At 47.6% G+C, this 72089-nt stretch overlaps 1 protein-coding gene across 1 annotated transcript; it reads left to right on the top strand.

Annotated features, from left to right (window-relative positions):
* Positions 1-37556: 37556 nt before the first annotated feature.
* LOC134983282 (zinc finger protein ZFP2-like) lies at positions 37557-68082 on the top strand. Its single transcript, XM_063949002.1, has 5 exons — positions 37557-37702; positions 40107-40185; positions 40305-40406; positions 40564-41292; positions 65969-68082. Exons 1-5 carry the CDS (start codon positions 37631-37633, stop codon positions 67435-67437), a joined length of 2451 nt encoding a protein of 816 aa, XP_063805072.1. The 5' UTR covers positions 37557-37630; the 3' UTR covers positions 67438-68082.
* Positions 68083-72089: the final 4007 nt, after the last annotated feature.

The raw sequence follows: 72089 nt of genomic DNA, 5'->3' as shown, positions 1-72089 counted from the left end.
TTAAGACCACTGGCATGACCCATGAAAGATGAAGAATGAGCCCACGTAAGCAATTTCCTGCAAAATTTTGGTGCTACAAAAGTTCTCCCCGGAGGAGGTAGAGGAAGGGCTAAAACACACGAGCCGGCTTTTGCAGGCCGGGAAAAAGCCGGATGGCTTTTTCCCGTGCCGGCATTGTAATTAACAGTGTGAGGGGTAGGGTCCCTTCACACTGCACGGCCCCGGCCTGGCTGCTGGGTTGCAGCCGGAACTATCCACTGGAAGGTCCGGCTGCCGGACCGTCTTTGCAGTCAGTGAACCGTGTGTGTGTGAAGGGGAGCTTTCACACACAACGCCTTTTTCCCAAGCCGTGTCTAATGCTGCGCATGCGCACAGCATTACACACGGCTCAAAGCCGTCCTGTGTGACAGACTCTGCCGATTTCTCCCAGATGGCAAAAAGCCGGACATAGTTTGTCCGGCTTTTTGCCAGCCGGGAGAAACCGGCCAGTGTGTTACAGCCCGAACAGTACGAGCTGGAGCAAATGAAGCCGGATTCAGAATAAATTGTTTCTCAGAGGAGTTGAGTGAATCATTCATTTGAAAATAACGAGATAGTGCATCTGCTCTTCGATATAAGGTTCCTGGGCGGTTAAAGAGTTTGAAGGAGAACCGAGAGAAGAAGAGAGCCCACCTGGCTAGCCATGGGTTTAAACAACGAGTTTAAACAATGGGTTTAGCTTTCTTATGAGATGATTTTCCAGTTCTGCCCATTCATCAGCATAACATTACGGAGATTAGAGAACAAGGTCAGGAGGCCATAGCAGAAGTATTGAAGAAGTCAAACAGTATGGAGGCTGTAGTCAGCACAGTCTGCCACTAGAGGGAGTCAACAGAGCATGAGTGGAGGCCAGGCAATAATAATAATTAAAGCAGTTCAGGCGACCACTTACTGCCCAGGTAGGGCCGCAGCGGCAGAAGTCCCTGCCGGAAATCACTGAGGCTGAAGGGCACTGATCATGGGCTGTCAGTGTCTGTAGCTCCCAGAGAAGCGGCTGGTTTCAGGAGGGCATGTGGCTATACTTCCAGTTTTCAAGATGGCCACTTCTGGCAGGGAAGCCCAAATCAGAAGAAACTGTCCGGCTATGGCGGGTGAACCAGGTCAGTAATAAGGCAGGAGAGGAGAGGGTACTAGGATGCAGTGGCACAGGGTAGCGTATCTGGATGCATAGGAACCCCACGTGTATGTTCTCTATAATTCAAAGCTCCGCCAGATTCCCCCGTAGCACCATGGGTTAGGAGGAGAGGGGAGATGCCGGGACACTGCTGGAGTGATGACAGGCAATCGCTCCATGTATTCCCCGCTGCCACGACTCAGGGCTTCAACGGCCGGACAGTAGGAGAAGGCAGGCTGCGGGCAGGTGAGCTGACTAAACTGACGCGTCCCTGCTGAGGCCACCAATCCCCGTAGTATGCACCGCATCAGATGCCGGGAGAGCAGCTCCGCTCCGTGTCTCCCACCGCGGTCACCGCTGATCCCCAGTCAGCCTCTCCAAACGGCTTCAACAGCACGGCTAGGCACAAGAGCCACACAGCCCTCGGTGAGTAGCAGCGCTACCTCGCTGAGGTCCGGTCTGCGGTGGGATCACTGCATAACTTCAGTCCGCGGCTTCGGATCCGGGGGTAGGCTGCAACCTGCAAAAGCCAAATGAATGGCTCCCCGCCTCCGCAACCTACAAAACACACAGAGGGGCAAGAAAGGGCCCGAAAGAGCCCGTAGAACAGCTGTAAAAGGCAGAAAGGACCTATATAAGCAGGAGTACTTTATCCTGCTTCCTGCTGCCTTTCCAGTCAGGCCACACAACCAGTGACATCATTTATTGATGTTGAAAACAAAAGTAATGTAGATTTTCGCACCAATCTAAGACCTGCAAATCTACTTTGGGAGCCATCTCCCTTTTTGTTTTGTTTTTTAAACAGTCCCCAGCTGGACGAGGATAATTGGAATTCCATTTCCTGGAATACTAATTTCCTACTGGGCGTAACCCAAAATTTCCATCAGCTGTTTTGGGATGTTTAAACACAGTTGCCTTAGTTTTTTAACACAGGCTCTGCTGCCTCTTCTGAGGATAGAATGGCTTACATAGCACTAATTAGCTCAGATATGTCCACTGAGCTGAGACCTTCTGAAGTGCAATGAGTCCTCATCCTCCAACGAATCCTCCTCTAAAACATGTATAAGTGACTGTGAAGATGTTGTATCATGTCTATGTGATTTACTTACCACCAGCCTTTCAGTCTGCTTTTTTGAGAGGCTGACAATTCCCTAGGTGTATAAACCTCAGAATGAATGTTGCATGTAAGGGTTAATAGTGAAACCTATCACAGGTATAGGAGCTGGTATAAACTGTTCAGCTACATTGAATAATGTCTGTGCAAAGTAGCCCATGAAGGTTTACCAGTTTACCAGAACCTGTGCCTGCCTCACTGTACACATGGGAAAGCGTTGTCGCGACCCGGCGGGGAGTTGTTGGAGCGACTCTAAGGTGAGTATAAGATGTTTTTTAGAAAGATCACTCATATAAAAATAAAATTACAAAACTTATGGCTGCTAAATATCAGCCCTCGGACCATGGTCCGGCTCCTGCCGCACCAAACAAAAAGCCGATTTGCCTGAGCCAGGAGGCGGGGATATATGGACAGGCCCGTTGCATGCTGGGAGGCTGAAAGCTTTGACAGTTTGTTGCAAATCCGCTGTCACGTCATCATATCCCAATGTTATCCTATGGATAACCTGTGGTCCCTGCCGGAGAAAGATATATATATCTAAGAGGATAGAATTTGATTGGTGTTGTTACACTGTTTTGTTGGCAGGTTACTTGATACTTTTCTCCTCATTGGTTACTATTGGTCACGTGGACGAGGTTCTCTCCGTGTCCCCGGACGTAGCGTGCGTCAGATGATGTCACTTTGATGTGCTGGAGCGCGCAACGGATGGCGACATGGACGGTTCCACCGGGTATATTAGGTGAGTGGTTGTATGTCTCTTGTGTTCTGCACCCTAACGAAAATGCCGCGAATAGAGCATTGAAACGTTGGTACAATAAACTGCCTGGTCTATTTATTCTGAGTGCCTCCTTGTATGGATTCCACATTACGTTATACCAACTGATGCAGCCTGGTTTGGAGGGCACCGGCTATTGATTCTTTAATATCAACTTCAGGTCTTCTTGAGGAGTGCCGCTTTACCATAATATATATAAGTACAACGACATGGGACGTGCACATGTGTGTAGATGGTGACACTAAAACTACTGGATGATCATTGTGAATGTCTGAGGTATTGATACAATGCAAATTTGTTGAGATATTGTTTCTTTTTCAGATGGGACCATAGGTCATGCACGTGATACGACTGGCATAAGGGAGCCATTGGTTTTGTCAGAGACCGGCATTTGTTTGTTGGTGATCCCTTGTAGACAGTGAGTAGTATCCATCTACAGTGGAAGAAGCATGGACACCAAGAATCTCAGCTGTGGAACAGTGGGCAAAAGTAGATCATGACAAATCAGGACCACAGGCATTTAGGGCGTCTAGCAACCACCAATCGTTCCAAACGCATCAGGAACTGCACCAACAGTACAATGCCGTACCCAACCAAACAGTCCCACAGTCCCAGATCTGGTGAATTGGAGGGCCACGTGAGATATGGTGGCACGTCAGCTGATGATCTGAAAACCAATCCGAGCCTTTCGGCAAATGTTCCGATGCTGAGAGCAAACCTAAAGTTTTACACTAATGTGATAGTTGTTTTTATGGTAATTATTTTGAGCAATAGAGTAGGACCTGCAGTATAGCGGGGTCCCTTGTCGGGAGCTGCAGGCTTAAATGCACTGAGCAATACATGAACTAAAACTCCACTGTTTATTATTGTTAGTTAAAATAGTAATGACACATTTATGTATGTAGTAAGGCTACTGGGAGACCTTAGATTGAGCAATATTTGATCTGACCATTACATTCCCTAAAGTCATAACCTCAGAACTGCACAGAGCAGGAACTATTATTCACAAGTAATTAGGAATGTGTTCATCATGAACAAGTCCACAATTACCGTCTGAAGGTTACACAATTATTTCAAGTCTGCACAATTGATATTTGAGGATAAAGCCTTTAACAGAAAACACCCCTGAAGAAGTCACTATTGACGAAACACGTTGGGAGACACGCAATTTGGATTTAGAGTGAATTGGAGTGGATAAGAACAAGCCCGCCCATGCAAGGGTGACAACAAGTGCAAAACGCTTGCCTTATGATTATACAAATATGTACTTGTGATAAGCTTTTAATCTGTTTTACTTGAAGTTCTAGATTCAAATTTCATTTTATTTCTAAATCTTATACGAATTGTATTTGGTGAGGTTATGTCTACTGTATAGCAGGATATATTTCATACCTGCATCATCTAACAAAATGCATGTAAATTAGGCACTCCACAAAAAACAATACTAATTATATTATATACATACGTATATACACATTTATATATAATCACTAATAAACTTCTGCTTGTTACTTTTAATAACATTATAGTGCTGTGTGTAATAACTCTCTACATGTGATAGTTGTCATGGATAGCCTTGTTAGAAACACCCAACTGAGAACAGGGTTGATGGCGGAGGAGGGTGTAGGATAAGAGATTGCTGTAGTGACAGCAATGAGAATATTTGACTTCTGTAATAAGTGTTTATTACTCACCTGTGCTGATATCTGTAGGGATCTCCTCCTCCTTACACTGCTGATTACCCCTCACATACGTGTCTTCTTCTCCCTCTGTATCTTCTTCCTTCATATCAGTCACATATGTCTCTTCTTCTCCCTCTATATCTTCTGCCTTTATATCGGTCACATTTGTCTCTTCTTCTCCCTCTATATCTTCTGTCTTTATATCAGTCACATACGTCTCCTCTTCTCCCTCTATATCTTCTGCCTTTATATCAGTCACATATGTCTCCTCTTCTCCGTCTATATCTTCTTCTTTTATAACAGTCACATACGTCTCTTCTTCTCCCTCTGTATCTTCTGTTTTAATATTAGACAGATGTTCTACCTAAAAAAATAGGATTTTGGTTACCTACCGGTAAATCCTTTTCTCGTAGTCCATAGAGGATGCTGGGGTCCATATTAGTACCAAGGGGTATAGACGGGTCCACCAGGAGCCATTGGCACTTTACGAGTTTAAGAGTGTGGGCTGGCTCCTCCCTCTATGCCCCTCCTACCAGACTCACTCTAGAAACTGTGCCCGAGGAGACAACATACTTAGAGAGAAGGCATTACACAGATAGTGGTGAGATTTATACCAGCTCACACAAACAGGATAATCCGGACAACATGCCGGAACAACTTCAGCAACAGCTGAAATAATAAACAACGCAGAATTTACCTAGGAACCAGGTAACACTGAACCATAAAACCAATGCCCAGCATCTTCTACGGACTACGAGAAAAGGATTTACCGGTAGGTAACCAAAATCCTATTTTCTCTTACGTCCTAGAGGATGCTGGGGTCCATAATAGTAGCATGGGGATGTACCAAAGCTCCCAGTACGGGAGGGAGAGCGGAGGCTCTTGCAACACTGCTTGACCAAACTTGAGGTCATCAGAGGCCAAAGTATCGGACTTGTAAAACTTGGCAAAACGTGTTCGACCCAGACCAAGTAGCTGCTTGGCAGAGTTGTACCGCCGAGACACCCCGGGCAGCCGCCCAGGAAGAGCCCACTTTACGAGTAGAGTAGGCCTGTACAGATCTCGGACACGGCAATCCTGCCGTGGAATAAGCATACTGGACAGTGAACCTGATCCAGCAGGAAATCAAATTTTTTTTGGATCATAGAGGACAAACAGAGAGTCACTTTTCCTATGACGAGCCGTCCTCTTCACGTAAATCTTCAAAGTCCTCCCTACATCCAAGGCCTTTGAAGTAATTGAGTCAGTAGCAACTGGCACCACAATAGGTTGGTTGATGTGGAAAGCCGACACAACCTTTGGTGGAACTGTGCATGAGTCCTAAGTTCCGCCCTGTCTTCATGGAAGATCAGATAGGGGCTTTTACAAGATAAAGCCCCCAATTCCGACACGAGTTGTGCAGAAGCCAAGGCCAACAAGGTGACCGCCTTCCATGTGAGAAACTTGAGGTCAGCCTCCTGTAGAGGCTTAAACCAAGCAGATTGCAGGAACTGCCACACCACATCAAGATCCCATGGAGCCGTAGGGGCCACAAAGGGATGCTGGATGTGCAGAACCCCTTTCAAAAAGGTCTGAACCTCAGGAAGAACAGCCAATTGTTTTTGGAAGAAGATGGACAAAGCAGAGATCTGGACCTTGATGGAGCCCAGGCTCAGTCCCATATCCACCCCTGCTTGCAGGAAAAGGAGAAAACGTCCAAGTTAAAACTCCACCGCCGGAAACTTCTTGGCCTCACACCAAGAAATATATTTCTTCCAAATGCGATGGTAATGTTTAGACGTTACCCCCTTCCTGGCCTGTATCAGGGTAGGAATGACCTCACTCGGGATACCTTTCCGAGCTAAGATCTGGCGTTCAACTGCCATGCAGTCAAACGTAGCCGCGGTAAGTCTTGATAAGCGAACGGCCCCTGCAGAAGCAGATCCTCCCGAAGAGGTAAAGGCCAGCAGAAGATCCAGCAGATCCGCATACCAAGCCCTCCTTGGCCAGTCCAGAGCAATGAGGATAGCCTCAACCTTTGTTCTTCTCACGAAACTGAAGAACCTTTGGTATCAGAGGAAGTGGAGGGAAAACATACACTGACTTAAACACCCACGGTATTACCAGTGCGTCCACCACCACTGCCTGTCGGTCTCTTGACCTGGAACAGTACCTCCGAAGCTTCTTGTTGAGGCGTGAGGCCATCATGTATATGTGGGGAACCCCCCACCAACCGGTTACCTCCTCTAACACCTTCGGATGGAGGCCCCACTCCCCTGGATGGAGATCGTGTCTGCTGAGGAAGTCTGCTTCCCAGTTGTCTACGCCCGGAATGAAGATTGCCGATATCGCCACCGCGTGCCTTTTTGCCCAGATGAGGATTTTTTACACCTCTGACATGGCAGCGCTGCTCTTCATTCCACCTTGTCGGTTTATGTAGGCCACTGTGGTCACATTGTCCGACTGCACCTGAACAGCCCGATCCCGTAAAAGGTGTGCTGCTTGCAGAAGGGCGTTGTAAACGGCCCTGAGTTCCAGGATGTTTATTGGGAGAAGTGACTCTTGATCCGACCATCGTCCCTGAAAGGTTTCCCCCAGAGCGACTGCTCCCCAACCTCTTAGACTTGCATCTGTGGTTAAAAGGATCCAGTCTTGAATTCCGAACCTTCTCCCTTCCAGAAGGTGCGGAAGTTGCAGCCACCAGGGGAGTGAAATCCTGGCTTTCGGAGACAGGCGTATCCTCTTGTGCATGTGTAGGTGAGAGCCCGACCACTGGTCCAATAGGTCCAGCTGAAAGAGTCGAGCATGAAACCTGCCGTACTGCAGAGCCTCGTAGGCAGCAACCATCTTCCCCAGAAGGTGTATGCATTGATGAACAGATACCCGGGTAGGCTTTAGGACCTCCCAGATCATTGCTTGAATCACCAACGCTTAATCCACCGGCAGAAATACCCTCTGCACTTCCGTGTCAAGGATCATTCCCAGGAAAGACAGCCTCTTTGTCGGCTCCAGATGAGACTTTGGAAGGTTTAGGATTCAACCGTGCCTCCTGAGCGCGATGTAACGCAACAACCTCACCCTGGACAACGCCTTGATCAGGAGATCGTCCAGATATGGAATTATGTTCACCCCCTGTTTGCGGAGGAGAACCATCATCTCCGCTATCACCTTGATGAAGATCCTCAGTGCTGTGGAGAGGCCAAACGGTAGCGCCTGGAACTGATAATGATCGTCCATCAGCGCAAACCTGAGATATGCTTGATGCGGCGTACAAATGGGAATGTGGAGGTAAGCATCCTTGATGTCCAGGGACACCAGGAACTCCCCCTCCGACAGTCCTGAGATGACAGCTCTCAGATGCCATCTTGAATTTGAACTCCCTGAGATAAGGGTTCAAAGATTTTAAGTTTAGAATAGGCTGTACCGAACCATCCGGTTTCGGTACCACAAAAAGGTTCAAATAATAACCCTTGTTCCACTGCTGAAGTGGGACAGGAACAAGGACCTCTGACACCACCAATTTTCTGATGGCCTCCAAAAGAATTGTCCTGCCTGCCAGCAGGGCTGGCAAACCCAACCTGAAGAAAAGGTGAGGCGGGGGATCTTGAAACTCCAGTCTGTACCCCCTGGACACTATATCCAGGACCCTGGGGTCCAGGCCAGATGATACCCAGACGTGGCTGAACTGCCAGAGTCTAGCCCCCACCTGACCTTCCTCCAGGCCTAGCTGTCCACCGTAATGCGGGGGACCTAGGGATATCAGAAGCGGGCTTCTGGGTCTGGGAACCTGCGGGAGCAGGTTTTATTTCCTTTGGCACGACCACCTCTGAAGAAGGTGTTCGGAGGCTTATTCTTCTAGGCCTCGCAGGCCAAAAGGACTGTGACGTGGTAGATGAAAAAATAGGATTTTGATACCTACCGGTAAATCCTTTTCTCTTAGTCCGTAGACGATGCTGAGGTCGTCAAAAGAACCATGGGGTATAGACGGGATCCGCAGGAGACATGGGCACTTTAAGACTTTTAAGCGGCGTGACCTGGCTCCTCCCTCTATATCCCTCCTCCAGACTCAGTATAGGAACTGTGCCCAAAGAGACGGAGATTTCCAGGAAAAGAATTATTAAACCATGGTGAGCATCATACCAGCTCACGCCTTAAGCATGCCGTACAACATGACATTCAACTGAACAGGTCAACGGACATGAACAAAATTCAGCAACATGCTAAACAGAAGTGAAACACAACTAGTGTGTAACCACAACGAATACCGCAGATACAGTACGCACTGGGACAGGTGACCAAGTAGCAGCTCGGCAAAGTTGCAATGCCGAGACTCCCTGAGCAGCCGCCCAGGACGAACCCACCTTCCTAGTAGAGTGGGCCTTCACCGATTTTGGTAACAGCAATCCTGCCGTGGAATGAGCCTGCTGAATCGTATTATAGATCCAGTGTGCAATAGCCTGCTTGGAAGTAGGACACCCAATATTGTTGGGAGCATACAGGACAAACAGAGCCTCTGTTTTCCTAATCGGAGCAGTTCTGGCGACATAAATTTTCAAAGCTCTGACCACATCCAGAGACTTTGATTCAACCAAAGAGTCAGTAGCCACTGGCACCACAATCGGTTGGTTCATGTGGAAAGATGAAACCACTTTCGGCAGAAAATGTTGACGAGTTTTCAACTCTGCTCTATCTTCATGAAAGATCAAATAAGGGCTCTTTTGAGACAAGGCCGCTAACTCAGACACCCGCCTTGTGGATGCCAAGGCCAACAGGATGACCACTTTCCAAGTGAGGAATTTCAATTCCACCTTCCCTAAGGGTTCAAACCAACGTGATTGAAGGAACTGCAACACCACATTAAGGTCCCATGGTGCCACAAATGGGGGTTGGATGTGTAACACACCCTTCACGAAAGTCTGAACTTCCGGAAGGGAGGCCAATTGTTTTTGAAAGAAAACCGATAAGGCTGAAATCTGAACCTTAATCGAGCCCAATTTTAGGCCCGCATCCACACCTGCTTGCAGAAAATGGAAAAAACGCCCCTGCTGAAATTCCTCCGTAGGAGCCTTCTTGGATTCACACCAAGAAACATATTTTCTCCAAATACGGTGGTAATGCTTCAACGTAACTCCTTTTCTGCCTGAATAAGAGTGGGAATAACCTCGCTGGGAATACCCTTGCGAGCTAGGATCAGGCGTTCAACCGCCATGCCGTCAAACGTAGCCGCTGTAAGTCATGATACACGCACGGCCCTTGCTGCAACAGGTCCTCGCGGAGAGGAAGAGGCTAGGGATCTTCTACGATTAATGCCCGAAGATCCGGGTACCAAATCCTCCTTGGCCAGTCTGGGACCACGAGGACTGCTCAAACTTTTGTTCTTTAGAACTTTTGGAATGAGAGGAAGTGGAGGGAATACATACACCAACTGAAACACCCACGGTGTCACCAGTGCATCCACTGCTGTTGCTTGAGGGTCCCTGGACCAATACCTCTGAAGCTTCTAGTTGAGACGAGACGCCATCATGTCTATATGGGGAACCCCCCAAAGACTTGTCACTTCTGTGAAGACCTTTTGATGGAGGCCCCACTCTCCTGGATGGAGATAGTGTCTGCTGAGGAAGTCTGCTTCCCAGCTGTCCACTCCTGGAATGAATATCGCTGATAGAGCGCTTGTATGCTTTTCTGCCCAGTGGAGAATCTTTGTGGCTTCTGCCATCGCTGCTCTGCTTTTTGTTCTGCCCTGGCGGTTTATGTATGCTACTGCTGTGACATTGTCCGATTTGATCAGTACGGGCAGAGTGCGAAGAAGACGTTCCGCTTGTAGAAGGCCGTTGTAAATGGCTCTTAATTCCAGAACGTTGATGTGGAGTCAAGTTTCCTGACTTGACCATTTTCCTTGGAAGTTTTCCCCTTATGTGACTGCCCCCCAACCTTGGAGACTTGCATCCGTGGTCACTAGGATCCAGTCCTGGATCCCGAACCTGCGCCCCTCTAGGAGGTGAGAGCTGTGCAGCCACCACAGGAGTGAGATTCTGGTCTTGGAAGACAGGATTATCCTCCGGTGCATGTGGAGGTGGGATCCGGACCACTTGTCCAACAGGTCCCACTGAAAAACTCTGGCATGGAACCTATCAAATCGAATGGCCTCGTAGGCCGCAACCATCTTCCCCAGCAACCAAATGCATTGATGGATGGAGACTGTTGCTGGTTTCAGTATGAGTTTGACCAGACCCTGAATCTCCAGAGCCTTTTCCACTAGAAGAAAAACTCTGCAGGTCTGTGTCCAGTATCATTCCCAAAAACGCCAACCAAGTTGTCGGAAATTAACTGTGCTTCAACCATGTTGTTGAAGCACTGTCAGGGATAGTGCAATGTTCTGTACCAACTGATCCCTTAATCTCGCTTTTATCAGGAGATCGTCCAAGTACGGGATAATTGTGACTCCTTGCTTGCGGAGGAGAAACATAATTTCCGCCATCACCTTGGTGAAAATCCTCGGAGCCGTGGACAGACCAAACGGCAACGGCTGGAATTGGTAATGACAATCCTGAATTGCAAACCTCAGGTAAGCCTGATGTGGAGGATAAATGGGAACATGCAAGTAGGCATCCTTTATGTCCAACGACACCATAAAATCCCCTTCCTCCAGACTGGAGATCACCACTCGGAGAGACTCCATCTTGAATTTCTTCAGGTAGAAATTGAGAGATTTTAGGTTTAGGATCGGTCTGACCGAACCGTCCGGCTTCAGGACCACGAATAGGCGTGAATAAAAGCCTTCTCCCTGTTGTGACAGGGGAACCGGGATCACAACCTGGTTTTGATACAACTTTTGTATCGCGCCGCAGACCACCTCCCTGTCTAGAAGAGAAGCTGGTAAGGCCAATTTGAAGAAAAAAAAAACGGCGAGGGGGAAGTCTTGAAACTCTAGTTTGAACCCTTGGGACACTATTTGTAAAACCCACAAGTCCAGGCCTGAGCGAAACCAGAACTGACTGAAGAGCTTTAGACGTGCCCCCACCGGTGCGGGCTCCCTTATGGGAGTCCCAGCATCATGCGGTGGATTTGGCAGAAGCCAGGGAGGACTTCTGCTCCTGGGAACTCGATGAGGCGGGTGCTCGTTTACCTCTTCCCCTACCTCTAGTAGCAAGGAAGGAGGAACCTCGGCCTCTCCTGTATTTATTGGGCCGAAAGGACTGCATTTAATAGTGGTGTGTTTTTTTTTGTTGCGCAGGAACATTAGGTAAAAAGGACGACTTACCCGCGGTAGCCGTAGAGTCTAAATCAGTGAGGCCGTCACCAAACACACCACCCTTATACGGAAGAGATTCTGCTTCTCTCCCCTAGGTCCCACGAAGCAGGGAGCCTGTTGCCAGCAGTCCTCCCTGAACATAAAAACCTAACATAAGTCTTTTCAGAGAAACTCAGTAGAGCTCCCCTGGAGTGCATCCAGTCTCACTGGGCACAATTCTAAACTGAGTCTGGAGAGGGATACAGAGGGAGGAGCCAGGTCACGCCCCTTAAAAGTCTTAAAGTGCCCATGTCTCCTGCGGATCCCGTCTATACCCCATGGTTCTTTTGGTGACCCCCGCATCCTCTAGGACATACGAGAAAGGTTTCTTCGTAGCCGGTGCAGCTGAGGGGAGAAAAGGAGACTTACCAGCGGTAGTCGTGGCAACCCACGCATCCAGCGCCTCCCCAAAGAGAGCCTAACCTTTGTATGACAGGCTCTCCACACACTTCCTGGATTCCGCGTCCGCAGACCAGTTGCGCAGCCAGAGACCCCTGCGAGCCGAGACGGACATGGAACCCAGGTCTTTCATGGAATCCACCAGGAACCCTGCAGAATCCTGAATATTACGTAAAAATAAATCAACGTCACCTTTGTCCAGCGTAGACGACTCCTCCTGTAGAGTGATTAACCACCTGGCAATAGCTTTAGCAATCCATGCACAGGCCATAGTAGGCCGCAATATGGCCCCTGAAGCCGTGTAAATGGATTTCCGTGTAACATCCACCTTTGCGATCTGCCGGGTCCTTTAACGCGGTAGATCCCGGGACCGGTAATACCACCTGTTTGGACAGCCTGGAGACAGAGGCGTCGACCATCGGTGGGGACTCCCATCTCTTTCTATCTTCCTCTGGGAAGGGAAAAGCCACCAAGACCCTCTTGGGAATCTGGAATTTCTTTTCCGGAGTTTTCCATGCCTTTTCAAAGATAGCATTCAATTCCTTGGATGCCGGGAAGGTGAGGGGGGGCTTCTTATTATCTGTGAAGGAGGCCTCCTCCACCTGTTCCGGAACTGTGTCTGAAATGTGTACAACATCCCTAACAGCCTCAATCATCACCTGCACCCGCTTGGCAAGTGATGCCGTCCTCCTCAACACATCCCCTTCACCGTCTGCAGCGTCAGAGTCGGTGTCCGTGTCATCCTGCATAATTGCCAGCGCACGTTAGTGAGAATGAACCGCAGGGGACCCCGAGGAGGCAGAATCAGACCACACCACCATAGAGGACTGGAGGACCTGAATGGCATGCTCAGTCCTAGCAACCCTATCAGAAATCTGGGAAATAGTCCTCCTCAGAGAGGCTAACCATTCTGGCTCTCTAGCTGGGATCTGTGCTAAAACAGTGCAATCCTGATTACATGGCATGGGATCTTCCTGGGAAGACAAATCCTCTGCAGCATATGAAACAGTGTCCCTGGACATGTTGTCACACACCCTCAAACACCCCACATACACACAGGGTACTGGAAGACAGAGTTTCCCCCCAAGAATGGCAGAGAGACACAGAGATTGGAGCCAACCCACAAACAGCGCTATTACAGGTATAAGGAGACCCCAAACCAGCGCTGACTGTGCCCCTTAATAGGAGAGACAGCCTATAATACAGCCTCCCCTCCCTTCTACAACCCCCTGGTACCGTACCGATAGCTGGAGTCATTCAGGAGAGACCTGGCATCCACTGGCAGGAAAATGGCGCTGAACGCTGCTGGGTCCGCTCTGAGGAGAAGCTCCGCCCCCTCAATGGCGCTGTCTTCCCGCTCAATGAAGATTATACTGGTCGGAGGGATTTATGCTGGCCTGGATCCACAGACCCCCGACAGGCTGCTTGTGGTCAGATTAGGGTCCGAAGCTGGCCCAGGGGGTCAACCCCTCCCTCCAGCGCTTCACCGCAGTACCGCTGAGCATTCCAGGAGCGCGGTTACCCTCTAGCCGCCCTCTTCACACTGACCCCCCCGCTTGCAAGGGGGGACAGTGACTCACTCGTCATCTTCAGTTCCCTGAGGGTGTGGCAGCTGGCTACCAGGGCGAGCGCTCCCCTGCAGCGGGACGTGATCAGACCCCGCTGGAGCTCAACGTCCAGTCAGCAGGGGCAGGACCATGCAGGGCGGACACTACTCCTCCCCTCTCAGTCCCTCGCCTGCAAGGAAGCTGTCACCAGCAGCCTCCCTGTAAAAAAATAAACTCTGAAATAAAGAAAATACACTTTTCCTAAGAGAACTCAGGAGAGCTCCCTCCCCTAGCTGTGACCGGCTCCTCCGGGCACATTTTCTAAACTGAGTCTGGTAGGTGGGGCATAGAGGGAGGAGCCAGCCCACACTCTCAAACTCTTAAAGTGCCAATGGCTCCTGGTGGACCCGTCTATACCCCATGGTACTAATATGGCCCAAGCATCCTCTAGGACACAAGAGGGAAAAAAACAAAAAAACACAGACTATAATGACATTTGCATACAGTCAGATTAAACTGAGGTGAAACAGTATAATATCAGTGTATAAGACACATAGCTCCTCTACAGATCATATAGTGACGGTCACTTTGGTATATTGGTGAGACCCTAAATCCCACCTACCTGATCCTCCTGTGGGATCCTGTGATACTCCTCTGTACAATCCTGGGAATACAGAGGACGGGGACATCTCTCTGGGGTATCTCTGTTACTGGGCCCATCTGTAGGAGACACACAGTGACTGAGTACAGTGTATATATGTGATTATCAGATGATGTGTGTATATAGGGGGCCCCCATACCTGCTCTCCCCTGTACAATACATGACAGTCTCCTCTTACCCAGTGATGTGAGGGGCCGGTGATTCTCCATCATCACGTCCTTGTACAGACCCCTGTGTTCCTCTATATACTCCCCCTCCTGCATGGAGACAGACAGTGACATCCAGACACCTTATAGGAACCTGACACACACAGTGATACAGTCATCACCCAGACACGTCCCCTGGTGTTACTGTATAATGCCCCATTCCCAGCAGTCACCCAGACACGTCCCCTGGTGTTACTGTATAATGTCCCATTCCCAGCAGTCACCTCTCCAGTCATCACCCAGACACGTCCCCTGGTGTTACTGTATAATGTCCCATTCCCAGCAGTCACCTCTCCAGTCATCACCCAGACACGTCCCCTGGTGTTACTGTATAATGCCCCATTCCCAGCAATCACCTCTCCAGTCATCACCCAGACACATCCCCTGGTGTTACTGTATAATGCCACATTCCCAGCAGTCACCTCTCCAGTCATCACCCAGACACATCCCCCGGTGTTACTGTATAATGCCCCATTCCCAGCAGTCACTTCTCCAGTCATCACCCAGACACACCCCCTGGTGTTACTGTATAATGTCCCATTCCCAGCAGTCACCGCTCCAGTCATCACCCAGACACGTCCCCTGGTGTTACTGTATAATGTCCCATTCCCAGCAGTCACCTCTCCAGTCATCGCCCAGACACATCCCCTGGTGTTACTGTATAATGCCCCATTCCCAGCAGTAACCTCTCCAGTCAGCAGCTGAATGATCTTGTTGGTGAGTTCCAGGATCTTCTGGTCATTGTCTCCCTCATGTATCAGTGAGTGAGGTGGAGGCACCGGGATGGGGCTCTGGGTGCTCCTGACACGTGGGGATAGCTGGGCGTCTTCTTCACTACTGTGTATTCCTGTGAAATGCGGGAGACACCAAATATCATTGCATACACTCCTAGATCTCCTTACCTCCCCAGTCATGTCCCTGTATTATTACTATAGATATAAGTGATGTCACTGTGACACTCCCAGATCTCCTCACCGCCCCAGTCATGTCCCTGTATTATTACTATAGATATAAGTGATGTTACTGTGACGCTCCCAGATCCCCTCACCTCAAGAAGGAGGGCAGCAGGAGACAGGCTGTCGGAAGGTGAGGGGGCAGCAGGGGCAGACGGGATGGCAGGTGTAGGGTCAGTGGGAAACAGACTGGTGATAGCAGGAAAGGGTGGTTGTAGAAGACAGGTGGCAGCAGGTGAGGTGGTAGGATGGGGGGATCCGGTAGGTGAGGAGGGGTTGCAGTAGAGACGGGGTAATGACAGGCAGGGGGCTGCATGTGTGTGTGGGGGGGAGAAGACAATGGTCAGCAGGTGAGGAAAGGAGCAGGTGAGGGGGTCAACAGTAGACAGGTGGGGAGCGGCTGGAGACTGGGAAGGGACAGGTCGGGGGCAGCAGAAAGTGGTGGCAGTGGGCCACAGGTAAGGGGGGTTGCAGGGTGAGATGGGATACAGCAGCCATCACCTGGAGGATGAGAGCGGCAGGAAATGGAGGAGGGTGACGGCAGGAGAGACAGGTGGGGAAGGGAAGCGGCAGCCATTATCTAGAGGATGAGAGCGGCAGTAGAGACAGGTGGGGATGCTGTTCGCGTCTGCCAGTCTTTTAAATGTCCCTCCAAAAATGGTTGCCATCTCCTCTAGCTACCGTCAGAAGTGTCTCCTCTGAGGCGGTGGCCATTTTGGGTGGGACACTTTCAACATTATTCCATGCGGAAACCAGACATGGAATACTGTCTCAAAGTGACCGCAGCCGCATTCGCCCCGTGCGATTGCACAAATCGCCTAGCCCTAGAAATGGCTTTGGTGGCAGAAGACTGGGGTGTGGCAGGAGATAGGTGAAGGGACAACAGGAGAATGACAGGGAGCGGCAGGTCAGAAAGGCAGCAGGGACAAATATGGGGCAGCAGGTGAGGGGACATTAGGAGAATGTCAGAGGACGCATGGGGGGTATTAAAAGAATGTCAGGGGCACCAGGTGATAGACAGGGCAAGCAGGCGAGATGGCATTAGGAGAATGTCAGGGGCAGCAGATGACGGACGGACAGCAGGTGAGGGGGCATAAGGAGAATGCCGAGGGCAGCAGGTGAGGGGGCATTAGGAGAATGCCAGGGGCACCAGGTGAGGGGGCATTTGGAGAATGCCAGGGGCACCAGGTGAGGGGGCATTTGGAGAATGCCAGGGGCACCAGGTGAGGGGGCATTTGGAGAATGCCAGGGGCACCAGGTGAGGGGGCATTAGGAGAATGCCAGGGGCACCAGGTGACAGACAGGGGGTGGTAAATGAGAGAGCATCAGGAGAATGTCAGGGGCAGCAGGTGAGGGGGCATTAGGAGAATGTCAGGGGCAGCAGGTGAGGGGGCATTAGGAGAATGTCAGGGGCAGCAGGTGAGGGGGCGTTAGGAGAATGTCAGGGGCAGCAGGTGAGGTGACATTAGGAGAATTCTAAGGGGCAGCATATAAGGGGGCATCATGAGAGGATAGGAGCAGGAGAGGGGGTATTAGGAGAGTGTCAGGGGCAGGAGGGGGATATTAGGAGAGGTTGGGGCAGGAGAGGTTGGGGCAGGAGAGGAGGTATTAGGAGAATGTAGGGCAGGAGAGGGGGTATTAGGAAAGGTTGGGAGCAGAAGAGGGGGTATTAGGAGAATGTAGGGACAGGAGATTGGGTATTAGGAGAGTTTGGGAGCAGGAGATTGGGTATTAGGAGAGCTTGGGGGCAGGAGAGGGGATATTAGGAGAGGTTGGGGGCAGGAGAGGGGATATTAGGAGAGGTTGGGGGCAGGAGAGGGGGTATTAAGAGAAGTTGGTGGCAGGAGAGGGGGTATTAGGAGAGGTTGGAGGCAGGTGAGGGGGTATTAGGTAAGGGTGGGGGCAGGAGAGGGGGTATTAGGAGAATGTAGGGACAGGAGATTGGGTATTAGGAGAGGTTGGGGACAGTAGAGGGGGTATTAAGAGAGGATAGGGGCAGGAGAGGGGGTATTAGGAGAGGAGAGGGACAGGAGATGGGGTATTAGGAGAGGATAGGGGCAGGAGAGGATGGGGCAGGAGAGGGGGTATTAGGAGAGGATAGGGGCATGAGATGGTGTATTAGGAGAGGTTGGGTGCAGGAGACAGGGTATTAGGAGATGTTGGGGCAGTAGAGGGGGTATTAGGTGAAGTTGGGGCAGGAGAGGGGGTATTAGGAGAGGATGGGGCAGGAGAGGAGGTATTAGGAGAGGCTTGGGGCAGGAGAGGGGGGATTGGGAGAGATTGGGGCAGGAGAGGGGGTATTAGGAGAGGTTGGGGACAGGAGAGGGGGTATTAGGAGAATGTAGGGGCAGGAGATTGGGTATTAGGAGCAGTTGGGGACTGGAGAGGGGTACTAGGAGAGGAGAGGGGGTATTAGGAGAGGATGGGGGCAGGAGAGGGAGTATTAGGAGAATGTAGGGGCAGGAGATTGGGTATTAGGAGAGGTTGGGTGCAGGAGATTGGGTATTAGGAAAGGTTGGGTGCAGGAGAAGGGGTATTAGGAGAGGTTGAGGCAGGAGAGGGGGTATTAGGAGAGGCTTGGGGCCGGAGAGGGGGTATTAGGAGAGGATGGGGCAGGAGAGGGGGTATTAGGAGAGGTTGGGGCAGGAGAAGCGGTATTAGGAGAGGCTTGGGGCAGGAGAGGGGCGATTGGGAGAGATTGGGTGCAGGAGAGGGGGTATTAGGAGAGGTTGGGGGCAGGAGAGGGGGTATTAGGAGAGGTTGGGACAGGGTACAGGTGGGATTAGTGGACATTACCTGGAGGATGAGGGGGCAGGAGGTCACACCCTGGATGGAGGAATATGTACCGGAAGTGGGTGGGGCGGTATTTCCGAGCCATCGTCAGCATAGCGCATGGGAAGTGACTACCACGGCAACTCAGCAACCAGGAGCTGCCCGCCCACTCGCTGCCCATAGGCCGCAGCTCCAGTCACTGTTAGACCCAGCTCCGCCCTCTCTCCCTCTCTAGTGATGGGTAGTTCATGAATGATTAGTTCAAAATGAACTAATCTCAAAGTGAACTAGTTTGTTCAGGTCACATCTTTGGCAAAGATTAGTTCATCAGGAAGGAGGAGTCAGACACAGACACAGACAGAGACAGAATAGAGCCAGCAGCTGCATTAGGCTTCTCACTGTCTCATTCACTCACTGGATTTTCACTTCCTGAATCTGATGCTGTGAAATGAAAGGTAAAAGTACAACACAGCCCAGCAATACAGATCTAATAAAAAGATGGGATCCGGACTGAAAGTCGACAGTAACTAGGTCGACAATGTCTAGGTCGACCACTATTGGTCGACAGTGACTAGGTCGACAGGGTGTCTAGGTCGACAGGGTCTTTAGGTCGACATGAGGTTTTCACAATTTTTTTCTTTTTTTGTTAACCTTTTCATACTTAACGATCCATGTGGACTACGATTGGAACGGTAATCTGTGCCGAGGGAACAAAACGACGCCAAAATAACATTCAAAACTCATGTCGACCTTTTGATCTGCAGACCTAGAACATGTCGACCTAAAGACCCTGTCGACCTAGTTACTGTCGACCAATAGTGGTCGACCTAGACACTGTCGACTTTCAATACCACACCCTAAACAAATAGCATCTGCATTGCCTAGCCAAAGTCTATGTGTGTCTGTGAGTGACATGTGTGGTCATGCTGCTCACCTTTCTGTGATACAATCACTGTCCTATTAGTCCAGATGTCCAAACACTTGCTGCTACTTCTGGTACTACTGGCTTCTGTGCATACTGCTGTGCTAAACCTTCTGCTGGGTGTTGTGTAGGTGCAGCTGCAGCAGCACTGTTGTTATTCAGCTCTCACTCAGCAATACTCATGAGTCAGTACATCTCTGCTGCCACAGGGGTCACTGCTGTGCTCAGACATTCAGTGGACTCACTCTGTGGAGCTGATTGAGTTACATTGTCCTGACGACTCCTTGCAAGTAGTTCATTACAGATCACTGATCAGATCTCTGACTCATAGAGCCATACGAGTCAGTGCAGTACCTCTAAGCTACCATGTGTGGCACTGCTGTGCACAGGTATATGCATTGTATGGAGCTGATGCTGAGCTGCATTGTCCTGATGACTCGCGAGTCACTCTCCTTGCAAGTAGTTCATTACAGATCACTGATCAGATCTCTGACTCATACAGCCATACGAGTCAGTGCAGTACCTCTAAGCTACCATGTGTGGCACTGCTGTGCTCAGGCATATGCATTGTATGGAGCTGATGCTGAGCTGTATATAGCCATGATTCATTCCCCCAGTATATTAGGTAACAAGCTACACTCCCAATCAGCTACAGACACAGCGCTGAGTCCCTGTAGGGTCAGATGACTCCACACAAGACACAGGGGGATATGTACTATGAACCTTCAAGTAACATAAAGTGGAGCAGTTGCCCCTAGCAACCAATCAGCTTCTGTCACTTTATATACTGTTGAAGATAAATGACAGAAGCTGATTGGTTACTTTACAACATCTCCACTTTCTCTCTCTCTAAGGTCTGTTACATTGCGGCAAAGGGACTTTTTTCTTTTAATTATTGTATTTCAAAAGCGGAAAAAGTGACTTATGAGGTTACTCTGAATTTGGGTCACTTGCCTATTATGAAGTAAAAAGGAGTACCACCAATGAGAGTAATATGGCAGAGATACGTATGTCACTAGAAGGTTGCTATATAACTTATTGCTTTTCAAACATATAAAACAATCTGACATATTACACCTATCTGATCATTTACTCCTACAATGAGCTAGTGTTAGAAATATCTGCTCTATGTGTAATAGTCTAGACTAGTTCTACATCCAATCACTCCTCTCAGTCTCAGAGTCAGTGAGTGACAGGATGAACTACAGGAACTAATCTCCTGAGTGAACTAGATTTCCCATCACTGCCCTCACCCTCCCATACGCCGCAGCCCCGCCTCCTCTTCCTCCCATATGTCACAGCCTCACCCCCTCTTCCTCCCATACGCAGCAGCACAGTCCCCGCCCCCTATCCCTCCTATTTGCAGCAGCCCAGTCCCCGCCCACAGCTGCCTCCTGTACAGCGCATGGGATCAGCCACCAGCCCGGCCCACTCTCTCATAGGCTGCAGCATCCCGCCACTCAGCCAGCACCGCCCCTGTCTCTAGCTATTGGTCGCAGGGTCCAGTAACTCAGTCACCTTTCTCCCGCTCATTGCTCACAGTCCAGCCCCCTCTCCCTCCCAACACGTCATGATGAGTGACGGGACGCTCAAATCAATGGCGGGTAGAATGGGAGGGGCTGGATGATGAGTATCTGCGGCCTGTGTCGGGAGACTGGGCGGGGCTGCTCCTGGTTGCTAAGTGACAGCGGCTGTCCCTACCCATAATCCCATGCGCTATGCAGATGGTGACCCGGAAACAGTGCCCCGCCCCTTCCAATACACAGAGCTCCGCCCCCGGTCTCCTCTGCTGCCGCCTCCTTCTCCAGGTAATGGCCGCCGCCCCCTCTCCTGCCGGGCAGGGTGTATGTGCTGCAGTGTGTGGTGCATGGAGTGTATATTACCAGTGTCATACACACACAGCACTGCACACACTGATGTCACTGGTGATACAAGGTTGTTACACATAGGGGGCGGTATACACACATAGGGGGATGTATACACACATAGGGGGCAGTATACACACATAGGGGGCAGTACACACACATAGGGGGCAGGTCACACACATAGGGGGTGGTATACACACATAGGGGGCGGTATACACACATAGGGGGCGGTATACACACATAGGGGGCGGTATACACACATAGGGGGCGGTATACACACATAGGGGGCGGTATACACACATAGGGGGCGGTATACACACATAGTGGGAGGTATACACACATAGGGGGAGGTATACACACATAGGGGGCGGTATACACACATAGTGGGACGGTATACACATAGGGGGGCGGTATACACACATAGGGGGGCGGTATACACACATAGGGGGGCGGTATACACACATAGGGGGGCGGTATACACACATAGGGGGGCGGTATACACACATAGGGGGGCGGTATACACACATAGGGGGGCGATGTATCTGTGGGGGTTGGTGCCGACTTCCCGCTTATTTAGTGTGCTATAATGTGAATTTCACCTTGTACTGTGTGCTATAATGTGAAAGAGGCACCAGTACTAGATAGTATAAGGGGTTCTACTACACTAAACATGCCCCCTTTTAAGTGACCACGCCCCCTTTTCTGGACGCACGCGCATGATTCAGTCCTTGACTTTTGCATACCCCCACTTCAAAATTTCCACTTTGACCACTGATGCTACCCCTGTATATTATGACAACACAGGCCGCTCCTCCTGTATACTATGACAGCGCAGGATGCTACCCCTGTATATTATGCCAACACAGGCCGCTTCTCCTGTATACTATAACAGCACAGGATGCTACCCCTGTACACTATAACAACACAGGCCACTCCCCCTGTATATTATGATAATACAGGCCACTCCCCCTGTATATTATGACAATACAGGCCAATCCCCCTGTATATTATGACACTACAGGTCGCTCCCCTGTATACTATGACAGCACAGGATGTTACCCCTGTATATTATGACAACACAGGCCGCTCCTCCTGTATACTATAACAGCACAGTATGCTACCCCCTGTATTTTATGACAACACAGGCCGCTCCTCCTGTATATTATGACAACACAGGCTGCTCCCCTGTATACTAAGACAACACAGGCCACTCCCCCTGTATATTATGACAACACAGGCAGCTCCCCCTGTATACTATGACAACATAGGATGCTACCCCTGTATATTATGACAACACAGGCCGCTCCTACTGTATACTATGACAGCACAGGATGCTACCCCTCTATATTATGACAACACAGGCAGCTCCCCCTGTATACTATGACAACATAGGATGCTACCCCTGTATATTATGACAACACAGGCCGCTCCCGCTGTATATTATGACAACACAGGCCACTTCTCCTGTATACTATAACAGCACAGGATGCTACCCCCGTATATTATGCCAACACAGGCCGCTTCTCCTGTATACTATAACAGCACAGGATGCTACCCCTGTATACTATGACAATACAGGCCACTCCCCCTGTATATTAAGACAATACAGGCCAATCCCCCTGTCTATTATGACACTACAGGTCGCTCCCCCTGTATACTATGACAGCACAGGATGTTAACCCTGTATATTATGACAACACAGGCCGCTCCTCCTGTATACTATAACAGCACAGTATGCTACCCCCTGTATTTTATGACAACACAGGCCGCTTCTCCTGTATATTATGACAACACAGGCTGCTCCCCTGTATACTAAGACAACACAGGCCACTCCCCCTGTATATTATGACAACACAGGCAGCTCCCCCTGTATACTATGACAACATAGGATGCTACCCCTGTATATTAAGACAACACAGGCCGCTCCCCCTGTATATTATGACAACACAGGCTGCTCCCCCTGTATACTATGACAGCACAGGATGCTACCCCCTGTATACTATAACAGCACAGGCTGCTCCCCCTGTATACTATGACAGTATAATCTGCTACCCCTGTATATTATGACAACACATGCCACTCTCCCTCAATACGATGACAACACAGGCCGCCACCACTGTATATAACAACACAGGATGCTCCCCCTGTATACTATGACAGCACAGGATGCTACCCCTGTATATTATGACAACACAGGCCGCTTCTCCTGTATACTATGACAACACAGGCCGCTCCTCCTGTATACTATGACAGCACAGGATGCTACCCCTGTATATAATGACAACACAGGCCGCTCCCCCTGTATACTATGACAACACAGGCCGCTCCCTCTGTATATTATGACAACACAGGCCGCTACCCCTGTATACTATGACAACACAGGCCGCTCCCTCTGTATATTATGACAACACAGGCCGCTACCCCTGTATACTATGACAGCACAGGATGCTACCCCTGTATATTATGACAACACAGGCCACTCTCCCTGTATACTATGACAGTATAATCTGCTACCCCTGTATATTATGACAACACATGCCACTCTCCCTCAATACGATGACAACACAGGCCGCTACCACTGTATATAACAACACAGGCCGCTACCCCTGTATACTATGACAGCACAGGATGCTCCCCCTGTATATTATGACAACACAGGATGCTAACCCTGTATATAACAACACAGGCCGCTACCCCTGTATACTATGACAGCACAGGATGCTCCCCCTGTATATTATGACAACACAGGACACTCCCTCTGTATATTATGACAACACAGGATGCTACCCCTGTATATTATGACAACACAGGATACTACCCCTGTATATTATGACAACACAGGCCGCTCCCCCTGTATATTATGACAACACAGGATGCTACCCCTGTATATTATGACAGCACAGGATGCTCCCCCTGTATATTATGACAACATAGGCCGCTCCCCCTGTATTTTATGACAACACAGGATGCTCCCCCTGTATACTATAACAGCACAGGATGCTACCCCTGTATATTATGACAACATAGGCTCCTCCTCCTGTATTCTATGACATCACAGGACGCTAACCCTGTATATTATGACAGCACAGGATGCTACCCCTGTATATTATGACAACATAGGCTCCTCCTCCTGTATTCTATGACATCACAGGACGCTAACCCTGTATATTATGGCAACACAGGATGCTACCCCTGTATATTATGACAGCACAGGCCACTCCCCCTGTATATTATGACAACACAGGCCACTCCCCCTGTATATTATGACAACACAGGCCGCTCCCCCTGTATATTATGACAACACAGGCCGCTCCCCCTGTATACTATGACAGCACAGGATGCTACCCCTGTATATTATGACAACACAGGCTGCTCCCCCTGTATACTATGACAGCACAGGATGCTACCCCCTGTATACTATAACAGCACAGGCTGCTCCCCTGTATACTATGACAGTATAATCTGCTACCCCTGTAATATGACAACACAGGCCACTCTCCCTCAATACGATGACAACACAGGCCGCTACCACTGTATATAACAACACAGGCCGCTACCCCTGTATACTATGACAACACAGGATGCTCCCCCTGTATACTATGACAGCACAGGATGCTACCCCTGTATATTATGACAACACAGGACACTCCTCCTGTATACTATGACAGCACAGGATGCTCCTCCTGTATACTATGACAGCACAGGATGCTCCCCCTGTATACTATGACAGCACAGGTCGCTCCCCCTGTATACTATGACAGCACAGGATGCTCCCCCTGTATACTATGACAGCGCAGGATGCTCCCCCTGTATACTATGACAACACAGGCCGCTCCCCCTGTATACTATGACAGCACAGGATGCTACTCCTGTATATTATGACAACACAGGCCACTCTCCCTCTATACAATGACAACACAGGATGCTAACCCTGTATATAACAACACAGGCCGCTACCCCTGTATACTATGACAGCACAGGATGCTCCCCCTGTATATTATGACAACACAGGATGCTACCCCCTGTATATTATGACAGCACAGGATGCTACCATTGTATACTATAACAGCACAGGATGCTACCCCCTGTATTTTATGACAACACAGGCCGCTCCTCCTGTATAGTATGACAGCACAGGATGCTACCCCTGTATATTATGACAACACAGGCCACTCCCCCTGTATACTATGACAGCACAGGATGCTACCCCTGTATATTATGACAGCACAGGCTGCTCCCCTGTATACTATAACAGCACAGGATGCTACCCCCTGTATTTTATGACAACACAGGCCACTCTCCCTGTATATTATGACAACACAGGCCGCTCCTCCTGTATAGTATGACAGCACAGGATGCTACCCCTGTATATTATGACAACACGGGCCGCTCCTCCTGTATAGTATGACAGCACAGGCCGCTCCCCCTGTATATTATGACAACACAGGCCACTCCCCCTGTATATTATGACAACACAGGCCGCTCCCCCTGTATATTATGACAACACAGGCCGCTCCCCCTGTATACTATGACAACACAGGATGCTACCCCCTGTATACTATAAAAGCACAGGCTGCTCCCCTGTATACTATGACAGCACAGGATGCTACCCCTATATATTATGACAACACAGGCCACTCCCCCTGTATATTATGACAACACAGGCCACTCTCCCTCAATACTATGACAGCACAGGATGCTACCCCTGTATATAACAACACAGGCCGCTCCCCCTGTATACTATAACAGCACAGGATGCTACCCCCTGTATTTTATGACAACACAGGCCGCTCCTCCTGTATAGTATGACAGCACAGGATGCTACCCCTGTATATTATGACAACACAGGCCACTCCCCCTGTATACTATGACAGCACAGGATGCTACCCCTGTATATTATGACAGCACAGGCTGCTCCCCTGTATACTATAACAGCACAGGATGCTACCCCCTGTATTTTATGACAACACAGGCCACTCTCCCTGTATATTATGACAACACAGGCCGCTCCTCCTGTATAGTATGACAGCACAGGATGCTACCCCTGTATATTATGACAACACGGGCCGCTCCTCCTGTATAGTATGACAGCACAGGCCACTCCCCCTGTATATTATGACAACACAGGCCACTCCCCCTGTATATTATGACAACACAGGCCGCTCCCCCTGTATATTATGACAACACAGGCCGCTCCCCCTGTATACTATGACAACACAGGATGCTACCCCCTGTATACTATAAAAGCACAGGCTGCTCCCCTGTATACTATGACAGCACAGGATGCTACCCCTATATATTATGACAACACAGGCCACTCCCCCTGTATATTATGACAACACAGGCCACTCTCCCTCAATACTATGACAGCACAGGATGCTACCCCTGTATATAACAACACAGGCCGCTACCCCTGTATACTATGACAGCACAGGATGCTCCCCCTGTATAGTATGACAACACAGGCCGCTCCCCCTGTATACTATGACAACACAGGCCGCTACCCCTGTATACTATGACAGCACAGGATGCAACCCCTATATATTATGACAACACAGGCCACTCCCCCTGTATATTATGACAACACAGGCCGCTCCCGCTGTATACTATAACAGCACAGGATGCTCCCCCTGTATATTATGCCAACACAGGCCACTCCCCCTGTATATTATGACAACACAGGCCGCTCCCCCTGTATACTATGACAGCACAGGATGCTACCCCTGTATATTATGACAACACAGGCTGCTCCCCCTGTATACTATGACAGCACAGGATGCTACCCCCTGTATACTATAACAGCACAGGCTGCTCCCCTGTATACTATGACAGTATAATCTGCTACCCCTGTAATATGACAACACAGGCCACTCTCCCTCAATACGATGACAACACAGGCCGCTACCACTGTATATAACAACACAGGCCGCTACCCCTGTATACTATGACAACACAGGATGCTCCCCCTGTATACTATGACAGCACAGGATGCTACCCCTGTATATTATGACAACACAGGACACTCCTCCTGTATACTATGACAGCACAGGATGCTCCTCCTGTATACTATGACAGCACAGGATGCTCCCCCTGTATACTATGACAGCACAGGTCGCTCCCCCTGTATACTATGACAGCACAGGATGCTCCCCCTGTATACTATGACAGCACAGGATGCTCCCCCTGTATACTATGACAACACAGGCCGCTCCCCCTGTATACTATGACAGCACAGGATGCTACTCCTGTATATTATGACAACACAGGCCACTCTCCCTCTATACAATGACAACACAGGATGCTAACCCTGTATATAACAACACAGGCCGCTACCCCTGTATACTATGACAGCACAGGATGCTCCCCCTGTATATTATGACAACACAGGATGCTACCCCCTGTATATTATGACAGCACAGGATGCTACCATTGTATACTATAACAGCACAGGATGCTACCCCCTGTATTTTATGACAACACAGGCCGCTCCTCCTGTATAGTATGACAGCACAGGATGCTACCCCTGTATATTATGACAACACAGGCCACTCCCCCTGTATACTATGACAGCACAGGATGCTACCCCTGTATATTATGACAGCACAGGCTGCTCCCCTGTATACTATAACAGCACAGGATGCTACCCCCTGTATTTTATGACAACACAGGCCACTCTCCCTGTATATTATGACAACACAGGCCGCTCCTCCTGTATAGTATGACAGCACAGGATGCTACCCCTGTATATTATGACAACACGGGCCGCTCCTCCTGTATAGTATGACAGCACAGGCCACTCCCCCTGTATATTATGACAACACAGGCCACTCCCCCTGTATATTATGACAACACAGGCCGCTCCCCCTGTATATTATGACAACACAGGCCGCTCCCCCTGTATACTATGACAACACAGGATGCTACCCCCTGTATACTATAACAGCACAGGCTGCTCCCCTGTATACTATGACAGCACAGGATGCTACCCCTATATATTATGACAACACAGGCCACTCCCCCTGTATATTATGACAACACAGGCCACTCTCCCTCAATACTATGACAGCACAGGATGCTACCCCTGTATATAACAACACAGGCCGCTACCCCTGTATACTATGACAGCACAGGATGCTACCCCTATATATTATGACAACACAGGCCACTCCCCCTGTATATTATGACAACACAGGCCGCTCCCGCTGTATACTATAACAGCACAGGATGCTCCCCCCGTATATTATGCCAACACAGGCCACTCCCCCTGTATATTATGACAACACAGGATGCTACCCCTGTATACTATGACAATACAGGCCACTCCCCCTGTATATTAAGACAATACAGGCCAATCCCCCTGTCTATTATGACACTACAGGTCGCTCCCCCTGTATACTATGACAGCACAGGATGTTAACCCTGTATATTATGACAACACAGGCCGCTCCTCCTGTATACTATAACAGCACAGTATGCTACCCCCTGTATTTTATGACAACACAGGCCGCTTCTCCTGTATATTATGACAACACAGGCCACTCCCCCTGTATATTATGACAACACAGGCTGCTCCCCTGTATACTAAGACAACACAGGCCACTCCCCCTGTATATTATGACAACACAGGCAGCTCCCCCTGTATACTATGACAACATAGGATGCTACCTCTGTATATTATGACAACACAGGCCGCTCCTCCTGTATACTATGACAGCACAGGATGCTACCCCTGTATATTATGACAACACAGGCTGCTCCCCCTGTATACTATGACAGCACAGGATGCTACCCCCTGTATACTATAACAGCACAGGCTGCTCCCCCTGTATTCTATGACAGTATAATCTGCTACCCCTGTATATTATGACAACACATGCCACTCTCCCTCAATACGATGACAACACAGGCCGCTACCACTGTATATAACAACACAGGCCGCTACCCCTGTATACTATGACAGCACAGGATGCTACCCCTGTATATTATGACAACACAGGCCGCTCCTCCTGTATATTATGACAGCACAGGATGCTACCCCTGTATATTATGACAACACAGGATGCTACCCCTGTATATTATGACAACACAGGCCGCTCCCCCTGTATACTATGACAGCACAGGATGCTACCCCTGTATATTATGACAACACAGGCCGCTCCTCCTGTATATTATGACAGCACAGGATGCTACCCCTGTATATTATGACAGCACAGGATGCTACCATTGTATACTATAACAGCACAGGATGCTACCCCTGTATATTATGACAACACAGGCCGCTCCTCCTGTATACTATGACAGCACAGGATGCTACCCCTGTATATTACAGCACAGGACGCTCCCCCTGTATATTATGACAACACAGGCTGCTCCCCCTGTATACTATGACAGCACAGGACGCTCCCCCTGTATATTATGACAACACAGGCCACTCCCCCTGTATACTATGACAGCACAGGATGCTACCCCCTGTATATTATGACAGCACAGGATGTTACCCCTGTATACTATGGCAACACAGGATGCTACCCCTGTATACTATGACAGCACAGGATGCTCCCCCTGTATACTATGACAGCACAGGATGTTACCCCTGTATACTATGACAACACAGGCTGCTCCCCCTGTATACTATGACAGTATAATCTGCTACCCCTGTATATTATGACAACACAGGCCGCTCTCCCTCAATACGATGACAACACAGGCCGCTACCACTGTATATAACAACACAGGCCGCTACCCCTGTATACTATGACAGCACAGGCTGCTCCCTCTGTATATTATGACAATACAGGACACTCCCTCTGTATATTATGACAACACAGGATGCTACCCCCTGTATATTATGCCAACACAGGCCGCTTCTCCTGTATACTATGACAGCACAGGATGCTACCCCTGTATACTATGACAGCACAGGTCGCTCCCCCTGTATACTATGACAGCACAGGATGCTACCCCTGTATATTATGACAACACAGGACACTCCCCTGTATATTATGACAACACAGGATGCTCCCCCTGTATATTATGACAACATAGGCTGCTCCTCCTGTATACTATGACATCACAGGATGCTAACCCTGTATATTATGGCAACACAGGATGCTCCCCCTGTATATTATGACAACACAGGCCACTCTCCCTCTATACAATGACAACACAGGATGCTAACCCTGTATATAACAACACAGGCCGCTCCCCCTGTATACTATGACAGCACAGGACGCTCCCCCTGTATATTATGACAACACAGGACACTCCCCCTGTATATTATGACAAAACAGGATGCTACCCCTGTATATTATGACAACACGGGCCGCTCCTCCTGTATACTATGACAACACAGGATGCTACCCCTGTATATTATGACAACATAGGCTCCTCCTCCTGTATTCTATGACATCACAGGATGCTAACCCTGTATATTATGGCAACACAGGATGCTACACCTGTATATTATGACAGCACAGGCCACTCCCCCTGTATATTATGACAACACAGGCCACTCCCCCTGTATATTATGACAACACAGGCCGCTCCCCCTGTATATTATGACAACACAGGCCGCTCCCCCTGTATACTATGACAGCACAGGATGCTACCCCTGTATATTATGACAACACAGGCTGCTCCCCCTGTATACTATGACAGCACTGGATGCTCCCCCTGTATACTATAACAGCACAGGCTGCTCCCCCTGTATACTATGACAGTATAATCTGCTACCCCTGTATATTATGACAACACATGCCACTCTCCCTCAATACGATGACAACACAGGCCGCTACCACTGTATATAACAACACAGGCCGCTACCCCTGTATACTATGACAGCACAGGATGCTCCCCCTGTATATTATGACAACACAGGACACTCCCTCTGTATATTATGACAACACAGGATGCTACCCCTGTATATTATGACAGCACAGGATGCTACCATTGTATACTATAACAGCACAGGATGCTACCCCCTGTATTTTATGACAACACAGGCCGCTCCTCCTGTATAGTATGACAGCACAGGATGCTACCCCTATATATTATGACAACACGGGCCGCTCCTCCTGTATACTATGACAGCACAGGACGCTCCTCCTGTATACTATGACAGCACAGGATGCTAACCCTGTATATTATGGCAACACAGGATGCTACCCCTGTATATTATGACAGCACAGGCCACTCCCCCTGTATATTATGACAACACAGGCCACTCCCCCTGTATATTATGACAACACAGGCCGCTCCCCCTGTATATTATGACAACACAGGCCGCTCCCCCTGTATACTATGACAGCACAGGATGCTACCCCTGTATATTATGACAACACAGGCTGCTCCCCCTGTATACTATGACAGCACAGGATGCTACCCCCTGTATACTATAACAGCACAGGATGCTCCCCTGTATACTATGACAGTATAATCTGCTACCCCTGTATATTATGACAACACATGCCACTCTCCCTCAATACGATGACAACACAGGCCGCTACCACTGTATATAACAACACAGGCCGCTACACCTGTATACTATGACAGCACAGGATGCTACCCCTGTATATTATGACAACACAGGCCGCTACCCCTGTATACTATGACAGCACAGGATGCTACCCCTGTATATTATGACAACACAGGCCACTCTCCCTCTATACAATGACAACACAGGATGCTAACCCTGTATATAACAACACAGGCCGCTACCCCTGTATACTATGACAGCACAGGATGCTACCCCTGTATATTATGACAACACAGGATGCTACCCCTGTATATTATGACAGCACAGGATGCTACCATTGTATACTATAACAGCACAGGATGCTACCCCCTGTATTTTATGACAACACAGGCCGCTCCTCCTGTATAGTATGACAGCACAGGATGCTACCCCTGTATATTATGACAACACGGGCCGCTCCTCCTGTATACTATGACAGCACAGGATGCTACCCCTGTATATTATGACAACATAGGCTGCTCCTCCTGTATACTATGACATCACAGGATGCTAACCCTGTATATTATGGCAACACAGGATGCTACCCCTGTATATTATGACAACACAGGCCACTCCCCCTGTATATTATGACAACACAGGCCACTCCCCCTGTATATTATGACAACACAGGCCACTCTCCCTCTATACAATGACAACACAGGATGCTACCCCTGTATATTATGACAACACAGGCCACTCCCCCTGTATATTATGACAACACAGGCCACTCCCCCTGTATATTATGACAACACAGGCCACTCTCCCTCTATACAATGACAACACAGGATGCTAACCCTGTATATAACAACACAGGCCGCTACCCCTGTATACTATGACAGCACAGGATGCTCCCCCTGTATAGTATGACAACACAGGCCGCTCCCCCTGTATACTATGACAACACAGGCCGCTCCCCCTGTATACTATGACAGCACAGGATGCTCCCCCTGTATATTATGACAACACAGGACACTCCCCCTGTATATTATGACAAAACAGGATGCTACCCCTGTATATTATGACAGCACAAGATGTTACCATTGTATACTATAACAGCACAGGATGCTACCCCCTGTATTTTATGACAACACAGGCCGCTCCTCCTGTATACTATGACAGCACAGGATGCTACCCCTGTATATTATGACAACACGGGCCGCTCCTCCTGTATACTATGACAGCACAGGACGCTCCTCCTGTATACTATAACAGCACAGGATGCTACCCCCTGTATTTTATGACAACACAGGCCGCTCCTCCTGTATACTATGACAACACAGGATGCTACCCCTGTATATTATGACAACATAGGCTCCTCCTCATGTATTCTACGACATCACAGGATGCTACCCCTGTATATTATGACAGCACAGGCCACTCCCCCTGTATATTATGACAACACAGGCCACTCCCCCTGTATATTATGACAACACAGGCCGCTCCCCCTGTATATTATGACAGCATAGGATCCTACCCTTGTATATTATGACAACACAGGCCGCTCTACCTGTATACTAAGACAACACAGGCTGCTCCCCCTGTATACTATGGCAACACAGGATGCTACCCCTGTATATTATGACAGCACAGGCCACTCCCCCTGTATATTATGACAACACAGGCCACTCCCCCTGTATATTATGACAACACAGGCCACTCCCCCTGTATATTATGACAACACAGGCCGCTCCCCCTGTATATTATGACAGCACAGGATCCTACCCTTGTATATTATGACAACACAGGCCGCTCTACCTGTATACTAAGACAACACAGGCTGCTCCCCCTGTATACTATGGCAACACAGGATGCTACCCCTGTATATTATGACAACACAGGCCACTCCCCCTGTATATTATGACAGCACAGGATCCTACCCTTGTATATTATGACAACACAGGCCGCTCTACCTGTATACTAAGACAACACAGGCTGCTTCCCCTGTATACTATGACAACATAGGCTGCTCCCGCTGTATACTATGACAGCTCACGATGCTACCACTGTATATTATGACAACACAGGCCACTCCTCCTGTATATTATGACAGCACAGGATGCTACCCCTGTATATTATGACAACACAGGCCGCTCCCCCTGTATACTATGGCAACACAGGATGCTACCCCTGTATATTATGACAACACAGCCCACTCCCCCTGTATAATATGACAACACAGGCCACTCCCCCTGTATATTATGACAGCACAGGATCCTACCCTTGTATATTATGACAACACAGGGCGCTCTACCTGTATACTAAGACAACACAGGCTGCTTCCCCTGTATACTATGACAACATAGGCTGCTCCCGCTGTATACTATGACAGCTCACGATGCTACCCCTGTATATTATGACAACACAGGCCACTCCTTCTGTATAGAAAGACATTACATGCCGCTCACCCTATATAATAATAGTAACAAGACACCACAGGCACTTACCCCTGTATAAAAGGGCAACACAGGCTGCTCCCCCTGTGTAGTAGGATGTCATAATCCACTACCCCTGTATCGGAGGATGCCCCAGGTCGCTCCCCCTGTAGTGTAGTACAACACATAGCGCTCCACTGTATAGTACAATGCCATTATATGTATAGAATAACGGTAGCGGCAGGGTCTGCACCACCTGTATTACAGTAACGGCGGGGTCTGCTCCACCTGTATTACAGTAACGGCGGGGTCTGCGCCACCTGTATTACGGTAACGGCGGGGTGTGCGCCACCTGTATTACGGTAACGGCGGGGTCTGCGCCACCTGTATTACGGTAACGGCGGGGTGTGCGCCACCTGTATTACGGTAATAGGACACTAGAGTGTCAGCCACCTGTACAGGGATAATGCAGCACCAGAGGCTGCTCCAGCTGCACTATAACAAGGCACCAGAGGCTGCTCCCCCTGTAGTACAGAACCTGACACCAGAGCTGCTCAGCCTATAGAATAATAATAATAATATCATTACCTGCTGCCAGACACAGCAATGGCTGCTCTCTGCTCCTGCTGCCTTGTGGGAATGATAGAAGGAAGGCGGAGCTCAGACCAGGGGAAAATGGCCGCCGCTCCAGACGTCACTACACGGCCAGGGAACCTATTGCTGCTGCTGGACTGGTCTACAAGAAAATGGCCGTCGGCCTCCTGCACTGAGGACATGAATTGTAATAGTCAATACAGAGGGCGGGGCTGTGGGTGGGGTGTACGAGGGGAGGGGCCAGTAACCTGTAAGCAGCTTTTGCCAATCATGCCCTACTTCCTGCCTGTGCGTTCCACCTGACTTCCGGACTGTGCGTTCCACATGCAGGAAGTGAGTTTTCATCGACTGCTGCAGCCTCCCAGTGTCCGTGGAAATCAGGTAATGGCGTCTTACTATACAGGGGGAGCAGCCTGTGGTGTCCTGTTATTATTATACAGGGGGAGCAGCCTGTAGTGTCCTGATATTATTATTATACAGGGGGAGCAGCCTGTGGTGTCCTGTTATTATTATACAGGGGGAGCAGCCTGTGGTGTTCTGTTATTAATACTATACAGGGGAGCAGCCTGTGTTGTCCTGTTGTTGTTATTATTATACAGTGGGAGCAGCCTATGGTGTCCTGTTATTATTATACAGAGGGAGCGGCCTGTGGTGTCCTGTTGTTGTTATTATTATTATTATACAGGGGAGCAGCCTGTGGTGTCCTATTATTATTATACAGGGGGAGCAGCATGTGGTGTCCTGTTTTTATTATTTTACAGGAGGAGCAGCCTGTGGTGTCCTGTTATTATTATTATTATTATTATTATTATTATTGTTATACAGGAGGAGCAGCCTGTGGTGTCCTGTTATTATTAGTGTTATACAGGTGGAGCAGGTTTTTGTGTACAGTTATTATTATTATACAGGGACACCAGCTTGTGGTGTCCTGGTATTATTATTATGTGTTGGGAGTGGTGGTGATGTCCTACAATACAGGAGGAATGGTCTGATGTGTCCTGCTTTTAAAGACATCTGTTATTATTTTTATACTGGGATGCAGCCTTTAGTGTCATTATTATTATTATTATTATTATTATTATTAATTTTATTATATGTAATTGTGAGGATTGAAAATATTGCTCAGTATGAAGCAAATGTATATCAGACTCCTGGGAGTGTCACTGTGACATCACTTATATCTATAGTAATAATACAGGGACATGACTGGTGAGGTGAGGGGAACTGGGAGCGTCACAGTGACATCACTTATATCTATAGTAATAATACAGGGGCATGACTGGGGAGGTGAGGGGAACTGGGAGTGTCACCGTGACATCACATATCTATTGTAATAATATAGAGACATGACTGGTGAGGTGAGGGGATCTGGGAGCGCCACAGTGACGTCACTTATATCTATAGTAATAATACAGGGACATGACTGGGTAGGTGAGGGGAGCTGGGAATGTCACAGTGACGTCACTTATATCTATAGTAATAATACAGGGACATGACTGGTGAGGTGAGGGGAACTGGGAATGTCACAGTGACATCACATATCTATAGTAATAATACAGGGACATGACTGGTGAGGTGAGGGGAACTGGGAGCGTCACAGTGACATCACTTATGTCTATAGTAATAATACAGGGACATGACTGGTGAGGTGAGGGGAACTGGCAGTGTCACAGTGACATCACATATCTATAGTAATAATACAGGAACATGACTGGGGAGGTGAGGGGAACTGGGAGTGTCACAGTGACATCACATATCTATAATAATGTAACCCCTCTTTTACCTAGGGGTACAGTGTATATGTGCAACGTATAGACTATAAGAGGAAATGGGTCTAGACTGCACACCCTAGTGGTTGTAATGAAAGGTGCTATCTGCTGAGATTTTATGGTAATACAGGGGAGAAAATGGGTGCAGATGCACTATGCAATCATTACTATAAATTACAGTATATAATATAATAAGAGGTTGTTAGCATATAATTGGCCAATGATATGGGCTTGCTCACCGCGTCGAGGTCACCTCTATCGAGCAAGTCCCTAACACTTTTGGGGTTCACACCGGGACGCAGGGCACCCCCAAACCAGCCCAGCCATGAACCCCCCCAAAGGCATCACACTAGTGGAAAATCGTGAGGTGTAATAAAGTATAAGAGAAGCATAGGTAGGTACGGAGTGTGGAAAGTGTTTTAAAATTAGATATAAAGTGGGTGAAAAAAATACATGGATAAAATGACAAACTTAGGAGGTAGTGAAAAAATAGTGACTATGAGTGTTAGGGCGTGGGGTCCCCTGAACTGTTCTGTCTGGGCCACTCCAGGGCATCACACCCTAACACTCATAGTCACTATTTTTTCACTACCTCCTAAGTTTGTCATTTTATCCATGTATTTTTTTCACCCACTTTATATCTAATTTTAAAACACTTTCCACACTCCGTACCTACCTATGCTTCTCTTATACTTTATTACACCTCACGATTTTCCACTAGTGTGATGCCTTGGGGGGGTTCATGGCTGGGCTGGTTTAGGGGTGCCCTGCGTCCCGGTGTGAACCCCAAAAGTGTTAGGGACTTGCTCGATAGAGGTGACCTCGACGCGGTGAGCAAGCCCATATCATTGGCCAATTATATGCTAACAACCTCTTATTATATTATATACTGTAATTTATAGTAATGATTGCATAGTGCATCTGCACCCATTTTCTCCCCTGTATATGTGCAACGTGCCTCCACCAAAGCTATTTAGAGCCCAATACTCTAATCGCTTAAGAAATACCCTACCCCTGTAGTGGTCACCTATAACATTAGTATGTGATGTAACCAGATAGGACTATGCACATTTACCTATCGTACCTTTCCTTTGTGATTTCAGGCTCTTCCACAGATACGGAGACAGTTCCACCGGTAAGTATACTAGTTTTATATGTAAGAAGTTATAGGCCACCCTATACAATTATATCATATAATACTCAAACCACGAACCATTCTAATAATATACCCCACCTATACATAATAACATACCCCACCTATACATAATAATATACCCCACCTATACATAATAATATACCCCACCTATACATAATATACCCCACCTATACATAATAATATACCTCACCTATACATAATAATATACCCCACCTATACATAATAATATATCCCACCTATACATAATAACATACCCCACCTATACATAATAATATACCCCACCTATACATAATAATATACCCCACCTATACATAAGGTAATGCATGCAATACATAAAATATGATTCCACAAGAAAGTTGTGGGGCTGCGTTTGAAAAACCACCATGGATCTCTTACTATAATCGTGCATGGTTGCGGCCCTTTCGTGTCTGTGTATAAGAAGTACTCTGGGTTATATGGGTATCCACTTGGAGCAATTGTCCTCACGATTGTTGAGCAATCCCTACTTCACGGCAATGAATAGCATGGTTTCCATGGAAGATCTAATTGTAGCGCTCCTAGACAACCTGAAACAGGAAGGTAGTACGTGGAGCTCTCCACCCTGGAATCCCTGACACCCGTGGTCTACTCGTTACATATAGTGGGGTGATGATCTGTGTTGCCTGTCCCAGTATAAGCGTAGCCCCACTGTAGATCCGTGAGGGTGGCTCCAGAACATATAGAAGTCACTGTTATTGGCACCTGTCTCTGATAGGCGAGGGGTGCTTAGTCTGCCTAGTGTATCATTTCCAAGTTTAGGCAACCCTGCGCTCTCTCCGAGCTGCTTTCATCATTATACACCACCGCACTCTTTATGACTGCTATCCTGCTGGTCATTATCTAATGGATATGAAGTCTCTAAAGGTGCTATTTATACTCCTCAGATCCACCGATGCTGCTGGTCCCTGTGCTACTGTGCTGGGGGCTGGTACTTTAATAGTTAAAGGCTAATAGGGGAGTATGCAGATTAGCAGGATTTATATGGGGGCATCCTGCACTTACAATGATAGTGTGCCCGGTCTGGCCCTCCCCCCGACCCCTCCACCAACAACCGGGTTCTCCCTGCGGGTAGGATGGGATGAGGGACTCAGCTCTGCCTCGGGGGGGACACTGTCTGCTACTGCTGGACTCCTGGTATCTGCTGCCCGCACTGCGGTCTCCACCCATGTAGTAGCCTGCCCCGCCAGCGCTCCGCCTCCCAGCACTCTCCATGACAACCAGGTACCGGGATGTCCCTGCTCGGCGTCCACCAGGGGAAATTAACACAGCGCTTCTCACCCGCAGCAGAAGACATCCAATTCCTTTCCCCCACAGGGGCTCTCTCACTCGCAGGGAACCGCCTTCCTGTAAGCTCCCTCGTCTCAGCTGCCAGCCTTTTTCTCTCCCCTTAGTCAGCCCACCAACAAAACCGCCACTACACGCGCCCAGCCACCTCTCTCAGCACACGGGACCTCTGGAAGCTTCTCCATGATCTCCCCCGCACACTGCACGCTTCCCAGAGTCCCCTCACCTTCAGCAGGCACAGAATAATAACATGCATAAACACTATACATTATTGGATCACTAGAAAGATCCAAGTTATTATCACATATATGGTATACATCAGTTGGCAGCATCTCTATTACCTTATAGATCTACACATTCATTAATTGATTTGCCCCCTCATAGTGTCCCAAGGCCTTCAGATCACTAAAGTACTACAGTAATAATACATGGGCATGACTGGGGAGGTGAGGGGATCTGGGAGCGTCACAATAACGTCACTTCTATTTATAGTAATAATACAGGGACATGACTGGAGAGGTGAGGGGACCAGGAGTGTCACAGTGACATCAATTATATCTATAATAATAATAATACAGGGACATGACTGGGGAGGTGAGGGGTTCTGGGAGCGTCACTATAACGTCACTTCTATTTATAGTAATAATACAGGGACATGACTGGGGAGGTGAGGGGACCAGGAGTGTCACAGTGACATCACTTATATCTATAGTAATAATACAGGCACATGACTGGGGAGGTGAGGAGATCTGGGAGCGTCACAATAACATCACTTAAATCTATAGTAATAATACAGGGACATGACTGGGGTCTGAGGAGACTTGGGAGTACAGTAGCACCGGGGGATGTGTCTGGGTAAGGACTGGAGAGGTGACTGCTGGGAATGGGACATTATACAGTAACACCAGGGGATGTGTCTGGGTGATGACTGGAGAGGTGACTGCTGGGAATTGGACATTATACAGTTACACCAGGAGACGTGTCTGGGTGATGACTGTATCACTGTGTGTGTCTGGTGTCTATAAGGTGTCAGGATGTCACTGTCTATGTCTTCATGCAGGAGGGGGAGTATATAGAGGAGCACAGGGGTCTGTACAAGGACGTGATTATGGAGAATCACCGGCCCCTCACATCACTGGGTAAGAGGAAACTGTCATGTATTGTACAGGGGAGAGCAGGTATGGGGGCCCCCTATATACACACGTCATCTGATAATCACATATATACACTGTACTCAATCACTGTGTGTCTCCTACAGATGGACCCAATAACAGAGATACCCCAGAGAGATGTCCCCGTCCTCTGTATTCCCAGGATTGTACAGAGGAGAATCACAGTATCCCACAGGAGGATCAGGTAGGTGGGATTTAGGGTATCATCCAATACACAAAAGTGACAGTCACTATATGATGTTCAGAGAAGCTGTGTGCTTATAGTACACTGATATTATACTATTTCACCTCACTTTAATCAAACAGTATGCAAATGCCATTGTATTTTTTGGGTTATTTAGGTAGAACGTCTTTCTCGTATAAAGGCAGAAGATATAGAGGGAGAAGAAGAGACGTATGTGACTGATATAAAGGCAGAAGATATAGAGGGAGAAGAAGAGACGTATGTCACTGATATGAAGGCAGAAGATATAGAGGGAGAAGAAGAGACGTATGTGACTGATATAAAGGCAGAAGATATAGAGGGAGAAGAAGAGACGTATGTCACTGATATGAAGGCAGAAGATATAGAGGGAGAAGAAGAGACGTATTTGACTGATATAAAGGAAGAAGATATAGAGGGAGGAGAAGAGACGTATGTGACTGATATGAAGGCAGAAGATATAGAGGAAGAAAAAGAGACGTATGTGACTGATATGAATGCAGAAGATATAGAGGGAGAAGAAGAGACGTATGTGACTGATATGAAGGCAGAAGATATAGAGGAAGAAAAAGAGACGTATGTGACTTATATAAAGGCAGAAGATACAGAGGGAGAAGAAGAGACGTATGTGACTGATGTAAAGGAAGAAGATATAGAGGAAGAAGAGACATATGTGACTGATATAAAGACAGAAGATACAGAGGGAGAAGAAGAGACGTATGTGACTGATATGAAGGCAGAAGATATAGAGGGAGAAGAAGTGACGTATGTGACTGATATAAAGGCAGAAGATATAGAGGGAGAAGAAGAGAAGTATGTGAGGGGTGATCAGCAGTGTAAGGAGGAGGAGATCCCTACAGATATCAGCACAGGTGAGTAATAAACACTTTTCTCTGACGTCCTAGTGGATGCTGGGAACTCCGTAAGGACCATGGGGAATAGCGGCTCCGCAGGAGACTGGGCACAAAAGTAAAGCTTTAGGACTACCTGGTGTGCACTGGCTCCTCCCCCTATGACCCTCCTCCAAGCCTCAGTTAGATTTTTGTGCCCGGCCGAGAAGGGTGCACACTAGGGGCTCTCCTGAGCTTCTTAGTGAAAGTTTAGTTTTAGGTTTTTTATTTTCAGTGAGACCTGCTGGCAACAGGCTCACTGCATCGAGGGACTAAGGGGAGAAAAAGCGAACTCACCTGCGTGCAGAGTGGATTGGGCTTCTTAGGCTACTGGACACCATTAGCTCCAGAGGGACCGAACACAGGCCCAGCCTCGGAGCTCGGTCCCAGAGCCGCGCCGCCGGCCCCCTTACAGAGCCAGAAGCAAGAAGAGGTCCGGAAAAATCGGCGACAGAAGACATCAGTCTTCAACAAGGTAGCGCACAGCACTGCAGCTGTGCGCCATTGTTACTAAGGCACACTTCACACTTCGGTCACTGAGGGTGCAGGGCGCTAGGGGGGGGCGCCCTGAGCAGCAATGTAAACACCTTGGCTGGCATAAATACACCACATATAACCCCCAGGGCTATATGGATGTATTTTAACCCCTGCCAGAACTCACCAAAAAGCGGGAGAAAAGGCCACCGAGAAGGGGGCGGAGCCTATCTCCTCAGCACACGGGCGCCATTTTCCATCACAGCTCCGCTGGAAGGACGTCTCCCTGACTCTCCCCTGCAGTCCTGCACTACAGAAAAGGGTAAAAAAGAGAGGGGGGCACTAATTTGGCGCAGTTTTGATACTAACAGCAGCTATAAGGGAAAAGCACATTTTATAGTAGTTTTCCTGTCTATATATAGCGCTCTGGTGTGTGCTGGCATACTCTCCCTCTGTCTCCCCAAAGGGCTAGTGGGGTCCTGTCCTCTATCAGAGCATTCCCTGTGTGTGTGCGGTGTGTCGGTACAATTGTGTTGACATGTTTGAGGAGAAAAATGAGATGGAGGCGGGGCAATTGCCTATTATAGAGTTGTCACCCCCTAGGGAGTCGACACCTGAGTGGATGAGCTTATGGAAGGAATTGCGTGACAGTGTCAGCTCTCACGACAGACAGTTGACGACATGAGACAGCCGGCTACTCAGCTTGTGCCTGTCCAGGGGTCTCAAACGCCATCAGGGGCTTTAAAACGCCCGTTACATCAAATGGCAGACACAGACACGGATACTGACTCCAGTGTCGATGATGAGGAGACAAACGTGACTTCCACTAGGGCCACACGTTACATGATTGAAGCAATGAAAAATGTATTGCATATCTCTGATAATACAAGTACCACTAAAAAGGGTATTATGTTTGGTGAGAAAAAACTGCCTGTAGTTTTTCCTGTATCTGAGGAATTAAATGAGGTGTGTGATGAAGCGTGGGTTTCCCCCGATAAAAAACTGATAATTCCTAAAAGGTTATTGGCATCGTACCCTTTCCCGCCAGAGGATAGGGCACGTTGGGAAACACCCCCTAGGGTGGATAAAGCGCTCACACGCTTGTCTAAACAGGTAGCACTACCCTCTCCTGATATGGCCGCCCTAAAGGAACCTGCCGATAGAAAGCTGGAGAATATCCTAAAATGTATATACACTCACACGGGTGTTATACTGCGACCAGCAATCGCCTCAGCCTGGATGTGCAGTGCGGGCCTGGCGTGGTCGGATTCCCTGACTGAAAATATTGATACTCTAGATAGGGACAGTATATTACTGACTATAGAGCATTTGAAGGATGCATTTCTATATATGCGTGATGCACAGAGGGATATTTGCAGACTGGCATCAAGAGTTAGCGCGCTGTCCATTTCTGCAAGAAGAGGTTTATGGACGCGGCAGTGGTCAGGTGATGCGGATTCTAAAAGGCACATTGAAGTATTGCCTTATAAAAGGGAGGAGTTATTTGGGGTAGGTCTAACAGACCTGGTGGCAACTGCTGGGAAATCCACATTTTTACCCCAGGTAGCTTCTCAACCTAAGAAGACGCCGTATTATCAGGCGCAGTCCTTTCGGCCCCATAAAGGCAAGCGGGCAAAAGGCGCCTCATTTCTGCCCCGTGGCAGAGGGAGAGGAAAAAGGCTGCAACAAACAGCCAGTTCCCAGGAACAAAAGCCCTCTCCCGACTCCGCAAAGTCCTCAGCATGATGCTGGGGCTTTACAAGCGGACTCAGGCACGGTGGGGGCCCGTCTCAAGAAGTTCAGTGCGCAGTGGGCCCACTCGCAAGTGGACCCCTGGATCCTTCAGGTGGTATCTCAGGGGTACAAATTGGAATTTGAGACGTCTCCCCCTCGCCGTTTTCTAAAGTCTGCTTTACCGACGTCTCCCTCAGACAGGGAGGCAGTATTGGAAGCCATTCACAAGCTATATTCCCAGCAGGTGATAATCAAGGTACCCCTCCTACAACAGGGAAAGGGGTACTATTCCACACTATTTGTGGTACCGAAGCCGGACGGCTCGGTGAGACCAATTTTAAACCTAAAATCCTTGAACACTTACATACAAAGGTTTAAATTCAAGATGGGGTCACTCAGAGCAGTGATTGCAAACCTGGAAGAAGGGGACTATATGGTGTCTCTGGACATCAAAGATGCTTACCTACATGTCCCAATTTACCCTTCTCACCAAGGGTACCTCAGGTTTGTGGTACAGAACTGTCACTATCAGTTTCAGACGCTGCCGTTTGGATTGTCCACGGCACCCCGGGTCTTTACCAAGGTAATGGCCGAAATGATGATACTCCTTCGAAGGAAGGGAGTTTTAGTTATCCCTTACTTGGACGGTCTCCTGATAAGGGCAAGATCCAGGGAACAGTTGGATGTCGGAGTAGCACTATCTCAGATAGTGCTGCGCCAGCACGGTTGGATTCTCAATATTCCAAAATCGCAGCTGATCCCGACGACACGACTTCTATTCCTAGGGATGATCCTGGACACAGCCCAGAAAAAGGTGTTTCTCCCGGAGGAGAAAGCCAGGGAGTTATCCGAACTAGTCAGAAATCTCCTAAAACCAGGCCAAGTCTCAATGCATCAATGCACAAGGGTCCTGGGAAAGATGGTGGCTTCTTACGAAGCAATCCCATTCGGCAGATTCCACGCAAGAACCTTCCAGTGGGATCTGCTAGACAAATGGTCCGGGTCGCATCTTCAGATGCATCAGCGGATAATCTTGTCACCAAGGACAAGTGTGTCTCTCCTGTGGTGGTTGCAGAGTGCTCATCTTCTAGAGGGCCGCAGATTCGGCATTCAGGACTGGGTCCTGGTGACCACGGATGCCAGCCTGAGAGGCTGGGGAGCAGTCACACAGGGAAGAAATTTCCAGGGCTTGTGGTCAAGCCTGGAGACATCACTTCACATAAATATCCTGGAGCTAAGGGCCATTTACAATGCTCTAAGCCTAGCAAGACCTCTGCTTCAAGGTCAGCCGGTGCTGATCCAGTCAGACAACATCACGGCAGTCGCCCACGTAAACAGACAGGGCGGCACAAGAAGCAGGAGGGCAATGGCAGAAGTTGCAAGGATTCTTCGCTGGGCGGAAAATCATGTGATAGCACTGTCAGCAGTGTTCATTCCGGGAGTGGACAACTGGGAAGCAGACTTCCTCAGCAGACACGACCTCCACCCGGGAGATTGGGACTTCACCCAGAAGTCTTCCACATGATTGTGAACCGTTGGGAAAAACCAAAGGTGGACATGATGGCGTCCCGCCTCAACAAAAAACTATACCGGTATTGCGCCAGGTCAAGGGACCCTCAGGCAATAGCTGTGGACGCTCTGGTAACACCAGGGTGTACCAGTCAGTGTATGTGTTCCCTCCTCTGCCTCTCATACCCAAGGTACTGAGAATCATAAGAAGGAGAGGAGTAAGGACTATACTCGTGGCTCCGGATTGGCCAAGAAGGACTTGGTACCCGGAACTTCAAGAGATGCTCACAGAGGACCCGTGGCCTCTACCTCTAAGAAAGGACCTGCTCCAGCAGGGACCCTGTCTGTTCCAAGACTTACCGCGGCTGCGTTTGACGGCATGGCGGTTGAACGCCGGATCCTGAAGGAAAAAGGCATTCCGGATGAAGTCATCCCTACCCTGATCAAAGCCAGGAAGGATGTAACCGTACAGCATTATCACCGTATTTGGCGTAAATATGTTGCGTGGTGCGAGGCCAGGAAGGCCCCTACAGAGGAATTTCAACTGGGTCGTTTCCTGCATTTCCTGCAAACAGGACTGTGTATGGGCCTCAAATTAGGGTCCATTAAGGTTCAAATTTCGGCCCTGTCGATTTTCTTCCAGAAAGAACTGGCTTCAGTTCCTGAAGTTCAGATGTTTGTCAAGGGGGTACTGCATATACAGCCTCCTTTTATGCCTCCAGTGGCACCTTGGGATCTCAATGTAGTTTTGGGGTTCCTAAAATCACATTGGTTTGAACCACTCACCACTGTGGACTTAAAATATCTCACATGGAAAGTGGTAATGCTGTTGGCCCTGGCTTCAGCCAGGCGTGTCTCAGAATTGGCGGCTTTATCCTATAAAAGCCCTTACCTAATTTTTCATACGGACAGAGCAGAATTGAGGACTCGTCCTCAATTTCTCCCTAAGGTGCTGTCAGCGTTTCACTTGAACCAGCCTATTGTGGTACCTGCGGCTACTAGGGACTTGGAGGACTCCAAGTTGCTGGACGTAGTCAGGGCCCTGAAAATATATGTTTCCAGGACGGCTGGAGTCAGAAAATCTGACTTGCTGTTTATCCTGTATGCACCCAACAAGCTGGGTGCTCCTGCTTCTAAGCAGACTATTGCTCGTTGGATTTGTAGTACAATTCAGCCTGCACATTCTGTGGCAGGCCTGCCACAGCCAAAATCTGTAAAAGCCCATTCCACAAGGAAGGTGGGCTCATCTTGGGCGGCTGCCCGAGGGGTCTCGGCTTTACAACTTTGCCGAGCAGCTACTTGGTCAGGGGCAAACACGTTTGCTAAATTCTACAAATTTGATACCCTGGCTGAGGAGGACCTGGAGTTCTCTCATTCGGTGCTGCAGAGTCATCCGCACTCTCCCGCCCGTTTGGGAGCTTTGGTATAATCCCCATGGTCCTTACGGAGTTCCAAGCATCCACTAGGACGTCAGAGAAAATAAGAATTTACTTACCGATAATTCTATTTCTCGTAGTCCGTAGTGGATGCTGGGCGCCCATCCCAAGTGCGGATTGTCTGCAATACTTGCACATAGTTATTGTTACAAAAATCGGGATATTATTGTGAGCCATCTTTTCAGAGGCTCCTCTGTTATCATGCTGTTAACTGGGTTCAGATCACAGGTTGTACGGTGTGATTGGTGTGGCTGGTATGAGTCTTACCCGGGATTCAAAATCCTTCCTTATTGTGTACGCTCGTCCGGGCACAGTATCCTAACTGAGGCTTGGAGGAGGGTCATAGGGGGAGGAGCCAGTGCACACCAGGTAGTCCTAAAGCTTTACTGTTGTGCCCAGTCTCCTGCGGAGCCGCTATTCCCCATGGTCCTTACGGAGTTCCCAGCATCCACTACGGACTACGAGAAATAGAATTATCGGTAAGTAAATTCTTATTATTACAGAAGTCACATATTCTCATTGCTCAGTCACTACAGCAATCTTTTATTCTACACCCACCTCTGCCATCAGCCCTATTCTCAGTTGGGTGTTTATAACACAAGGTTATCCATGACAAATATCACATGAAGAGCGTTATTACACACATCACTATAATGTTATTAAATGTAACAAGCAGAAGTTTATTTTTAGGGATCATATATAAGTAGTAGTGTGTTTTTTGTGGAGCGCCTAATTTGTATGGCATCTAAATTTCTCAGTTTAGCAACCTTTTATTAAATAACCTTCATTTTGTTAGATTATGCAGGTATTAAATAATTCCTTGTATATAGTAGACCTATTTGGCCATTTGTGGTCAGGTTTATATCTTTTACATTTAGCGAGGTGTAGTCGTGGTGTAAAGGACAGAGAATAATACCTGATTAGTTAAAAAAACAAATACCAAATACCGAGCAACATCACCAAACAGGTAATTTCAACTTTAAACTTGTCATTTATTTTGTACTGTCTGGACATGGCTACTAATAACAGATGCACAGACATAATTCTTAAAGCTATATGTGCAAATGCTAGGAGCTTAGAATACAAAATGCCAGAGCTAACTGTGATAATGACAAGGGATAACCTGGGTATTGTGGCAATATCATGGCAATGAGGATCATGACTGGGATATAGCTATTCCAGGATACAATTTATTTAGGAAGGATATAATGGTCAGTATAGGAGAAAGGGTAGCAATGTATGTGGAAAAAAAGCATAAAGGCTACTTCAATTAATACAAAATATTTTAGACAAATCTGAGGCCCTTTGGGTCACCACAGAAACCGGGGAGAAGGACATTATTCGCATTGGGGTGATCTGTAGACCACCTGGCCAGGGGCAGGATTTGGACAGGAATCTATTGTTGGACATCACTAAAATGGTTTTAAAGGGAGAAGTCATAATCATGGGAGACTTTAGTTTAACTGATGTAAATTGGGTGGGGTCTTTTGCAAGTTCAGCTACAAGTGGCAAATTTCTATATTCCTTACAGGGAGCATCTCTCAATAACAGCAGATATTTCCCTTCTGCATAGAAGAGCGGTCGGGAAAGAAAGAAGTAAACCTCCTTTCTCTTTTATCCACTAGGGGACACTGGAGTCTTATACAGTAGGGGTGTGAAGCTTGCAACCGGAGGTGTGGCACAATCTAAAAATTAGCATTGTCTGCACAGCCGGCTCCTCCTCCTTCACATCCCTCAGTTTGAAAAATTGTGCCAAGGAGGTACAAGCACAAGAAGGGAGCTCCTCCTCCATTTCAGTACTGAGACTGAGTTACCCTAATGTAAAGGGGGACGAAAGTCTTCAGAATAGAGAGACAATGATCCCTACTAAAGGGGATCTGCATCTCTCCTCAGAAAATCCAGAGCGCAGAGTCAGCAGTGTACTGGTTGTAAAGGGGCCCTAGTTACAGTTACACTTACGGTAACCATAGCTTCTTCATGGATCCTGGAGGCAGTTTGACAGACTTCTTCCCGCGGACCACACACAACGCTGCTACCTTCTGACTCTAAGCCCTGGGTCTCAGCAGCGCAGCTTCCCCGCCGCCCCCCTCCTTCCGCTGCGACAGAACAAACGGTCTAAAACACTCCCTGGCCGGCTATATACTCCCGCTTCATGTCAGCTCCCCCGCCCGCCCCTCCTTCCTCTACAGACGGAGGGCTGAGGGAGACACAGTGTGGCTGTCAGCGGCAGCGTATACCGCCGCCTCTTAAACACACAGCAGGGCGCTTGAAAAGAGCGTCCCCTCCCGCCGCCCGCTGAAACGACATATCTCTCGCGGCTGCAGCCTCAGCTTCCCCTGACTCGCCGGGACCCGGGCTATATCCCCCGCACACTTCCTTCCGCCGTCGGCGCTAGCACGAGGGCTTCTCATACGCTGATGCCTTATAACTTAAGCCCTGGTAGGCTAGCAGCACAGCTCCTCTGCTGCTCCCCTTTTATAGAGAGTAGAGGCTATTCCATTTGGGATGTTTGATGAGTTAGACAAGTGGATTTCGCAGGCAACTGCAGTGACTTCTACCTACTTCTTACTCGAGCACCACGTCACACGTTAGAGGAGGTTGCTCGGGACCAGTGTTTAAATTCATTCGATCGCTGTCGTACCGAGCCAGAAGAGGTTTTGGAGCAACAGACTCGTGGAACCAGAGGTAGAGGTCGTTCATAGTCGACACCAGAAAAGCAGAACAGACCTGCTGACAAACCCGTGGCATGACGGTTTTCCTGCTCACCCGGGGTCCCCCTTGGGGGGCGCAGAGTTGGAAGGTTTTCGGGACGCCTGGGCCAAAACATCACCAGAAGTCTGGGTCAACCAGATATTTCCCAGGGTTACAGGATAGTTACAAGAGCGTCCACACAGTCCATTTATTTGCAGCGCGAGGGCCTAGGTGCCCATTGCGAGCAGTAGCGTTACAGGAGGCAACTTCAAAGACTCCTGCATACAAAGGGTTAAGTCGCCAGTCCCGGATCCTTAATGAGGAACGGGATTTTATTCAAAACTTTTGGTAGTGCAAAATACCTTCATATCCCGATTTGGACCCCTCACCAAGCTTACTTAAGATTTGCACCGGTGTGGGATCACTACCGAATCAGGGCCCTGCCATTCAGTCTATCATCATCCCCAAGAATCTTTATAAAGATCATAGCAATAGTGGTGACAGGATTGAGACAGGGGTCACGATCATACCTTATCTAGACGATCTACTGATCAAGGCCTCATCTCAGAAACAGCTGAAAAAGGATGCTCAGACATCTCATCAATTTCTCATTCAACATGGGTGGATTGTGAACTTCCAGAAATCCAACCTCATGCCAACTTCACGGATTCATTTCCTCGATCTCATCTTGGACACGATACAATTAAGAGTATTCCTACCAGAGAACTAGATCTAGGACCCACAGAGGTTAGTGGCTCAGGTACTAAGGACACAGACGGGTTCTCTACACCTCTGTGCTACTTCTCGAGAAGAGGATGGCGTCATTCGCAGCTCTCCGGTATGGAGGACTAAATTCCTGACCATTCCAGATGAAACTCATTGCTCAGGGAGCAGGTTCGCACTGGCTTCTACATCGAAGAATCCAGCTTCCACCACGCCTTCTTGATTTGGTGGTCGTTGCACAAGAATCTCGCAGCAGGCAAGAGATTCAGCATTTGGGATTGGAGGATCCTTACAACGGATGCCAGTCTCAGAGGTTGGGGTGCCGTCCTAGTGGAACAAATTCCTAACGGTTTGCAGATTCAAGATGGAATAAATCCAGTCAGTTATTGTGGATTTAGAACATGGAGGGGTCATGGTATCCATGGACATAAAGGATGGACGTTACAGGAGAGCAGCCTACCCATAAACATTCTCCAACTGAGAACAGTTTACAGTGCGCTTCTCTTAGCCCTAGACCTAGTCATGGGACAACACTTAAAGATACAGTCGGACAATGTCACGATGACGGCTTACATAAACCATCAAGGAGGAACAAAGAGCAAGATGGCATTAAAGGAAGCCACATCCTCTCGGCAGTGTTCATTCCAGGTGTGGAAAACTGGGAAGCAGATTATCAGCCGCCAGGACATGCATCCGGGAGAGTAGTGCCTACATCCACGGATTTTTGACATGGTGGTGAGGAGATGGGGTCCACCTCAAGTCGATGGCGTCTCGGCAAAACCATCAGCTGCCCAGATATGTGTCCAGGATAAAAAATCCAGCAGCAGAAGGAGTGGACGCATTAACACTTCCTTGGTGTTACAGGAGGGTTTACATTTTTCCATCTTTCCCACTCATACCCAGGGTTCTGAAACGGTTGAAACGAGAACGAGTGTGGGCATTTCTAATTGCACTAGATTGGCCCCGCAGGAGTTGGTACTCAGACCTGCGAGGGTTACTAGTGGAAGATCCTTAGCGGTTACCTCAGTACTCAGTACATAGTAACATAGTAACATAGTATCTGAGGTTGAAAAAAGACAATTGTCCATCGAGTTCAACCTATTTGTGGTGTCCTCTGCATGATGATTTGACTAAATAGTAACTATAATGCATGAATATGCACCATACCCCTGGATATCCTTATCCAATAGGAATTTATCTAACCCATTCTTAAAGGTGTTGACAGATTCCGCCATTACAACTCCCTCGGGCAGGGAATTCCAAACACGTATTGTCCTTACCGTGAAAAAGCCTTTACGCCGTATTGTGCGGAATCTCCTCTCCTCTAACCTGAGCGAGTGTCCACGAGTCCTCTGTGTTGATCTAACCAAAAACAGGTCCCGCGCAAGCTCTGAGTATTGTCCCCTTATATATTTGTAGATGTTGATCATATCCCCTCTTAGTCTCCGCTTTTCCAATGTAAACATGCCTAGTCTTTCAAGCCTTTCCTTGTATTCCATCGTCTCCATGCCCTTAATTAGTTTGGTCGCCCTCCTTTGTACCTTTTCAAGCTCCAGGATATCCTTTTTGTAGTACGGTGCCCAGAACTGTACACAGTATTCAAGGTGTGGCCTCACTAGTGATTTATATAATGGGAGTATAATACTCTCGTCCCTAGCATCAATACCCCGTTTTATGCATGCTAATATCTTATTAGCCTTCTTTGCTGCAGTCCTACTTTGGGTACTACTGCTTAGCTTGCTATCTATGAGGACACCTAAGTCCTTTTCCAGTACAGAATCCCCTAGTTTTACCCCATTTAGTAGGTAGGTGTACTTTTTGTTCTTGTTACCACAGTGCATTACCTTACACTTGTCTGTGTTGAAGCGCATTCTCCATTTGGCTGCCCATGCTTCTAATTTAACTAAGTCGTTCTGAAGAGACTCGGCATCCTCCTCTGTATTTATAACCTTACACAATTTGGTATCATCTGCAAAAATTGACACCATGCTCTCTAGACCTTCTGTTAGGTCGTTAATGAAAATATTGAACAATAGCGGTCCTAATACTGAGCCTTGCGGCACACCACTTAGCACTTCCAAGTTGAAAAATATCCATTAACCACAACGCGCTGCTTCCTATTATCTAACCAGTTTTTGACCCAAGTGCATATTGTGCTTCCTATCCCTGATTCTTGTAGCTTGTATATAAGTCTCATGTGTGGTACAGTATCAAACGCTTTGGCAAAGTCTAAAAAGATTACATCCACGTCTTTACCCTGATCTAGGTTTGCGCTTACTGTTTCATATAAGCCAAGTAAGTTGGTTTGACAGGATCTGTCCTTCATAAACCCATGTTGATTCCTTTTAATGACCTTATTGGTTTCAAGGAACTTCTGAATACTATCTCTTAGAATACCTTCCAATACTTTCCCCACTATAGATGTAAGACTAACTGGTCTATAATTACCTGGTTCAGCTTTACTTCCCTTTTTGAATATAGGCACTACTTCCGCTATACGCCAGTCTTTGGGAACCATACCTGATCTAACTGAATCCTCAAAGATCAGAGATAGCGGTTTTGCCAGTTCAGAGTGAAGCTCCATTAGAACCCTTGGATGAATACCATCGGGCCCTGGTGATTTATTAATCTTTAAATGTTTTAATCGGTGACAGACTACTTCCTCGCTTAAATAAGTACCTATCAGTGTGATATTGTCCTTATTGAGATTGTGTGTCAGTCCCTGAATTGGGTCCTCTCTAGTGAATACTGTTGAAAAAAACTCATTTAGTGTGTTCGCTATGTCATTATCATTTTTGCTTAAGACTCCCAACGTGTCCTTCAAAGGGCCTATACTCTCCTTTTTTAATCTCTTGCTATTGATGTATTTAAAGAATTTTTTGGGATTTGCTTTGCTTTCCTTTGCTACTAGTTTTTCAGTTTCTACTTTAGCCGCTCTTATTTCCTTTTTGCAATTTTTGTTACATTCCTTATAGTGCTGAAATGACTCTGCTTCCCCGTCAGATTTGTATTTTTTAAATGCTCGCCTTTTCTTGCCCATAAGTTCCTTAATCTTTTTGTTAAGCCACATCGGTTTATGATTTTTATTCCCTTTTTTGCTACTCATAGGAATATATTTGAGTGTATTTTTAGCTAGCAGGAATTTTAGTACCTCCCATTTCTCCGTAGTATTTTTTCCTAAAAACAAACCTTCCCATTCAATATCCCTGAAAAATACCCTCATCATTTCAAAATTTGCTTTGCTAAAGTTTAAAGTCCTAGTTGAGCCAGTATAGGGCTGTTTGTAGAAATTGATATTGAATGTGACCATATTATGGTCGCTGTTTCCTATGGGTTCCCCTACTATAATACCCGATACCAAATCCTGATTGTTTGTTAATACCAGGTCTAAGATTGCATTGTACCTAGTTGGTTCCTCAATTAGTTGGACTAGGTAGTTATCATTTAGTGTGTTTAAAAACATACTGCCCCTAGCAGTATCACATGAATCGTTTTTCCAGTTTATCTCTGGATAGTTAAAATCTCCCATCACTACTATGTCTCCTACTCCTGCTGCTTTTTCAATTTGCTTTAGTAACAATTCATCATCAGATGCGTTGATACCAGGCGGCCTATAGCATACACCCAATACTAACTTTTTTGTTCCTTTTTCCCCGCATGCAATTTCTACCCATAGTATCTCAACAGTGTCTACAGTACCCTCCTGAGTATCTTCCCATATATTAGGTTTTAAAAACGGCTTTACGTACAGACACACCCCTCCACCCTTTTTATTTAGTCTGTCTCTCCTAAACAGTGTATAGCCCTCTAGATTGACTGTCCAATCATGAGATTCATCCCACCAAGTTTCAGTAATGCCTATAATATCATACTGTTTGCTTGCTGCAAGTATTTCTAGTTCACCCTTTTTACCAGTAATGCTTCTGGCGTTTACATACATACAACTAAGATAAGTATTTTCCCTTGCATTAGGGACATCTTTCACCTTATGTGGCAAGGATGACCTGTAATCGTCATTGGTTAGTGCTTTGGTAAAATCCCTTTTAGTACCCATGTTAATAACCTTACTGCCTGCTCTTACCCTCCCCCCAACTTCTCCCCCATTTTGTTTACTACCGCCATCCCCACTATTCTCACTGCATGACCCGTAGTTTTTAGCTAAACCCTCCCCCCAGGCTCCTAGTTTAAAATCTCCTCCAACCTTCTAACCATCCTTCCCCCCAGCACCGCTGCCCCCTCCTCAGTCAGGTGCAATCCGTCACGACAAAAGAGATGGCGTCTGACTGAGAAGTCCGCCCAGTGTTCCAGGAACACAAACCCCTCTTTCCTGCACCAATCCCTAAGCCACACATTTACCTCCCTAATCTCCCTCTGCCTCCCTGGACTAGCGCGTGGCACGGGTAATAATTCCGAGAATATTACCTTAGATGTCCTTGCCTTCAGTTTCTTTCCTAAGTCCCTATAGTCTTTCTTAAGGACATCCCACCTTCCGCTAACTTTGTCATTGGTGCCAACGTGCACCAAGACCGCCGGGTCTTTGCCAGCCCCTCCCAACAATCTATCTACCCGGTCCGCGATGTGCCGTACCCGAGCACCCGGGAGACAACAGACTGTACGGCGATCACGGTCCCGGTAGCAGATTGCCCTATCTGCCTTCCTGATGAGTACTTTTCACTACTTTACCTCTCACTACTTTATCTCCCCCTTCATTACCTCTCACTAATTTACCCCTGCTGTTTTCAGCAGCCTCTCTCACTAACCTATTTTCACTTTTTCACTATATATTTTTTCACTTTTGTGTTGCCCTGGGGTCACTCAGCTGCTTCATTTTTGGGGGGTCCCGCACCCTAGATTTGTACCCCCCAAAATGTTAGGGACTTGCCCGACTAATGAGGTCACCTGGACACGGTGGGCAAGCCGTTACTTATGGCCATAACTAAGCGAAGAACCTCGCTTAAAATGCAAAATTTTATTGCAATTATTATTATTAATAATTTGGTAATGTTTGAATTGTGCACCTGCAACCTTTTTCTTTGTATGCAGTACCTCAGAGGGAGGACCTGCTATCTCAGGGACTGTTCCAACACCCAGACCTGCACAGGCTGCGTTTAACGGCGTGGCTATTGAAACCCGGATCTTAAGAAACAGAGGGATACCAAGAACGGCCATTCCTACGATGTTTGCCGCTAGGACGCCGGTCACAGCCATGCACTACTACAGGATTTGGAAGAGGTACATGGACTGGTGTCAAGAACGTCGGTGGAATTCGACGAACTTCCACTTATCCAGACTTCTACTTTTCCTTCAGGCCGGTCTAGATGTAGGACTGAGGCTGGGCTCTCTGAAAGTTCAAATTTCGGCTCTCTCCATCCTATTTCAACAAGCAGTTAGCATTCTTGTCAGGGGTTCAAACCTTTTTACAGGGAGTTCTGAGGATACAACCCCCTTTTCGTCCTACCACTGCACCATGGGACTTAAATTTGGTGTTGGAATTTTTGAGATCTCCAACTTTTGAGCCGTTAGCAAGAACAGACCTGAAATATCTATTTTGGAAGGTAACGTTATTGCTTCCCTTGGTTTCGGCCAGACGGGTGTCTGAGTTGGGATCCTTATCGTGTAAGAGTCCTTTGAATGTTTCATGAGGACAGGGCAGAACTCCGTACAAGAGCAGGTTTCCGTCCTAAGGTTGGTTTCGGGATTTCACGTAAACCAGCCACTTGTGGTCACATCTTTTCAGGGTCTCGCAGATGGGGAAGTGTCCTTGGATGTTGTCCGAACTTTACGGGTATACGTACAAGTTACGTCTTCCTTCAGAAAGTCGGACCATAGTTTGTTCTTTATGATGGGCCAAAGAAGGGCTGGCCAGCATCTAAGCAGCCTTTGTCTAGATGGATTCGACTTGCCATTCGGCAAGCTTATATTTCCTGTGGCAAACAGGTTCCGGTTCAGACGGGTGCTCATACCACCAGATCAGTGGGTGCCTCATGGGCGGCTGCCAGAGGTGTTTCCACTACTCAACTTTGCAGAGCGGCGACGTGGTCCTCAACCCACACGTTAGCGAAATTTTACAAGTTTGATACCTTTGCGTCCGGAGACTCGTTAAGTTCGGACGTTTAGTTTTGCAGGCCACCGACAGCACTCCCTCCCTAGGGGATAACTTTGGGACGCCCCTACTGTGTAGGACTCCAGTGTCACCTAGTGGATGAAAGAGAAAAGAGGATTTTGGTACTTACCGATAAATCCATTTCTCTGAATCCTCTAGGGGACACTGGACGCCCGCCTCGGTGCTGTCAAACCTGCTGTGTTCAAGGTTCTTGTTCAAACAGTTCGTGCAAACAGCGTTAGTTTTTCTGTTAAGAGTTTCTTGGATGCTGTTTGATATGTTGTACGGTTCGGTTCCTCGCCATGTGCTATAGTATCATGTCCTGTTCTCTCGGTCAAATTTTCTAAACTGAGGGATATATAGAAAACCATAGGTCTGTAAGACAATACAGAAGAAACTATAGGTCAGTAAGACAATACAGTAGGAAACTATAGGTCAGTAAGACAATACAGTCAGAAACTATAGGTCAGTAAGACAATACAGTTCGAAACTATAGGTCAGTAAGACAATACAGTAAGAAACTATAGGTCAGTAAGACAATACAGAAGAAACTATAGGTTAGTAAGACAATACAGTAAAACTATAGGTCAGTAAGACAATACAGTAGGAAACTATAGGTCAGTAAAACAATACAGAAGAAACTATAGGTCAGTAAGACAATACAGTAGGAAACTATAGGTCAGTAAGACAATACAGTCAGAAACTATAGGTCAGTAAGACAATACAGTTAGAAACTATAGGTCAGTAAGACAATACAGTAGGAAACTATAGGTCAGTAAGACAATACAGTAGGAAACTATAGGTCAGTAAAACAATACAGAAGAAACTATAGGTCAGTAAGACAATACAGTAGGAAACTATAGGTCAGTAAGACAATACAGTCAGAAACTATAGGTCAGTAAGACAATACAGTTAGAAACTATAGGTCAGTAAGACAATACAGAAGAAACTTGAGGTCAGTAAGTCAATACAGTAGGAAACTATAGGTCAGTAAGACAATACAGAAGGAAACTATAGGTCAGTAAGACAATACAGTCAGAAACTATAGGTCAGTAAGACAATACAGTTAGAAACTATAGGTCAGTAAGACAATACAGAAGAAACTTGAGGTCAGTAAGTCAATACAGTAGGAAACTATAGGTCAGTAAGTCAATACAGTAGGAAACTATAGGTCAGTAAGACAATACAGAAGGAAACTATAGGTAAGTAAGACAATACAGTAGGAAACTATAGGTCAGTAAGACAGGAAACTATAGGTCAGTAAGACAGTAGGAAACTATAGGTCAGTAAGACAGTAGGAAACTATAGGTCAGTAAGACAATATAGAAGGAGACTATAGGTCAGTAAGACAATATAGAAGGCAACTTGGTCAGTAAGACAATACAGACGAAAGTATAGGTCAGTAAGACAATACAGAAGTAAACTATAGGTCAGTAAGACAATATAGAAGTCAACTATAGGTCAGTAAGACAATACAGTAGGAAACTATAGGTCAGCAAAATATAAAAACTTGCAGTAAAACCTATGGAGAATTTTCACCACTAACTTTTTGCGGCTAAATGGATAGGGATTTTTTTGCGATGAACTTAATAAAGTGTTTATACATACAGTATGATGTTACATTGAGATTACCGCTGGAGGAAACTCTGCCACAATATTATTAAATGTGTAATTTAGCCCATCCTCGTATGGGTGTAATATATTAATATATTCTTACTGAACAGGATTACCAGCACTGAATCAGTTATCACCCAATATTATATACATGCCGATGTGTAACAACAAATACACTTGTTTTTTTTATTACTTTATTCACCTTTATACATTTACTTTTGTGTTTTTTTTTTCCAAACTATTTTTATTGCAATCTCACATCGTACAGAGTAAATAAGCAGCATTTCGAGACATGAAATATAGTATATGGTTAACAATGTATAACATAAAATACATCGTGCAAAATCCTCCTATCAGGAGACAAGGAATCATACACTATTCAGTCTCATATAATCCCAGGTAGAGATCCAAGCATATTTTCAAACTTTTCCTCTTATAATAACTTTTATACCCTTCCAAGAAAGGGAACATGTGTAGAACTAGTGATATCAGGGAATTTATAGCGTGTTTTAATTATCAAAGCGGAGCAAATTATAAATGGAACAAAATCTATCAGAAATCGATTCTCCACTAGTAAAGCCAGGGTATCTTGAAAAAAAAAAGGGAAATCCCTAAACTTGTATAAAGTACCTAAAACATAAGAAAATAAACCAACATGTAATGCCTACTATGGGACACGGGTCGTCGATCCATCCACAGCACAATCTTCCCAGATCGGGGGTCTATATTTCCAAGCAGCCCGGCATACGGTTGAATATAGAAGGGGGTAGAGAAGGGTCCAGAGAAGAAGAGAAAGGATAAGTCAGATGTTTAAGGGGTTAGGGTGGTCTATAGCGTGGAGGAGGTACCATGAGGTGGATTGAAAGCATTTGTCTATGGCTTGTTTAGTATGTAGGGGGAGTGTCAAAATGTAAGTGTTCCAACAATGAAACAAAGCAGGGGTGAGCCTCTCCTTATGGACGGTGGTCTCCAGCCAGTCCATGGTGAATAGAAAAAATAGTCTAGAGGTCACCATCGAAATATTAGGAGGTATGTTGTGAATCCACTGTTGTAGGATTGCCTTCCTGCCAGCTGCTGATAGTATCATAAGCAGTTTTTTGTTAGCCCTGGGGATGTCAGGTTGATCAGTCAGACATCCGAACAGCGCCCAGGAGGTAGTGCAACTAAAGGATATGCCTAAGGACGTAGTTCCGTAGTGATGTACCTCATGCCAAAACTGTGACACCAGAGCGCATTCCCAGAAGCAATGGAAGAGGTCGGCCCCCTCCATTAGGCATTTGGTGCATTTACTATCATCTGAGATGCCCATCAGTGATCGGCGTTTAGGTGAAATGTATGCCCTATGGAGCATTTTATAGGCCATTTCTTGGTAAGAGCTTGCAGGAATAAGCTTCAAGGTCAACTGAAAGTGATTTAAGAGGGATTCAGGGGTGGCCGTTGGGATGTGGGAGGACCATTGGGACAGCTCCGGAAGGTCTGTGTCTGGGATAAGTTCAAGACGGATACGTGAATAAATGGTTGATATGGAGTAGCAGGTCGACTGGATTAGTGTGTCTAGAGAGTTAAGAAAGTCGATCCCTGTCAATTTGGATAATACAGTTTTAAGATAGTGTATTGCTTGGAAGTAGGCAAACTCGTGGTGAGGAAGTAGACCATATTTCTCTCGCGCCTCCACGAAAGACAGCGGGGCACGGGAGGAGTTAAGCAGGTTGCGCAGGTTGCGGACGCCAAGAGAGTGCCAGGTGGTGAAAGATTGTAAAGCTCCCCCCTCCTGAAACTCTAAGTTGCCGATAAGGGGCAGTGAAAGTGAGTATAAATATTGAAGTTTGAGAGATTTCCTTGCCATTTTCCACGCCTGCATTATGGGGAGTAGTAGTAAATTAGTAGTAATATGTAAGGCTAATTTGGAGGGCTTGGCATGTAAAAGATAACTGAGGGATAAGGGAGCACATAGTTGAGAATCTAGTCTAGAATCTGTGTAATAATTATTGTTTCCAAGCCAATCCATAGCAATGCGTAGGAGGCACGCAAGATTGTATTGTTTAATATCAGGTAGATTGATTCCACCTCTAGGTACCGTCTGGGTTAATTTTTTCATGCTAATTCTTGGGCGTTTACCAGCCCAGATGTATTTGGAGATAGAAGTGTTCAGCGAGGATAGGTCTGGTTTAGATAATAATAGGGGGGTCATCTGTAAAACATAGAGGAGCTTTGGGAAGCTGGCCATCTTAAATAAGTTACATCTCCCTAGCATATTAAGGGGGAGGGATTGCCATAGGCCAAGTTCGGTTCTAATCTTATGTAGGACAGGAGTGATATTAAGCCTATATAGGTGGCCTGGTTGAGCAGGGAGTGCAACGCCTAGAAAGGTAATATGTGTATTCGCCCATTTAAAGGGAAAGGTGGTCCCCCAACCCAGTTTCGCCTGTCCATATATGGCCAACGCCTCTGACTTACTATAATTGATTGTAAACCCTGCGAAAGAGGAGAAGCGATCAGTCATGGCAATTAGCTGCGGGATTGTACGGTGAGGATCTGACATAAAAAGGAGGAGGTCGTCTGCGAATGCCACCGCCCTTAATTCCTGTGTTCCCACAGCAATGCCCTTGTAGTTCTTGTGTGACAGAATATGGCGTATAAGGGGTTCCAGTGCCAAATCAAAAAGGAGGGGAGATAGGGGGCATCCTTGCCTAGTGCCTCTTCCCAACGTGAAGAATGAAGATGTCACATTATTTACTAAGACTTGCGCCACTGGGTTGGTATATAATGTCTGTATCAGGTTGCAAAACATTGTGCCAAACCCCTGGTGGGCGAGCACTCGAGATAGGTGAGGCCAGGCAATTTTATCAAATGCCTTTTCTGCGTCTAAATTTATAATGATGTTATTTTTGGCCTGGTTAAGGCGGGTGTAAGATATCGCTGTTAGGGCCGCCCGCACTCGTGTGGATTGTCTACCTTTGACAAATCCCATCTGTGCAGGTGAGATGAGATGGGGTAAGTATGCTTGCAACCTGTTAGCCATGGTTTTAGTTAAGATTTTAAAATCTTGATTAAGGAGTGAGATGGGGCGGTATGATCCAACCTGAGTAGGATCTTTACCAGGTTTTGCTAGCACTATGAGTTTGGCTTCATTAAAACGAAGGGGAGTTTCCCCTGTTGTTAGTATATGGTTATATAATCGTGTTAATATGGGGAGTATGTCGGCAGCTAGCACCTTGTAAAATTCAGCGCTGAAACCGTCAGGGCCAGGGCTCTTTCCATTGGGGAGGGACTTAATGGTGGCCCGCACCTCCTCCTCAGTTATGGGTGTATCCAACGCTTCCCTCTCTTCTAAGTCCAGCTTCGGTAACTGCGCCTCATCTAGGAACAGTTGACCATCAGTTGCATTATCAACGTCGGCAGTATATAGGGACTTATAGAAACACATAAAAGCCGAGCAGATGTCAGTGGGATCAGAAAGAACACTTCCAGAGCTGTGCAACGAGTCAACCCATGTTTTATTTCGGGGCCCCCGAACCAAGTTGGCCAGGAGCTTACCGGATTTATTCCCCCACCTATGAAACCTGTTCCTGCCGTAGTCGTAGCTGATTTGGGCCTGTTCGGTGAGAAAGGTATCATAGATTTGTTTTGCCATGAGGTACGCCTCCTTGTGGGTAGGGCTATCGCTTTGTTTGTATGTGCGATATGCAAGTGTGAGAGCCGCACTAAGTTCCTGTAATTTTATGTTAAATTTCTTGCGCTTAGAATTGACGTAGGAGATGATATGGCCACGGAGGACTGCTTTAGAGGCCCCCCAAAAGAGTGGAGTGTTAGATTCTTGATCTAGGTTGTCAGTAGTATAATTCTGCCAGGTGTGTTTAAGATGTAATAAGAAGTCCTCTGAGTGTGTGAGATATGCCGGGAATCTCCAACATTTAGATATGTTCTGAGGTAGAGATAGATGTAGGGACAGGGCAATGGGGGCGTGGTCCGAAATAATGATATCTTTAATTGAGGTGTGGGTAACTTTAGAAAAGAGGTGTTTGGATAAAAATAGATAGTCAATGCGAGAGTGAGTAGAGTGTGGGTGGGAATAGAAAGAATAATCTCGTTGAAGGGGGTTATGCAGACGCCAGGGGTCTAATAGGGTGAGTTGAGAGCAAAACGAGGAAAGCAGATTAGAGGAGGGCCCGGGTCTTTTGGTACTTACCCCCGACCTATCCATGGATGGATCAACGACCGTGTTGAAGTCTCCCCCTAGGATTAAGTTTTGGCCACCCCAGGATAAAACTCTTTGAAGAATATCTGCAAAAAAGAGATTGTTAGATCCAGTAGGTGCATATACATTTAAAAAGGTATATATTACATTGTCGATTGAGACATCTAAAAATATAAATCTGCCCTCAGGGTCGATATACTTTTTACGAATGGAGAATTGAAGATTCTTATGAAAGAGGATGGCCACACCTCTGGTTTTATTGGTGTAAGGAGCAGACACGCATTCCCCAATCCAAGGGGCTCTTAATGACATAGGGGAGTTATGCTCCCAGTGTGTTTCTTTTAGGAACACTACTTGAGGGGACAAGCGAGAGAGATGAGTAACTACCTTCTTGCGCTTAATGGGGCTATTTAGACCCTCCACATTCCAAGAAACTATATTAAAGTCTAGAAGTGGGGTTGTCACCGGGGTTGAGGTCTGGGAAACAGCGTGATCAGCCATGCTATCCTATCCCCATAGGTGGAGAACAGGATATCAAAATTGTACAGGTAAAACGGTGCCCCCCCCCCGTCCCAATGAGCAAGGAGGGGCCAACCTATGGAGGATCGAGACACATTATCCCAGCAGGCAAGACAAACAGACATACAAACATACAAAAATATCAAACTAACAGATAGGAAACAATGGGAGGCAAAACCTCCAGCATGCGTGAATAGCATGCCTTGATCATATCCCAAACACTGTGTGACCTACAGATGAAAGCAGTTGTGAAAATAAGCAAGCTTTAAGTAAGAGTGGACAGTCAAGTGTCAGGGTGTGCAAAATGGGTCTTTGCCGCCATCGGATCGTCAAAAAAGCACGGTTTTCCATTGACAAAGACCCGAAGACGGGCAGGGTATAACAATGAGAACTTGACGTTTTCTTCAAACAGTCGCTTGCATATCGGAGCGAACTCTCTGCGCTTGTTGGCGACATGAGTGGAGAAGTCCTGGAAGATGAGCAACCTTTCTCCCTTATAGAGGAGGTTCGCTGACTGTCGGTAGTGGTCCAAGAGCTTAGCTTTATCCGCGTAATTTAAGATCCGTAGGATAACAGGTCTAGGGCGTCCCGCAGATTCTCTGCGTTCAGGGCCAATCCTGTGTGCCCTTTCAATGGCCAATGGTGAGCCCTGAAGATCCATACCTAATTTGTCGGGTAGCCAGTTGGATAGAAGGTCTAGCAGTGCGTGGCCTCTCACCGATTCTGGGATGCCCACCACCCGCAGGTTGTTTCGACGGCTCCGATTCTCCAAGTCATCGAGTTTTTCAGTGAGACCTTTGATTTCTGTGGTTTGGGTCTTTATGGTAGACTGTGCGGTTTGTAGATCGTCTTCCAATGTTGAGACCCTCTGCTCGACTTCATCTAAACGGTTACTGTGGTGAGTCAGCTGGGCTAAGGTGGAATCAATGGCTTCTTTGATGCCCGCCAGTTTTTCGTCTAGTAGAGGTCCAAGAACCGCAGCGATGTCAGTGGGTTTCATTTTAGGCTGTTTGGTAATTGAGGCGCCAGTACGTTTTCTTTGGGACCGAGATCGGGTGGTGGAGCAATCGGAGTCAGATGAATTTCTGCGGGACGTGTCTTCGCGTGCGCCTAAAATAGGACCAGTCGAGGACATTGGGGTGGATACCAGGAACTTCTCCATATGAGGTCGCTAGAATTAAGTATGTAGAGTAGAGGCAATATCTGCAGTGAGTGATGTAGTGAGGGTCACATCAGCGTTGGGAGGGTACTGGAAAGTTACATTGCTATGAAGATAGCAGGCATGTCAGGATGTTGCGGATCAGGGTTGCCGGCAGCAACGTTGTAGAGGCGTCAGAGTGTGGCACCGCAGAGTCCCGCAGCGGCGTGATGTATATGTCAAAAGGCTCAGGGTGAGGTAGCGGGAGCCAGGTATCCACTGTAATGAGTCTGTAATTTACGGGTGCGGCAGGTTGCGGTCGGGCCGATAAAGTATCACACCTGTTGTTGTAAGGCGCAATATAATGGTTCCTCTCCAGCCACCGAACAGGAGATATGAGAATAGGTAAAACAGTTGGATTAGCTGTATAATGGCTGCAGGATGCCTAATCTAAAAGTCGCCACAAGAGGGAGCTGGAGTCATAGCTTTCACCAGCCATGAAGCGAGGACTATGCCAATCGCAAGATGGCCGCCGCTTGTCTGGGTACTGTGCCAGTCGCAAGATGGCCGCCGCTTGTTAGTGAGGCCTGATCCCTCCGGAGGTCCCCCGGCCGTCAGTCCTCATCAGCGAGGTAGGAGATCTTGCATGTGGGGGGATCTGTAAGGTGGGGGCTAGAAGATAGGCGCCTGGTGGATCCAGGAGTCAGTGAGGCCTGGTTCGGGGTCCGGGCGGCGCCAACCGCAAGATGGCCGCCGGCCGCCAGCCACACGCTGCCTGGCCTCCACCTCCCGCAGGCCGCCCGTTTCTCGGTCTCCCGCGAGGGCCAGCACTCGGTAGGCAGGCTGCTAGTTGCCAGGGGGTGCCACTCAGGTGGGGGAGGAAGTCTGTAGAGCCGCTGTACCGGGTCCGATGATTCGCCGGGTCTGCTCTAAAATCGAGGCCCCGGCTTCTGAGACGGAGGTAGGCCGCAATCCGCAGGGGGCTCCACAGGGCCCCCCCCGATTCCGCAGCTTCGACCTCCGGGTGCAGGGTGGTGTGGCAGGTTGAGGGGTTGATATTCCTGCAGATGGGCCCTCAGGTTCAGGGTAGGAATTAGTTTATTAGATTTTGCCAGCTGGGGCTACACAGGAACCCGACCTTTCCTGATGCCAGCTAGGCCACGCCCCCCCTACTTTTGTGTTTTATATATCACTGATTTAGCTTACATACTTTACTGTACTCAATAAAGGTTATATATTATTTATTAGTGCACAAACAGGACAGCACTTTCTTTTCTTTGCTGTTTTATTATTGCAAAACCCATGTCACCTCCAGTAATCCCACGTGAGCGTCCATGTCACCTCTAGTAATCCCACATGAGTGTCCATGTCACCTCTAGTAATCCCACATGAACGTCCATGTCACCTCTAGTAATCCCACATGAGCGTCCATGTCACCTCTAGTAATCCCACATGAGCGTCCGTGTCACCTCTAGTAATCCCACATGAGCGTCCATGTCACCTCTAGTAATCCCACATGAACGTCCATGTCACCTCTAGTAATCCCACATGAGCATCCGTGTCACCTCTAGTAATCCCACATGAGCGTCCATGTCACCTCTAGTAATCCCACATGAGCATCCGTGTCACCTCTAGTAATCCCACATGAGCGTCCATGTCACCTCTAGTAATCCCACATGAGCGTCTATGTCACCTCTACTAATCCCACATGAGCGTCCATGTCACCTCTAGTAATCCCACATGAGCGTCCGTGTCACCTCCAGTAATCCCACATGAGCGTCCGTGTCACCTCCAGTAATCCCACATGAGCGTCCGTGTCACCTCTAGTAATCCCACATGAGCGTCCATGTCACCTCTAGTAATCCCACATGAGCGTCCATGTCACCTCTAGTAATCCCACATGAGCATCCATGTCACCTCTAGTAATCCCACATGAGCGTCCATGTCACCTCTAGTAATCCCACATGAGCGTCCATGTCACCTCTAGTAATCCCACATGAGCGTCCATGTCACCTCTAGTAATCCCACATGAGCGTCCATGTCACCTCTAGTAATCCCACATGAACGTCCGTGTCACCTCTAGTAATCCCACATGAGCATCCGTGTCACCTCTAGTAATCCCACATGAGCGTCCGTGTCACCTCCAGTAATCCCACATGAGCGTCCATGTCACCTCTAGTAATCCCACATGGGCGTCCATGTCACCTCTAGTAATCCCACATGGGCGTCCATGTCACCTCTAGTAATCCCACATGAGCGTCCATGTCACCTCTACTAATCCCACATGAGCGTCCATGTCACCTCTAGTAATCCCACATGAACGTCAATGTCACATCTAGTAAGCAGACATGAGCATCCATGTCACCTCTAGTCATCCCACATGATCAAGCTCCAGTCTAAGCATCCTAGCTTTTTTGTTTTTTAATGATTACAGATAAAAAAATAGAATTATATATTGTAACCTGTAACACCCTGGGTCTTGTCTACTCATTTTATATTTTAATGTATTTTATTTCCAGCAGATGGACACACAAGCAGGAATATCACAGAAGGACATCAAATGTTATCCCCGGATTGTGATATAAAAGATGACAGTAGACAGGATTCTCCAGGAGATAACCCCATTACCCCAATTATACATCCAGCTCTATCAGCTGATCCCTCTGATCCTGGGAAATGTTCTCCTGATCACTCTGATATTGGTGCATCTGTTACAGCTCTGACAGTAGATACAGTGTTTCCCTGTTCTATAGATGCCAAATGTTTTACACAGAACACAAAGCGTATTACCCATCAGCCAGCTAAGGCAAGTGAGAGGCCACTGATATGTTCTGAGTGTGGGAAATGTTTTACACACAAATCAGCTCTTGTTACACATCAGAGAAGTCACACAGGTGAAAAGCCATATTCCTGTTCTGAGTGTAGGAAATGTTTTCCACGGAAATCAGAACTTATTACACATCAGAGAAGTCACACAGGTGAGAAGCCATATTCCTGTTCTGAGTGTGGGAAATGTTTTGCACAGACATCAGCTTTTGTTACACATCAGAGAAGTCACACAGGTGAGAAGCCATATACCTGTGCTGAGTGTAGGAAATGTTTTCCACGGAAATCAGATCTTGTTACACATCAGAGAAGTCACACAGGTGAGAAGCCGTACTTCTGTTCTGAGTGTGGGAAATATTTTGCATGGAAATCAAATCTTGTTACACATCAGAGGAGTCACACAGGTGAGAAGCCATATTCCTGTTCTCAGTGTGGGAAATGTTTTGCATCGAAATCATATCTTGTTACACATCAGAAATGTCACACAGGTGAGAAGCCATATTCCTGTTTTGAGTGTGGGAAATGTTTTGCATATAAATCAAATCTTGTTACACATCAGAGGAGTCACACAGGTGAGAAGCTATTTTCCTGTTCTGAGTGTGGGAAATGCTTTACATATATATCATATCTTGTTAAACATCAGAGAAGTCACACAGGTGAGAAGCCATATTCCTGTTCTGAGTGTGGGAAATGTTTTGCATTGAAATCAATTCTTGTTACACATCAGAGAAGTCACACAGGTGAGAAGCCATATTCCTGTACTGAGTGTGGGAAATGTTTTGCATTGAAATCAATTCTTGTTACACATCAGAAAAGTCACACAGGTGAGAAGCCATATTCCTGTTTTGAGTGTGGGAAAGGTTTTGCATATAAATCAAATTTTGTTACACATCAGAGAAGTCACACAGGTGAGAAGCCATATTCCTGTTCTGAGTGTGGGAAATGTTTTGCACGGAAATCAGATCTTGTTACACATCAGAGAAGTCACACAGGTGAGAAACCATATACCTGTGCTGAGTGTAGAAAATGTTTTGCACGGAAATCAGCTCTTGTTACACATCAGAGAAGTCACACAGGTGAGAAGCCATATACCTGTGCTGAGTGTGGGAAATGTTTTCCACGGAAATCAGATCTTGTTACACATCAGCGATTTCACAGGTGAGAAGCCATTTTCATGCTGAGAGATAAATAAATCCGCTCTTGTTGAACATATTAGACATTACCCAAGTACGGGACCATTTATATCTTCTGGAGTATAATTATCACTCGTGCAATGTTCCTCAAGGGTCAATTCTATCTCCTATGCTTTATAAAATATACATGCTACCATAGGTTATATAATCAGACATCATGGCCTGGTCTACCACTGCTATGCAGATGACCTGCTCTTTGCTCCATGTACTGAGAACCTAATACCAATCCTAAATGGTTGTCTAGCGAGAGCGCCAGGGGTGGATGATGCCAGCCCAGCATTACATGGTCCAAGGTACTAGAAACAGCTTCTGCCTCCTTACTGCCCCGCTTGCTTGCTTCTACAGATGAAGGACTGTTACCAGCAGTACCAAGAATCTCCTGTAATTCATTTATGGGTTGAACTTTTAGCTTTGCAGCCCTGACCATGGAACTCACTGCCTTGCACAGTCCAAGAGCCCTCCACTCTAGAGACCTTCACAAGCAGACTGGTGACTGTTACTCACGCTTTTCATTAATGTACCTCTATTTAGTTCCTAAATAATACATCCCAAATGCTTTAGTCTTTTCTCTGACGTCCTAGTGGATGCTGGGGACTCCGTAAGGACCATGGGGAATAGCGGCTCCGCAGGAGACTGGGCACAAATAGAAAGCTTTAGGACTACCTGGTGTGCACTGGCTCCTCCCCCTATGACCCTCCTCCAAGCCTCAGTTAGATTTTTGTGCCCGACCGAGATGGGTGCAATCTAGGGGGCTCTCCTGAGCTTCTTAGAAGAAAGTTAGTTTTAGGTTTTTTATTTTCAGTGAGACCTGCTGGCAACAGGCTCACTGCATCGAGGGACTAAGGGGAGAAGAAGCAAACCTGCCTGCTTGCAGCCAGCTTAGGCTTCTTAGGCTACTGGACACCATTAGCTCCAGAGGGATCGAACACAGGCCCAGCCTCGGAGTCCGGTCCCAGAGCCGCGCTGCCGCCCCCCTTACAGAGCCAGAAGCAAGAAGAGGTCCAGAAAATCGGCGGCAGAAGACATCAGTCTTCATCAAGGTAGCGCACAGCACTGCAGCTGTGCGCCATTGCTCCTCATGCACACCACACTGCGGTCACGGATGGGTGCAGGGCGCTGGGAGGGGGGCGCCCTGAGCAGCAATATTAACACCTTGGCTGGCAAAAATACATCACATATAACCCCCAGGGCTATATGGATGTACATTAACCCCTGCCAGATTTTACAAAAAAGCGGGAGAAAAGTTAGCCGAAAAGGGGGCGGAGCTATCTCTCAGCACACTGGCGCCATTTTCCCTCACAGCTCCGCTGGAAGGACGTCTCCCTGACTCTCCCCTGTAGTCCTGCACTACAGAAAAGGGTAAAAAAGAGAGGGGGGGCACTATTTAGGCGCAGTATTACATATAACAGCAGCTATAAGGGAAAACACTCTGTATAGTGATATCCCTGTGTATATATATAGCGCTCTGGTGTGTGCTGGCATACTCTCCCTCTGTCTCCCAAAAGGGCTAGTGGGGTCCTGTCCTCTTTCAGAGCATTCCCGGTGTGTGTGCTGTGTGTCGGTACGGCTGTGTCGACATGTATGAAGAGGAAAATGATGTGGAGGCGGAGCAATTGCCTGTAGTGGAGATGTCACCCCCTAGGGAGTCGACACCTGAGTGGATGGGCTTATGGAAGGAATTACGTGAAAGTGTCAACTCTTTACATAAGAAGTTTGATGACATGGGACAGCCGGCTTCTCAGCTTGTGCCTGTCCAGGCGTCTCAAAGGCCATCAGGGGCTCTAAAACGCCCGCTACCTCAGATGGCAGATACAGACGTCGACACGGATACTGACTCCAGTGTCGACGACGAGGAGACAAATGTAACTTCCAGTAGGGCCACACGTTACATGATTGAGGCAATGAAAAATGTTTTACACATTTCTGATAATACCACAGGTACCACTAAAAAGGGTATTATGTTTGGTGAGAAAAAACTACCTGTAGTTTTTCCTGCATCTGAGGAATTAAATGAAGTGTGTGATGAAGCGTGGGTTTCCCCCGATAAAAAACTGATAATTCCTAAGAGGTTATTGGCAGTGTACCCTTTCCCGCCAGAGGATAGGGCACGTTGGGAAACACCCCCTAGGGTGGATAAAGCACTCACACGCTTGTCCAAACAGGTGGCACTTCCGTCTCCGGATACGGCCACCCTTAAGGAACCTGCTGACAGAAAGCAGGAGACTATACTAAAGTGTATATACACACACACTGGTGTTATACTGCGACCAGCGATCACCTCAGCCTGGATGTGCAGTGCTGGGGTGGCTTGGTCAGACTCCCTGACAGAAAATATTGATACCCTGGGTAGGGACAGTATATTACTGACTGTAGAGCATTTAAAAGATGCATTTTTATACATGCGTGAATCACAGAGGGATATTTGCCGGCTGGCATCAAGAATAAGTGCTATGTCCATTTCCGCCAGGAGAGGGTTATGGACTCGGCAGTGGTCAGGTGGTGCCGATTCTAAAAGGCATATGGAAGTATTGCCTTATAAAGGGGAGGAGTTATTTGGGGTAGGTCTGTCGGACCTGTTTCCACGTCAACTGCTGGGAAATCCACGTTTTTACCCCAGGTCGCCTCTCAGGAAAGGAAGACATCGTATTATCATGCGCAGTCCTTTCAGCCCCATAAGGGCAAGCGGGCAAAAGGCTCCTCTTTTCTGCCCCGTGGCAAAGGGAGAGGAAAAAGGCTGCAGCAAACAGCCAGTTCCCAGGAACAGAAGTCCTCCCCCGCTTCCGCCAAGTCCTCAGCATGACGCTGGGGCTCTACAGGTGGACTCAGGTACGGTGGGGGCCCGTCTCAAGAATTTCAGCGCACAGTGGGCTCGCTCACAAGTAGATCCCTGGATCCTTCAGGTAGTATCTCAGGGGTACAAATTGGAATTCGAGACATCTCCCCCTCGCCGTTTCCTAAAGTCTGCCTTACCGACAACTCCCTCCGACAGGGAGGCGGTATTAGAAGCTATTCACAAGCTGTATTCCCAGCAGGTGATAACCAAGGTACCCCTCCTGCAACAAGGAAAGGGGTATTATTCCACAAGGTTTGTGGTACTGAAGCCGGACGGCTCGGTGAGACACATTTTAAATCTAAAGTCATTGAACACTTACATAAAGAAGTTCAAATTCAAGATGGAGTCACTCAGAGCGGTTATCTCGAGCCTGGAGGAAGAGGATTATATGGTGTCACTGGACATCAAGGATGCTTACCTGCATGTCCCAATTTACCCTTCTCACCAAGGGTACCTCAGGTTTGTGGTACAGAACTGCCACTATCAGTTCCAAACGCTGCCGTTTGGATTGTCCACGGCACCGATGGTCTTTACCAAGGTAATGGCCGAAATGATGATACTCCTTCGAAGGAAGGGAGTTTTAATTATCCCGTACTTGGACGATCTCCTGATAAGGGCGAGATCCAGGGAACAGTTGGCAGTCGGGGTAGCACTATCTCAAGAAGTGTTACGACAGCACGGTTGGATTCTCAATATTCCAAAATCACAGCTGATTCCGACGACACGTCTACTGTTCCTAGGGATGATTCTGGACACAGTCCAGAAAAAGGTATTTCTCCCGGAGGAGAAAGCCAGGGAGTTATCCGATCTAGTCAGAAACCTCCTAAAACCAGGTCAAGTATCAGTACTTCAATGCACAAGGGTCGTGGGAAAAATGGTGGCTTCTTACGAAGCAATTCCATTCGGCAGATTCCACGCAAGAACTTTCCAGTGGGACCTGCTGTAAAAATGGTCCGGATCGCATCTTCAGATGCATCAGTGGATAACCCTGTCACCAAGGACAAGGGTGTCTCTCCTGTGGTGGTTGCAGAGTGCTCATCTGTTAGAGGACCGCAGATTCGGCATTCAGGACTGGGTCCTGGTGACGACGGATGCCAGCATTCGAGGCTGGGGAGCAGTCACACAGGGAAGAAATTTCCAGGGATTGTGGTCAAACCTGGAGACCTCACTTCACATAAATATCCTGGAGCTAAGGGCCATTTACAATGCCCTAAGCCAAGCGAGACCTCTGCTTCAGGACCAGCCGGTGTTGATCCAGTCGGACAACATCACGGCGGTCGCCCACGTAAACAGACAGGGCGGCACAAGAAGCAGGAGGGCGATGGCAGAAGCTGCAAGGATTCTCCGATGGGCGGAAAATCATGTGATAGCACTGTCAGCAGTGTTTATTCCGGGAGTGGACAACTGGGAAGCAGACTTCCTCAGCAGACACGACCTCCACCCGGGAGAGTGGGGACTTCACCCGGAAGTCTTCCACATGATTATAAGCCGTTGGGAAAAACCAAAGGTGGACATGATGGCGTCCCGCCTCAACAAAAAAACTAAAAAGTTATTGCGCCAGGTCAAGGGACCCTCAGGCGATAGCTGTGGACGCTCTGGTAATGCCGTGGGTGTACCAGTCGGTTTATGTGTTCCCTCCTCTGCCTCTCATACCCAAGGTACTGAGAATTATAAGACGGAGAGGAGTAAGAACTATTCTCGTGGCTCCGCATTGGCCAAGAAGGACTTGGTACCCGGAACTTCAAGAGATGCTCACAGAGGACCCGTGGCCTCTACCTCTAAGAAGGG

This window comes from Pseudophryne corroboree (genome assembly GCF_028390025.1).
Source record: "Pseudophryne corroboree isolate aPseCor3 chromosome 3 unlocalized genomic scaffold, aPseCor3.hap2 SUPER_3_unloc_11, whole genome shotgun sequence".
NCBI lineage: Eukaryota > Metazoa > Chordata > Amphibia > Anura > Myobatrachidae > Pseudophryne > Pseudophryne corroboree.
This window is presented reverse-complemented; position numbering and strand designations above follow the sequence as displayed.

Bases quoted from the DNA above. Each gene is read 5' to 3' on its own strand.
- LOC134983282 (XM_063949002.1), top strand. From the start codon at position 37,631: ATGCACATTTACCTATCGTACCTTTCCTTTGTGATTTCAGGCTCTTCC. The intron at 37,703-40,106 runs GTAAGTATACTA...GTCTTCATGCAG, and splicing joins ATACGGAGACAGTTCCACCG to GAGGGGGAGTATATAGAGGA. The intron at 40,186-40,304 runs GTAAGAGGAAAC...TGTCTCCTACAG, and splicing joins CCGGCCCCTCACATCACTGG to ATGGACCCAATAACAGAGAT.